Source organism: Seriola dumerili, unplaced genomic scaffold (assembly GCF_002260705.1).
Source record: "Seriola dumerili isolate Sdu_G_001 unplaced genomic scaffold, Sdu_1.0 BDQW01000073.1, whole genome shotgun sequence".
Taxonomy (NCBI): Eukaryota; Metazoa; Chordata; class Actinopteri; order Carangiformes; family Carangidae; genus Seriola; species Seriola dumerili.
In genome coordinates, this window is record NW_019174328.1 from 6,079,386 (window position 1) to 6,151,005 (window position 71,620).

A 71,620-nucleotide genomic window follows, 5' to 3' on the forward strand; every position below is an offset into this window, starting at 1 on the left:
ACACTGTCACACAGTGTGCGGATAGAGGTTGATGATTAGAGACAGCATGAGAAGGGGAACAATCACAGTAACCACGAGCTGCAGAAAAGCAGGTACTACCAGGAAAAAAAAAAATCTGTCTCTGTGTGTCTGTGCTTGGCTGGAGAGTGCATAACGTTCAGTTGCAGAATATTCAGGCTAGATGCCTTTTCACAGAGGAATGCAGGAGACAGGAGGCAGATTGGTACCTGGCTTTGTTGATAAGCCGAGCATTAGGAGAAAGAGAAGAACAAAAAAAACCTCTGTCTCTATCATCAACCCCTCTTTCTCCCACTCTTCTCTGATCCGTGCATCATGTTATCTCTGAAGCTTCCCCCTGCTTCAAAATCTTTATACAAAAGCTTGGTCTTAAGCCACAAAAGATCAAAGCCATAGTGTTTTGTGATTTTGCAAAGGTTGATTCTGTACCTTGTAAAAGAACCAGACTGATGCCAGCAGCTCTGTGAGGCTGTACTTAGCTAAACGCTGACATCAGCATGTTAACGTACACACAATGACAATGCTAACATGCTGATGTTTAGCATATTTACCATCTTGGTTTAGCAAGAAACTATTTTATTGGAACCTGAGTCACACGGCAAAATGACAAAGTAAAGTGCTGCTGTATTATAAAATATCACCCAATAAATACAAGTAAAATAATAAGTATAGCTGAGGGTGATGGGAACGTCATGATCTTTGCAGGAGTTTGGTCATAAACCAAAGTATTGATTGCATGAATGTCTGTAACAAACATGAAATGGCAATTTATCCAATAGCTGTTGAGACATCTTACTAAAATCAAATCAAATCAAAGTCAATGAATGTCTGTACAACCAACAGATAGACACTGCCATCCATTGCTGCTTGCATCATAACATTGAATAACAATGCATTTTTTTTTTATTCTGATAGTAGATATTTGGATTTTAGTAGAAAAAAGGAAAAAATGCCATACATTATGAGCAGAAATAACAGAAACATTGTCCGCATGACCTAAGTTTGACACATTTAGTAAAGCAAACGACCTGCAGTGAGAAAGAAAGATGAAAACACAGAGAAAGTGGATGGAGGAGGTGGGTGGCATGTGAAATGGAGGCACAGTAAAACTGATGGAGAACTGAAAATCTCTTGCACCTTGGGGATACGGCAGACTGAGAGCCGGGCTCGTCTTTGACGTATAGATCGCCAGAGCTTTGCACGTTTGTTATTGCACACATAAACTACACGGGCAGCGTGGTGAGCACTTGTCAAAGTATCATGTTGCACCAGGGAACAAAGACAAATAAGTTGTGAGTAAGTAAGTAAGTTATAAAACACACAACTGCACATCAGAGGATTGGAGCAGTGTGTTTGCCTTCCTGAGATTAAAGGTCGTTCATCTTGAGAATGCTGTTTTATGCAAATACATTCAACCATATTATGTTGTACATTATTGATTGCACAAGCAATCAATAGAAAATAATGGCTGGAGTCAGAGGTCAACTTTAACATGTTGTTCACAGATGTGTGTGTGTTGAGCTGGAGAATTCTTCCCGCATATCTTCATCATGTTGTGCAGGTTAGTGGCTTTACATTCAATCTAATATGAAATGCCTTTTTATCTCATTGTTTCATTCATGCAGTAGTTTGTACATTAAAAGAGTCTGGGTGTGATGCCATAATGCAATTATAGCAGCTTAGTTATCAACTTAGTATTAAATGCAGCCTTGAAGAATTTATAAAAATGCTCGAGTTGAATGGGTTGATGTATCATATGGAAAATACTTCTGAAAAATATTCTGATGAATCATATCTAAGAGTCTACAACCAACACGTTATTTTAAGGCTAAATTCAGCTGAGTAATCTGAGCCACATGGATCATTCATTACAATAGTGTGTAATGGTGCAGCTTTGTTCCCACATCATAAACTGAGCTGTCACAGGGAGAGGAAGAAGTGAACATTAATTTGTACTTATTGAACCGTTTAATGAGCTATTCAGGAAAATACCAATATTCAGCGTTTGCTTCATTGCTTCTAGTGAACTTAAAGTCCTGCTATTAAGCAGACTAATTAAAATCACAAATCAAAATCCTCTGGTTTTTATGTTTTATTAGCGTTCATAGATGAAACATTTATTACTTTTGTTGCGGTGCTGAATAAAGACAGATAAATGTCACCATCTTGCATGAGAAGAAGGAGACACCTATCGCCGATAAGCTTCACTGCAAGGATACACAAGAGGGAAGAAATACTCATAAGTCCCTCAGGTAAGGAGAGGTTTGATATAAATACACTTCCAAGAATAGTTTTGATCATGTAAACACTGATAATGGGACAAAGGTCATTTTTGCCAAGCTAACAGCCTGACTCTATGCATGTCTTTTGGTGTTTTGGTTAATCACTTTGGTCCAGACTAAAATGTTTCAACAAATACTTGATGCATCACTAGAGGATAAAACCAAACGACTTCTGCCATCTCCTCTTTTGTTTTATTACACTTTCACATCTGTTCCACACTTCAAAACTGAGACATCTGCTCTTTCAGATACACTACAACCCTGCATATGGAGACAATAAGATAGATAAGAAAAACTGGCTGTGCACTGAGGTAAGGGGCAGCAAAGAAGACTGAGTGGCATGAACTAAATAGTCTTGTGTGCCTGACCCAAATTTTTAGTCCCATTCCAAAAGCTTCTATGTGCTCTTCTGCAGCAAATAAGCTCAAGTCAAACACAATTGACCAGTAGTGATCCTAGACACTTAGGGGCACCAGGCAAAGAAGCCCAACACCCACACCAACAAATGCTACGATTTACAGATGGCCCCTAAATCCCTCACATGCAGGCAATGGGTAGATGCTACCTATATCAACTGTAGCATAACATAATTGTGAATCCCCCATGCAGACATTTTTCTTGTGCCCCCTCAAAAAAGCGCATGCTCGTACACGCACACACACAACCACTGCAGACAATGGCTATGTCACCATGGAGATGCTCACCATGCAACTCCCATCCTGCAAACAAGCCTTTGATCAGCACATGGGACTGCAGCAGTCATATTTATCAGCTCTACTCTCACAGCCTGCCCTGTACTCAAACAACCACAGCCCGATTTCTCCAACCATCAAAAAATCCGAAATAGCTTTAGCCAGTCAACATTAACCAATCAACACAGTTAGCTTACACAGTATGTCAGTAAGCATAGAACAAACAGCCATCGAGAAAAGCTCATTATAGATCTACAAAATATGAATGAATGGTTGACTGCACATGTTCACACAATCACTTGCATTTATAGACTTCATCATTCATCATCAATGACACAGCGGTCAAACGTTATCACACACACAAAGATCATAGTAGCTGCGCATTTTCTAACATCTGAGAGAGGAGGATGACACTGCTACAGATTTAAATCCCTGATCCCGCTCCATAAACAGAGAAAGCTGTACTCACCCACCATAAGTTGATCCGCCGGGCCCCGCGCTCGGCAAAGTCATTAGCAACACTGCTCAAGTCCCCGTTCCTCGATCTACTGGTCTCCACTGAGAGTATAGCCAATCCAGCTAACGTTAGCCTCGTCGTTGGCACGTTAACATCGCCAGCATTCGATGAACTTGAAGTATGGTGAGTAAAAACGTATCCACTTTCGTCAGTTTAGCAGTAAACTCATCTTGTTCTCTTCTATCCTTCCTCTCCCGACACCGCATTTTTTGTCTGGCCTTGCTAGACATTACGCTGCTAGCTGTCCATTAGCTGAAGGACACTTTCTTGCTAACAGGTAGAGAAAAAACTGACGTCTACTCACGCAAATTATAACAAATGACAGAGAGCAAGCTCATTGGTCAAATTAGGATTTCCCAGCAATCCTTACTTCATAACTTTTGAGAAGGAAATAACCAAATTAAATGAGTGGTGGGTAGAAATAATATTTATTTTTTATTAAAACATGCAGTTTTGGAACATTTCAATAAGGTAAATAAAAATATTAAAGACTATGACTCAAAACCACAAGTGTGATGGGCCCCTGACAGCTACTGGGCCCCAGTGCAGAACAGCAATCATGGTCAATCAAGTAATTAACCAATGCTTGTCTATAGGTGCCTCAATAAGAAAAGTTTGGGAAGATTAATTATTAACTAGATTAGTAGTATTATATAGGGTTTAATGAGGTATATAAATAATATTAGAATTTGCAAACGTGTGGGTTCCAGTGGGCTCATCTTTCCATTTGGGGAGATCAAACACTTAACTGGTTTGCCTTTCTTCTTCTAGTGACTTTCAATGATAAAGTGGTTACATCAACATCAGCGAGAAGCACATTTTCGACAATATCTGCTGCAGTAACTGATGGTCTGTTGTTATAAGTTGCACGTGGACACAGAGTGCACTCTCTTTCACAGTTTGATGTGATGTGTTTGCCAGGTAGAAAGTGATTTCACTCTGGCATCACTCATTCAGGAGCTCACTGTACCAATGAGGGAGGCTCAACACTTTCTGTGTTTGACCTTCCAGTGTCTCTGCATCTACCCCCCCACCCCCACCCCCCACCCCCCACCCCCCCTCGGCCATCACACAGAAGATCGATTTCTCTTCCAGTTAAGCTTTTATTGCTGATGATGGGTCAGTGGGGGTTGTTTGTTATTCAGTACTATACGCCCCCACTCTCACACCTACCATTCAGCCCTTCCAGACATCAATATTCCCATGACCCTCTAAAACAACCCCTCCACTCTGCCACACAGGCCAGGCCAGACTAATTCAACTTTGCATAATCAATATCCTAGATTTACAAAAAAAAAAGAAAAAAAAAAAAGGAAAAAGTCAGTGTAGAGATCTAGGTCTGAAGTCCTCCCAACCACTACCCACCGCCCACTCACCCACCTGCCCCACGCCTTGAATGCCTCCTCTCAGCCAGGGCTGTTTGCACTGGAAGGAGCCGATTGAGAATCAATAGCAGAGCTCGCTGTTGCTCGGCAGCTGAAAAGGACAACAGACAAGGACATCTCAGCAAATGAAGATAATTCACCAACCCTGTCTTATCTATTTGTTCCTGTCTCTTTATCTAATTTGGCAGTGAAAGGACACACACACACACACACACACACACACACACACACACACACACACACAAAATACAACACATGAGCCATTTTTATTTTATCCCTTCACCTACCACACCAGAAGTTCGCTGAGCTTCTGTCTCTTCTAGATGTGTGAGATTTCAAGCTTCTCTGGCAGCAGTGACCTTTCTAGAAAATTATTTTGTCCCCCCTCTCTCTCTCTCACTATCTCTCTCTCTTGCTCTCTCTCTCACTCTCCCTCTTTTTTTTTACCCTTTCTGATAACTATTGAGGCCAGGCAGGCAGGCAGGCAGGCAGGCAGGCAGGCAGGCAAGCGGCTTATAAGATGTCGCCCTTCACTAGCTTCAGCTAAGAGGTTGGTCACCTGAGACTTGACTGACAGATAGTGAGGGACCGTGGGGACCTGGGAGGTAGACAGGGGAGAGAGATGACTGTCTGCTGGTTTGGAGGATCTTCCTTTTTTTTTTTTTTTTTTTTTTCTCCCCTCTCCTTTTCTTCCTTTTGTGTTGTGTGTGAGATGCAGCTCCCCAGTGAGTGAGAGGGAATTTCAAAGCACCTGCAGAGGAGATGAGCTGCACAGATAACCAGTCGAGGTGAGAGAGCTAATCCTGCCGTTACGCCTCACGGGCGCACAACACAATTGAGATTTCAGAACTGTCTGGCAAGACCAAAGGCAAGCCTATTGAATTTTCCTTTTTTCACCATCCTCGATGCTTCATACCTGAGTAGTGGTCAATACTTTATACATCTAACTCTCTGGTAAAAATGGAAAACGTGGTATGAAGATATTGAACCAAGGATTACACACAACAGCCATTCTGAATAATGCATAGACAGAACTTCTGATATTTATGAATAATTCCCTGAAATCCTGGAGTTGATTTTTAACAGCGATCCAACAGGAACATAGAATTGAATCCATTGTTTCAGGGAGCTGGTAGCTGATACAGATATTTGATATTTTTGCTAGCAGGCTGACCCACACACTCAGTCGACAGACTTCCCCCTCCCTTGGTGCTGTGCCAGCTGTTCTTTGGGCACACAGAACTCTATTCTGGGTAACATGATCCTGACTAGGGTGGCACTCACAGCAGGGGAGCATTTGCTGTTGGACCGTGGAAGCAGGACAACTGTGTCCCAGTCACGTGCCGTTATGTGTGACGAGCAACAAATCTGTGAAGTGGTGGTTGACGGTCACTCCTGAGTGGAGGAGAAATGGCGGCCTTTATTCCTGTAAAATGCTGACACAGTCAAATATTAGAAATCAATATGGTTTGTGTGGCTGTGAGCTCTTCCATCTGGTTAGAGCAGATTTTAAACCTATTGGATTGGGTTTAACTTTACTGCTCGTCAGCATATTTTGCAAGGCTAATAAAACTCCAGTGTGTCGTTGTAGCCTTGGATTGGCACTGTCCATCTTTTTCGCTGCAGCTTGTTTCTCTTTTTCACTCTCTGTCCACAGATATTTCTCCAGATTCCCCCGATGCCAGAGTCATTTGGCACATATCCTCCTTTCAGTCACTGGACGAACTCCTGATCTTACCCTCCACAACACACCCTGGAATCCTCCTCCATCTGAAACAGACACACACTTGGTCTTGTGCCACTGCGAGCTCCCATCTGCTGTCCTGGCACCGCACACACACATGTAGATTAACTACCTCATCTCACTGCATGTTGGTCCTGGCCAGACCCAGAGCTCATCCACACGCACACACACACACACACACACACACACACACACACACACACACGACTGTCCAGGCATTTTATAGGCAGCTATGGTGTGGAGTAGCCTGACAGAGAGGTCAGACAGAGATCAGGAGCCTCCCAGGAGAGTCCGAACAGGCTGGCTGGTAATATTATAACCTCCAGGCTCATTCATGAAGTGGTCAGACTTGGATGAAGCTACTTCTTTTAGTTGAAATTGCTTCATAACCTCAGACACAGTCTCTGCTGACACAGAGGTGGTGCAAAAAGAACTAGAATTACCGCCTAGCGGTCGCACGCCTCCACTAACGAGTCAAATTGCAGGAAATATGGTCACAATCTCTCCTTTTTCGGAACATGATGATGTCACAGTGAAGTTGACCTACGACCTTTTGGATATAAAATGTCTTCACTTCATCATTTTATCCTATTAGACATTTGTCTGAAAATTTGTCATAATTAGTGCATGAATTCTTGAGTAATGGACAAAGACCAGTTTTGTGAGGTCACTGTGACTTTGACCTTCGAACTCCAAATTCTTATCAGTTCATCTTTGAATCCAAATGAAAATTTTTTGCCAAATTTAAAGAGAAATCCCCTCAAGGCGTTCGTGACATATTGTGTTCATGAGAATGGGATGAACAACCTAAAAAGGACATAGCCAGCACAGCTCGACCCACAATCCAATGCAGCTGCACACCCACCAGCCCCTAGAGGACGTGATAGATTGGACCACACTCCAGCAGCTGGGCTGGAGGTTTATGCAGGAAAGTAGCAAACAAATTTAATTGTTTTTCTCTCCGCACCCAAAAAGACTTATGATTAATTATTCAGTGAGTCCTTCGCCGTCCCCGCGGTGAAAGCAACATCTGTCATTTATTTAAAGCACAGCAACTCACAGGGAATCAAGTCACAAACACATTATGGTTTCATGTTTCCATTCGAAAGTCTTAGCACACCTGCTGTTTACAAAATAGAGGATAAAAAAGTCTCATAGAAAGGATTGTTATCTTTGTTGTCTCCTGCGGGAGCTCAACAAATGTATTGTTCAAAATTAGCTCTTTGTCTCTCGTCTGGAGAACAGGCATCAGATGGCTGATGAGGGCAAACACTCGGCTTTCAGTCCATCTTCGTGCACAAACTCTCCTGTCAAAGCTTTTTTACTTATGTTGCTCTGGTGAGTCTTCCCAGTACATCTAAGGTCACTTACATGCTGATGTATTATTTTTATGATGCTTTTAGTGGAGTCCAAATCTGAGGTTTTGAGGTCTTTCTGTCAAAATATCTGCAACTTTTACATCTATCAACATTATGTTCTTTCTTTTTTTTCCCTGATCTTCAGCTGATGCATTTGGGAATACAGTTCACTTGAAAGGTTGGCTGCATTTAGGAATTCATCGAAATGTGCAGACCAGACTGTGCAAAATTTCATCTGAGTTTCCCTGGACAGTGTTTCTTGCTCAATTGAGGTGGAGGGATAATAACACAAAAATGGAATTGCACACTCAAAAGACTCTAACTTTGAAGATACCCACTTCATTTGGCTGATTAAAGGAATTCATTTTTGCACAGACTGTGGATCTCTTACATTACAAATGCATTTGGGAGGTTTAACTTCACAGCCTGTGAGGAGAGGAGATAAAGTTACAGCTGCCAGTTAACTCTCTCAGTGTAGATACAGGCATATAAGTGTTGTATTAAACAGCTAGTTTGACATTTTTTGGGAATGTGCTTATTTGCTTTGGGTTGGATGAGAAGATTGATACCACTCTTTCCTCTGCACGACAAATATAAAGCTAGAAATGATTAGCTTAGTGTAGTATAAAGACTGGAAACAGTTAGCCTAGCTCTGTGCAAAGAACAACAACATTTCTGTCATATTTACCAAAATGTCGAACTATTTGTTTGAGACAAAATATGAACTCATCCTCTCACCACTGGGAGCTAGCGTACTAAACTTATTTATTATGGCTGTTTGGAAAATGTGACAAAATAAAGACCGCTAAATGACTTATTTTTACAACTACATTTATTTTAAAAAACAAAAAAACAAAAAAACAAAAGCAAAAAATAGAACAAAAACAAAAAAGCAACCAGTATCCCACCAGGGATGAGACAGTTTATGGAGAGAGACATTTTTTAAAAGCATACAAACCAGCAAACTGTAATCTAGCAGCATCCAAATGTTGGAATCTCCAAAATCATCATTTATATATTTAAATATATAGTTTTTTTTTGCCCTGGCAAGCTACACACTTTACAACATACACAGAGCTTTATCTCTCCTTAGTGCAGAAAAAAATCAAAACAAATACCCTTAATAAAATAAACAACTTTAGGTTAAATAAGCTTAAATAATAGTGTTAAATACAAGACACTTCTGTGGCAGATATGTACAGAAATAAACACATTTGGCATTGTAAGTGTGGTTCACTGGCGCTTGCTCTAATGCTCTAGAAACCACTGCATAAGAACACATTTTACTGTGATAAACTACACACACACACCCACCCACCCACACACACGCGCGCACACACACACACACACACACTCACACAAACTTCCGTACACATGATTTTATATCAGTGAGCCACAGACAAGGCATGTGTTTATAAAAGACAACTAAAAGCAAAGAGAAACAATCCATTTACAACCAAGAGTTTTAGGCACAGTCTCTTCCTGTTTTATAAATACATGTCAAATACAACTGCTGCTCAACAGGAACTCTTCACGTTTGTGCTAACTTCTATTTTTTTGTTGTTTTTTCTTTTAAACACAGTTTCATAACTACCACTTTGTTATTGCTAGGACATCGTGACAGTGAATGGAAACTACTGACAAACATGTGTGTAGGGAAAAGCACCTTCAAACATCAAATTTACTGCCATGTGACCCTACGATTACAACACTGAGGAAAAGCAAAAGTGGAATTAATTCAAAGAAAAATGGCCCAGAACATCAAACCTTGAAACTTTTGTGACTTTGGGAATCAGAAAATCCAGAGAAAACAAAAGGGTCTCAGTTGAGCTACATTCATTTTTCCCCCCACGGTACATTTCAAGACCGCCACATGTGGATTCCTCTTGGTGCAAGCAGACAGTAAGTACCACTTCATTATGTCCAGTACATTCCTCCCCTCCTCCCCCCTCGCCTCACCCTCCCTACTTTCCTGTGTCCGTGAAGGCCGGCACAGAAACAGCTGTGTGACAGTGTGCGCAGTACGATACAGTACAGCTGAGTATACAGTACAGTAGGCTGACGTGACATACGTAGGTAGACTATATGTTGACTACAGTAAATGAGCTTTACATTCCACTACTGTAAGAAGATCCCAGGGACTCGGGCGGGGCCCCGGGGTTTGCCTTTCTCAATTCCTCTCCAGGAAGTTTCCCAAGAGTCTTGTTTACCGATGTGGAGAAACCGTTAACGTCAGAAACAGCCTCGCACTTCAGACGGAGGAGGATCCCAAAACTAAGGTCCAGATCAGGGTTTCAAGTCTCTCCACACGGGTCTGCATGACAGTCTCCAAAGTAAGGGCTTTTTAAAGAGTCTTGATTACTCTGTGGGCCGCTAATGGTTTGTTTTAAAGTTTGTTTGCCTGTGGATCATCTGGGAGTCTTAAGTAGGAGTTGAATGGGTGCCCAGGAGGAGTGAAGGCCATCTCACGCTCTCTCTCCCTCTCCTTCTGCAGGTCTCTCTCTCTCTCTCTCTCTCTCTCTCTCTTTCTCTCGCTCTCTCTCTCGCTCAAGGTTTCTTATCGATGGTGTGAAAGAACCACTCTGTGAACTTCCTGAGCTGAGCCGCCGCTGTCTGGCTTTCCTCCTGCAGTCGCATGTTATCCTGCCTCAGGTGTTGCACCTCCTCCTGCAACATCGCCTTATCCTCTTTCTCCTGAACACAGAAACACACACACGATCATGCACACACACACACACAATCAACACCAGGACATGAAGCAAAAACAAATGGATACAAAAGAGGCTGATAAAAGCCCCCACTATTACAAGAACATCCGTCTTTCGTCAGCGCTGTGTAAATGGGAGGCATTAAAATGGCAAAGCAGTTATTTCTCTGCCTCGACAAAAGTGCATTTCCTCTCTCCATTTTAAGCACATTAGTGGGGGTGGGGGAAGTGTTGGGTTGGGACACAATAAGGAAAGGAAACAGGATATTGAATTAAGTGGACTAGTTTGTATTACACAGACCTCGGGGCACCCATTACTCAATGTCTATTCTCCTGGGCTATGTGTCACAGACATGCACTGTTCGCTGACGTGGAGAAGGGGTGCATAAAGGTGATGAAAACATAATCAAGAAATTGGTTTGATATATGTGAACTCACCTTCCTGAGGTCATGCTGCAGCTGCCTGAGGATCACCTCCAACTGGTTGACTTTGCCAGTTAGTGTGGAGGGGGAGCTGCTGTCGGGGAGGACAACATAGGATGTTGTTAGGATTCAAGAATGACTCATTTATCACATAAATAAAACACAATGACACCTTCTACCAGGACACAGAGGCTGATAATGGACAGTTGGTTCAGGCCTGCGCCCTTTAGCTGCTGTTGCTCTGCCTAATTTTCTCTTCTCACACAGCATTCATGTTCACCTGCGAAATGTATTTGAGGATGAGATGTAACCAAAGTGATGATGTTACACCATCTGAAGCTTTTCCTCACCACAAAACAGAGCAGCACAGAGCTGCCAATGTTACACTGAACTCAAATATACTAACACCATGGTTCCCATGCAGTGGATGTTGCAGCCCTGCACAGATATTTTTCTGTACTTAGTAAGCTAGCATGACAGTTTAACCCACTGCTCACACAATTGTCCTTGAGTTTTTGGCTTTGTAAAGGTGATAATACACCATCTGCCAAACTGTAGGGATAATGCTCTTATTAAGAGTTTCATGCACACCGCTTCATCATGTGGAAAAAGCTTCTTCACACGCCTGCTGTGCCTAGGAACGGTTGCTAAGCTATGATTGGACAATCACTATTTGGGGACGGGGGTTGAGTGAAGTCAATTAGTCAATTATTCACTTGACACTGAAGCATTGGTGCTTGTGTGTTTGTGTTTGTCGGTAAAGCCTACTCTGCTTCCAGCGCTGCTCCCTCCGCCTCCACCACCCGTCTGGTCAGCTCTCTGGAGATCTGCAAAGCCTCGGCCCGCTGCATGTCCGTCATGGTGCAGAAAGAGGCCACGCGCTGGTCTGGAGACAGAACAGGTGACGTAGCAGGTCATAATCTGCCCCTCACATCAAGGGACAGGAAGTGTGTTCAGCAGTGCATTTGGTGGTGTAAACATGCAGCTAAGATAGAGCAGAACAACACAACAACAACCTTCCTGACAGGATGGGCTGATTCATTCATGCTTTATATGAATGAATGCTTCTGGTTGAAGCCACGAAGGGCAGTCCTCCCATACTAAGAGATCTATAGTCTGACAATAAGGAACAAGGTGGTAAACAGAGCATTTTTTGACTATCACAGATAAAGTAAGTCCCTTGGGGGTTGCTCCAATGCCCTCACCCCTCTGAGTTTCCTCCGACAGCTGTTTGGCTCATAATGGGCTGAATCCCAGAGAGATGTAAGCCACCAGTCATGCTTGTTTTACCATATCAGGCCCTTAAGCTTGCTCAAAGCCCCATGGAAAACCCAAACTTGGCATGTTACGCTTAGGGACTGCTCAGTTTTGAGGCGTAATGCTCTTTTCTTTAGAAATCACTCTCTCTCTCTCAAGCCTTTGGTCTGAGACTAAAGATAGGAGGATCTGCATATTCATAGAAAAGATTAAGGAAACCCTTCCATTAATTTAGCCCCCAAATGAAAGCTAATCCACTCCAAGACAAAAGCTGATGGAGCCCAGAGTTGGTTGTTCAGACGAGGCAGGAAAAGGGAGACCAAGCTTTCATTTACATATGAATGAACATTTTCCTCATATTCGATGGCTGCATCAGAAAGATTAAAGACTTCGAGGAAAGCAGTGACGGGCACAGAAAAGCAGCTTGTCATTTTTTTTTTTGCGTGACCTGGTGTGTCCACAGATTTAGTGGACAAACGGCAAAAAAAAAAAAAAAAAAAAAAAAAAAAAAAAAAAAAAAATCTAACAAAAGCAGATTACATTGAAGGGAAAACACGACCGTCGATGTGAGTGAACATACTGTGCCGTATTTATTTGTGAGGGAATAATAAAACATATCCAGTTGATGACAACGCAAGCTTTCACTTATTGCACCGAAAGCCTGGCTGTTGCTGAAATTTACCAGAGCCCATTTTTAATTCCATCTGATTCTACTTTCAAACGTGTGGACGCTTCAAGCCAATTCAAACTGTCTTTTTGCATCATGAGTAAGAGCAGTCTCTCAGGATCTACATAACTAAGGTTATCAAGGCCATATATGCTTTACATCTCTGCCAACCTCACATCCCCTGGCTCTAAACAGAGCTGGTTAAACAGACATGGCACAATGGCAGCCCGGAGCCACTTTCTGCTCAGCAACAAGACTCCAGCTTACACAGCGCTTTTCTGGGCCAGCCAGGCTGCCGTGACAACTGCCTTCTTGCTGCCAGTCAGACTCTGCATCATCTCCACTGATTCCACTCTTATTAAATGATATGCTGCAGGCTATGCAGCAATAAATGCATCAAAGAAGAAACTCTACAGAGGATTCATTAATTATGACAAATGAATGGTCACATGCTACGTTGCCTGCTCACTGGTCTCGGGGTCAGACGGAGTTCAAGTGGAAAGAAACTCATGGCATGTTAAGAGTTTCCGTGATAGATGGGGAATACACTGGCATGAGAGAGGTCAAAAAATGTACTTAAACTAGGAAAAAAAATGAACGGTGATGATGCTGACCATGAAGTGGTGAGGCTGAGTAAAAATGACAGCTTTCAGTGTTAATAGGAACAAACATTCATGTTGTCCTCATGAATTTATACGAGTACTGAATTCCTATATCACACAAAAACCACAAATACTCTAAAGCAGCCATTCAGACAGATCATAAGAAACAACAGTCCATCCGAAAAAATTGCGTTTTCTGGTTCTAAGGAGAGAATCTGCCGCTTTGGGCCAGATGAAATGTCTGTCTTCATTTTGTAGAAGAAAAAAAACCCAACATTTTGAGTGGACCATATTCAGATTTTACGGACAAAAAGCCAAGAGAGGAACTGAAATTACCCCAAACTCTAAACCCAAGAGCTTAATAGTAAAAGGCATCACTGTAAGAGCTCTCCCTGAGTGGTGACTTGCTGGCTTCATGGTGAGAAAATTGGCTCCATGTCTGGGCTGAGAAATGATGGCTCATTTTTCCAAGTTATAGTGCTTGATGGGAATCACAATGGGTCTCAGAGCAAAAGGCGCAAAAAGCTGAAGGATTCCCAAAAGTCACCTCCTACAGCACTAAGGAGACACTAGAAGAAACACAAACACACTGAGCACACAAACCTACACATGCAAGCCAGCGAGCACTTGCAGATTACAGACACACACACACACACACATACGTGCTAAGCAGCCAGGGGGGAGGAGGAGGGGGGGTGAGGGGGGGGAGGTTGCACAAGGTGCCAGCAGCTTCAGCCAGGTTGGTTACCTTCAAAGGCTCGTGCTGCGTCAACCAGGTGGGACCAGTCCAGGCCCGAGGCTGTGTCTGGGAGGGGCATGAGGCCCGGGTCGCTGAACTTGGACCTGTCCGCCAAGGAGCCGTCAGAGAACCAAAACTCATCTGCAGAGACAGGCAGGCACTCCGATCAGTGTCTGGCCTGGGTTTGGGACTAATCTGAGTCGCCCATCAGTTTACCTCAGACAAGAGGGGTTGGGAGAATGGAGGGGCTTAGAGGGGGTAACGCAGGGGTTTTATTTGGACTAGTCATCGATGCTACAAGGGATGATATTTACCTAACTCAAGCCCTACACATCAAAACACCTAGCTTGTCAACGCTCACTAAAGTTGCTGCTATTCAATCATACCTTCAACTAAGGCCAACTCTAATCGAATGTGTCTATATAAGAAATCCTCCTGAAGGTTGTAAACAATTAAACTTTGAGAAGAATAGTTTTGTACCAGTGTGACAGCATGATAGGCTAGCATCACATTAAAACACCTTCTCTGCATAGCACTCGCAATTCGCTGTCTGAGGGGTGATAAATGACTTGTCTAAGTGAATGTCTTCATGTTTCAATCAATATCTCCTTTCCCTCCCCTCTGTCTCTGCCACCCTCCCTCCCTCTCGGCCCTGAAAGACAGGGAATGCAATAAACAAGCTCCCCTTCTGCAGAGGGGCGTTTAGAAAAACATGAGTGGAGAAGCAGAGAAGAGACAGAGAGAGCTCGAGGTGATGCTGACACTCTCCTTTCAATTTATCCAGCGTCTTGGAGCTTGAGTGATTCACTGTTTACCAAATTGGGCTGTTTCAGTAAGCCTGTGTGCTCAACTACCCTTCAAAACAATCAGGAATCCATCAGGTTGACAGCCAGAAGAGGCTAAAGAGAGAAAAATCTTTCCAAAAGCCATTTTCTATCTAACGACGGTAGCTGGAGACGGGTGAGGAACGGTATGGAAATGAGACAGGAGGGACAGACAGGGGAAGCAGGCAGGGACTGATGAGTGAATGAAACATTATGTATGACAGACATTGTGACACTTCTGATGGAAAAATAGGCATGTTCATGTCAGAGATCTTAAAGACCTGCAGCGGCGCAGGCAGGACACATCACCTCTCACTGCTAATACATATTCAGTGGACGCTGGGAGGACAGTAGAGAGGGGAATACTGGCCAGAAGTGACAGGTGTCTGCTTAATGCAGACGGAGCGGCGGGCCCCTTGCAAGTTGCAAACCACTTCACCCAGTTCAAATTAGTTGGCTATATTGAGGAGTGTTGCTGGAGTGTGTACCAGTTGTTCTAATGATATTGGTAGGACACAAGTAGCTGGCTCTTCTGGTGCCAGAGAAGAAGGATGATAATCCAAGAGCAACACACAGAGAAAGTTTACATCAGCCTTCCTGTCTCAAAGAGGCGTTTTTAACAGATCAGAGTTCTGTTTCTTCTCTATAAAGCAGCTTCTCTGCAGCATCTTTGGTCAATGCTACATCCACACCAATATGTTTTGGTTTTAAAACGAATCACTTTACACCTGGTGTCCACGCTACTCCAGAGTTTTTGAGCAAACGGAGACTTTTGGAAACCCCACTGGCCCCACTTTAGTTTTTAAAACTGTGGGGTCGTGTTTTAGAAGCAAAGATTTTTTGAAACGACTTCTTTTTTGATTCTTGATTGGGTCTTCCCTGATTCGTCACGCTCCAATCACGTGACCCTTTTGTGGAAGAAAACCACATCTCCCAATCTATGTTTTCCACTGCCATGGCTGCCTTAGACCCATGTGTTACTTTCCACAGCTCTACAATGGCGGTGGTCCAAGCGACAAAGACATTTCCAGTCTTAGCTTTAGCCATTGCTGCTCCTCATTCATAGTATTTTCTGCAACTAAGCAACCAACTGCAGAGCAGACAATCTGCTTCCTGTTTACACTGGCATATGCATGCCCAATGTACCTGAATGGTCATGTGATATGTGTTTTCTAGCATTAGTATTGACAATTATTTATTTATTTTTATTATTATTTCTGATACAGACTAAAACACTTCATTTTTCTTTTAAAATGAAAACGTAGTAGTGTGGGCGTAGCTCAAGTCAAGTACTGTGAAGATTTTTTGATTTCTTTTTTTTGCACCAGCTAGCCTAGTTGTGAGTCATATGTACTTACTTCTTAGGTTGGATGCTCCCTGGTTGTGGATCATACGAGGAGGCAATGTGCTGTGGTAAGGTGGGGTGGTGCTGAACAGGATGTCGTTAGGCATGGCTTGGTCCAGCATGGAGCTGTGCGAGCTGGTGTAGGACGAACCCTTCCGATTACTACACACACTTTCGTCCGACAGCGTCCGATATAATGAGCGTCTTGGTGATAAACTGCCCACTGCTGACACCTGTGAGAAGGAAAAAGGAGAACAAAATTACCTCACCAAAATACAGAGCACAGAGCTGACTGCCCTCCAAACCCCCAGCAATGGCCCCCTGTCTGCACCTTCCCTGCCGTTCCTCGGCACAGCAGGTTTACACGAGCGGGCAGCTGGGTGGGTAAGGAGGGAACATCAGGGAGCAGTGTCAGGAATCAATTACAGTCTTTGCTCTCAGGAAAATGCAGATGGATTGAGCACAGCTGGAGAGTGTCTGGCAGAGTGGGAAAAACAGGGGACAGGGCTTGTGGAGGTGGTGACAGAGGTCACTGCGCCGAGGCAGCCAGTAGTCACTGAGCTTAATGTGAGAAGCTACAGAAAGCAGCCAAGACTCAGTGTAGCTGCCACAGTACGAGATGGAAGAGAAAGTTTTTTTTTTGATGCATTGACAGACAATCCAGAGATGTATTTGAATTTGATTTAAGATACAAACACAAACATAAAGAATACCAGAGTCCCTACTTACAGGAAAACACTGGCTAAAAGAGGATTGGTGCAAAGCAACTTTTTCAAATGCAATGGCAGATTATATTATGAGGACGATCACGACCACATTTAGTCAAGCCGGAGGCAAGGGATAAAAATTATCCAGATATAAAAGAATGTGATATGTTGTGAACACTAGTCTATCAAAATGTGTCCTGAAGAGAATTTGTAATTCTCCTTATGAAAATCCTACAGCTGCCAATAAAATAACAAAACAAATAAATGAACACAATTTAGCGAAGCTGTAGGTATAAAGCACTAACTGCTTTGTGCATTGTCTCTAAAATAGGAGGGAACCAATGCAAGACAATGCAGAGGTCAAAAGAGAACTACAAGGGGAGGCTGGCCAATCAGAAAAGCTGTGAGGGCTTGAATAGGACCGTCCTGAGGGGATGTCTTCTGCACACAGAGGAGAATAACACGGTATACAACTGCAGAGATACTAGAGTTTCATGGCTGTGGCCAGAATTTTGACAGAGGATCTCCTGTTTAAACACACAAAACCACAAACACCAATCCCATCCATCATTGTCCCGTTTAGCTTACATAAATATGGCAGGAGTGACATCAAAAGTAGCCACAAATGATATGCGGGGCAGTTGGCCAGATGGGTAAATGTCTGCCTTTGGCTTCCCAGCTGTAACCAACACTACACTGGTATCCCCGCAAGCCAACACCCAGCCATCTCCATTTCAAAGCCCGATCCCCCCACAAATCCCATGGTGAGAATTTAACAAACATCTCGTACGTCTTTAAAGTGGAGATATGTACTGGAATTCAAAGCAGCGCACATATGCAGCCTGCAAAGAACATATCAGAGGCTTTGACTGAACAAGGTTGTCCCTCTCTTATTGCAAGTTTTCCCACCCAACTTTACAAGATTAGACCCTGTAAGGTTCTTGCTCATCAAAACAACTTTAAACAGGATTTGCTGCTCTCTTATATAAAGCAAAAATAGCACAGATTTAGAGCTGCAATAAATGGAGTCACGGCAAATGAAACCATTTGCAATAGGGCTTAATGTTTTCTCAGAAGCCATCTATTTATTACATCTACAGCACCACGTCAGGCTCTCTGAAAACATCTTGGCACTGCTAAACTGAGCCTGCTGTGCACATTAAGCACAAAATATTGTATTAATCAAACCTGTAAAATTACTGACTATTTCAGTGTGTCTAAATTCAGACTCGCAACAGACTCAGCCTGATTTGGGCTACAGTGTGTGCGGATTCATTTGTACAACAGCAACGCTCTTATCAGTCAAGGCAGCAGTGACACATCCACCTAGATTTTTCCTGATTTCCGTAACTTTTTTCCTCACTGCCCAAGCCGGACAAAGACAACAACCAGCGTTGGAAGCCTTTGACGTGCCACTTGGGAGGATGTGTTGGACAACCACCTATTCAAAAGCTTTTTTCTTTCCCACAGGAGGTTCAAAAGAGGTATGCTGTGGGAGAATAAGCTGTGAACGGCCTTTCCTTTACGTCAGCCACACAATAGTCTGTCTGTCTGTGGAAGGGCGTCCCAGCGGCCACCTCGCCTGGCAAGGAAAATCTTTCCGCACCTGCTCACCCACACAAAGAATGGCACTGGATGACTACCAGAAGTGACACACGCATTAACCTTTACCGTATACTCTGTTTAATTACTTAGGAGATTAAGCAAGTCAGATTGTATTAAATCAGAAATAAATCAATGATGTTTCCAACATTGTCATTACTGTAATTTGATTCCTTAACGTGCCAGCTGATGATTGAAAACATACAGGCCCTGTGAAGCTGCTCCTGCAAAAGAACAGTATGTGTTCATTGGGATCAGATGTGTATATGGTTGGAGTGTCTGGCTTTGTGCTCTCTCTCATGCACATCTCTCCCAGATTGCTTTTCCACACACACTGTATTATTGAACTGAATCAGACAGGAGAGTGAGATTACAACAAAGACCATACTCCTCTTTGAATTCAACAGGCAGCACTGTGCACCTTTCTACTGGTTACTTTCCTTCTCTGCGGGAAACAAGATAGAACCAAATGAAAGGAAATCACAGTGCAGGCCTGATACACCTGCTTTTCATTTTACAGTTGCTGATCCTGCCTATTCTCTTGTAAGTATCACATTTACTTTCCTGTAAGGCTAGTGCATGACAACAACGACAACAAGACAAACTAATCAGTGCACTGAGCTGCTTCATGTGACGGACAAGGCCGGTCTGTGCCAGAGGACATTTTTGTATTCACAAGGGATGAAAAAATAACCCATTTGTATATCTCCAGGGTCCCTTCCTGGTAGATAATGGATGGGGGACGGCGCAGGGAACTCAAGATGCAATTAATAGAGTCTGCAGGATCCGGGAACATCAAACATCGATGCACTCTCTGCAACTTCCTGCCTTTAATCCATGACATCCCGACTGAGCAAACTCAGTCCCCGTTATAAATTAAATTAAACACCCTGTGCCAGTCAGTGGGGACTGCAAGGGTCTAGTGTCGGGAGAGACAAGGGGCTCTATTTTAACAGTACAAAGCACAAGTGCATTTAGAGCATGTCCATATCACTTTTTCTATTTTAACGGTGGAAAAAACGGTTGCTGTGCCAAGTCCAAAAGGGAGTGTTTTGGGCATAACATGCAATAAACCAATCAGAGTGCCATCAGAGTTTAACACAGAATTAGATTCACTTTGTGGCGAGTTGATTACATATTGTTACTGACCAGTGAGCCCAGTCCTGGCATGTGCATAGCTCTACAATGAAGGAACGGCGCAAATCACAATGTTAGACATCTTTTATGTTATATATAAATTTTCAATTCGTTATGAAACTGGACAAATTAATCTGCTGTATTGTAACGTTCCCCCTGACACATAAAAACATCTGAAGTGCATTTTCAGCACACTCTATACACTCTACACGCACACACACATTGTGCACCTGACGCTGTAGGCTCGTGCATATTACGCTCTTGATAATGTGCCCTTAAAATAACAGTGAAATACTGCTCCATTGACTTCAGACCAGGTTTTTGTTTGTTAATCGCACAAATCGCTTTCCACTGCCAAGATAGCAATGGCCAATAACGCGCCTGACCACAGCTCACTTTAAGACCCACAAGCCCATGGTGCACTCAGATGGGCACAAGTGTTTTTGGTATTTAAACAATGAGAGCACTGGACGGGAAAATGACAACTGTGTTAGTCTGAAACCATCAAAGACATTTATGTTGCACTTTGCGCTGCTTTGCATCAGGTGTATGATAGAAACCAAGTACTATCAGCTGTGGTGCTAAGGAGCTTGCTGATAGGCAGCAGATGTTTGTCCTGCTTTTACTTGCCTCCCAGCAAGAGGTTATCTGCTCTGGTTCTGGCCTAGTATGTATGATGGCTGTTAAGTCAATGTGAGAAAATAGCCTTTGGGGTTGCCTTACAATGTCATGTAATTATGCTATCAATCATTACTTCAATGTTTCAACAGGTTATTTTTGTCTGTGTGTTAAAAAAAATCATCACAACATCATGTAATTTGGAGCTGAGTTAGTCAGTCAGCCACAATGACCTCACCTTCCGACTCCTGTCTTCTCCTGGAGGGCTGTCGGGCAGCATCATTTTAAGGTATTCTTCTTTCGAAAGCCTCTGCAGTGATTTTCCATCCCGCTCACCAGCCTGGAGCCGGCAGGCAGCCTCCTGTGCGTACAGCTGCCTGTGAACAATACAGAAGGGATAGAAGAGCAGAGCTCGTCAGAAGGGTCACACGAGCCACATACTGCAAGGGAAGCCTTGAGCCATTGCAGCTTGGGTTGAAAGGACTGGTGGCTCCAGCTATTTAGAAAACAATGTCAGTATCACACAAAGGGTTCAGGTGGATCCTTCTTAGCATGCCAACATCAGGTGCCTCCCTGCTCCATGCTGGTTAGGTGATTGTGGGGTAACAGGGTTGGAGAGGGAGCTAGGGAGGAAAACTTATTTGCAATCACACTCTGTCCCATCTCACTCTGCCAAACCCACGATTAAAGAGACTGTGAAGAACGCAGCCAAGCACTGTGGAAGGTAAAAAGGAAGGTAAAAGGGGGTTTTGGGCAGGAAATACATCCAGACACAAGGCAGTGCAGGGAGGATGCGATGACCTGGCTGCTGAAGTTGTGTGGCTGTGAGACCTCCGCTTTTAGTGAGCAGCCTGTGAGCATGACACATCGAGTGTTGTTGGCACTGTGCTACATGACCACGGGGGAATACACTAGATGGCGAGATGATGGGACCGCCTCGTTGCGATGGTTACCTAGAGACACTTTTGCTGAGAGTTGCCCTGTTTTAAGCTTTTGGCACCATGGCAACCAAGCCATAAATACATAAACGGGTATTGCAAATGTCCATGTGTGATTGCCAGATGCGTTCTCAGTGATCCATGAGATCTCTGGTTCAAAAACAATTACTTTATTCTGGAGGCTGCGTCTAAGACAAAGAAGTGCAGTTTATTGAGCTCTGTTTACTCGCGACTAGGTGTTAAAACTGCACGGAAAACCCTTCTTTTCGCCCTGAATCTCGACTCAACTCTTTTCCAATTTGTTCTTACATGATCGATCCATTATTATGGGAAGACTGGGAAAAAAGCTAAGGCCCTGACCTTTGCAATTAAAGGTTATTCTACTGTGAGGGAGCGTTTATTAAAAGCCTACAATGTGAAATAGGAGTTTTTTGTTAAGCAGGTCTTGAATATGGGTGTGACAGTAAGAAGGTATGTTCTCATCCACCCGTTATAATACACATTTTTAATGCCTGAAACTCAAAAAAAAAAGGTTAATGTGTTAAGGCTCGCCGAGGTGGAAAGAGGTGGCATATCAAACGGGTGACGCGGGTGCACATAACTACAACATTCCTGATTTGGGAATATGTTGTTCAGAAGAGACAACTATTAATTTTAGGAGGGAAGCAGCATGAAATGACATGATATATCTGTGCTTGATTAATTATGTGATCTCCTCATATCCTCTAGAATGAACTGGGATAAGTAGTTGATGTAAACACACATGCATGCTCCCATTTTTATTACTTATCATTACTAGAAAAACTAGAAAGGGTACGTTGGATCAGGGTCTGGCAGGTGGACAGTTCACAGCGGTAAGATTCTGTAGGAGATACAGCAGAAATGTCACAGCCACTGACACACAGCTGGTTGCCCTCCACTCTCAGCACGCGCAACATGACAGGACCAGCACATGAGAGAGGAGTGGGGTGGTGGTCCAGGACAAGGGAAGGGTGGGTGTGGGGAGTGGGGTGTGGGCTTAGGTCAGATCAGGGCCACTGGGTTGACTTTGACTGTGTACCTTGAACGCTCAGACAGCATTTTGAGAAGGAAGGCTAACAAGCTCTCCGCTCCTCTGGAACAGGAAGCAGAAGCAAGAAAGAAAGAGCCGGGGGTTAGGAGCATTTTTTCACATTCTGCATTACATACAGTGTTAGAGCAAATGAGAAAACTTTTTAGAAAGGGGGAAGAGAAACTTCATTATGTTAGAACAATATCTGTGAGTAATATTAGGCCATTTATCACGAGGCACTGTTATGTAAGATGAAATAAAACTGTAGGAATATATAAACAAACAATGGGGAGGATAACTGAATTACAGAGCTTTTTCATAAGTTGGCAGAAGATGACTTCAGTGCATGCGATCAATCACACAGCCCTTAAGTGGCAAATTTCACAGCCTAAATGAAATTACTTGGGAGCTAGAGCAGAGGGGTTTCTTCCTCAGCAAATCTCACATTCTTTCCTCCAAAATATGCCCCGAGCCGGCACGCAAACACTTTCACGCAAGCACACACACACACACACACACACACACACACACACACACACACACACACACACACACACACACACACACACACACACACACACACACATCTACACTCACACCATCAAAGCTCGGTTTCAATTTCACCATCAATGGCTGCTCTGTTTCCTACAGCAAACCATTTAATCATCAGCCAGATACGGTCAGTCATCACTGCTCATATAAAGTCTGAGCAGAGTATACTCTTCCTTTGCAATATTTCTACAAGCTATTCTGCGGCTGGTGTCCATAAGCTGCATGTGCGACAACAGTGTGTTGCTGTCTGTGGATTGTTGCTTGGATCCCAGCAGAGCTGCTGATCTGGTAGAAGCTCAGCCTGGCAGTCCACGGGGACCCGGCTTCACGGAAAGATCAATAACCACAAATGACATGTGCCAAGTGTATTATGTCCACAGCTTCATTGAGCTTATTTATTTTGTGGCTGTCGGCTTCAATCAGGGCCAGTTTATGCACACTGGGTGGGCTGATGGGGGGATACTTGTACTGGAATGAGCCTGGCACAAGTGCAGTAGTAAGTCTGGGAGGAAACAACTCTACAGTGACAAAAACAGTGGTGATGAGTTAAGTTAGCAAGATCAAATGTGTCATCTAGCTCTGAATGATAGCTAGCGCTGAACTTAATGTGAACCATGTGAACCAAGCTGTACTAACTCTTTTATGTTTTCTGTGGTATAAGAGCATATTTGGTGAAGTTCTCATACAGGCTCTCTCTTGCTTTCTTTCTCACACACACACTCACCCACACTCTGAAATGTTGGGAGGTCCCTCAGTGCTGTGGGCTTCATCATCATCATCATCACCACCACCACCAGTCGTCTTCATGCCCACTGGGAGTTTGCAACTGGGCTCGGGCCGTGTCTGTCCACAGGCCTCTGAGCTGGGCCCCGGCTCTGGCTCTGGCTCTGGCCCTGGCCCTGAACTGCTGGTCTGGGGGATGGTGTACACCTTGGAGGAGTCAGCGGACATACAGTATCTGGCCCCGCGGGCCAGGGGACTGCCAGAGTGGTGTGAGCCACTGATCAGACAGCAAAAAATGAAAGCAAAATGTAACTCAAAAGTGACCACAGAATGAATGAATTCAAAGGAAACAAAAAATATAAAAAGCACAACCAAGCATTAACAATGAAGAATGAGAAAGGCTAGTAGTGATACAGCTGCGTCAGATGTTGAGAAATGATGATGATTTTAAACTCAAAATTATTTTTTTTGAAGCTTAATGCTGCTGTTGTCTTAGACAGGATGACATCATTTACTCCACACACAGTGAATTCCAGCTAGTTCACCTCTAGCCTACATTGAAGATGACTCACATCCAGTCTCTCATGTGACTATTCCTGCTGAACTTTGTCCTTTCACTGTTTAGTTAAATATCAACTGACAAACTGGATTAAAGGGTCAGTGCATTCAAATCATAAAAACACTTTTATTTTGAACTTACTCCCAGTGGTATCTATCCAAATTCTTAACATTCAGTGATATTTCACTTTCTACCATTTTTGTTTCTAGTTATATTTATGGATGGCATACCACAAAATCCATTTTCCATGTCCTTCAATTACATCACATATCTTTGGCTTAAGGCATCCTTAAGAGAAGCAAATCTTTTCTTGTTTCCTATTCATCTCATCACTAATATGAGAGAGGACAGTTTGTCCTTTAAGCCACCTGCCCAGTGCGGATTTATCCGTTAGCTGCCCAACTGGACCGAGATTCAAATAAACTACATAGGTTCATAAAGATGCCACTTTCTTCTTCTTCTTGTTTGCTGGAAAACTTTCAGCAAACACAAAACATTCTCTGAAAATACCCTGAGACATCAGAGTTGGCTTGAGCTTGGAGGCTACTCCGTTTCCATATTCATGACCATCTGGGCCACACCCTGTAAAATGTGCTCCTGCTGCTTCACTGTTTGTTCAGATGACACCGTGGTGTCAAAGACCATTACATAGAAGGTGGGAAGCATCGGAGCAGTCAAGGTGAAGGCATGGGCTCTTTCCTCATTTCTGAATGATATTCTGGACTGAACAGCTCTGACGGCTCCCAAACAGGTCAATGATCTGAACAGATTGTGGTAACATAATCCCGTGTGGCATAAACAAATAGATACCCATTCTATTTCATAGAGACGGACTGTGATTGGCTTCAGGGGCAACCCACTCTGACACCCTTCCTCCCTCCCAGATGGGCGCCAGTCTGGTTAGAAGGACTTGGACGACGGTGTGATGAAACCCCCCCCCCCCGTGTTGCTCCAGCCCGACAGCAGCCCCACCCACTGGCTTTAGCACAGCTGGATGATTCAGGTTGTGGGTCAGGAGTGAGGAAGCACGGCTGGGTGAAAAGGTCAGCTAACAGACAGAAACCATCCTTTTGTGCATGTGTTTGTCTCTGTGTGTGTTTTAAAAGAACAGATAATGGGCTGAATCGTGTGGCCGTGGTGGTGGATGTGTGTGAATGTACATTCTCATGTTTGAACACATTGGATTGTGCTCCGAGCCATATACCATGAAAAGGGTGTGATTTTTAATCAGCGGGCAAATCAATGACCCCACACGCTTGAATTAAGCCACAACAGAATGAAGTAATTGCCCACAGAGAATATAAAAAAACATCAGAGTTACCACTGACCTTAGCAGCACTATACAGATGGGTGAAAATCAAAGGAACAACCACATTGTTCCCATCTCCTAGTAACATGCTGGGTCTCTGTAGCTTCAATGCATCTTTGCATAGAGTCTTTGAAACTCTACTGGAGGGATGAATGCCATTCCTCTAGGCCTAAGTTTGGAGAGTGTTTTCTTACATGTCCTGTAGATGTTTCATTTGGCTGAATCTGGTGACAGCAAAGGTCATAGCAAATGATTTTATGTCTCCTTGGCCGTGTAGCACTTACAGTCTCCAGTTATTTATTCAGGTTTTTCCTTAAGTTTGACCAAAATACAAAGATGTTTGTTGCTAAGACAAAACATTTACACATTTAACCTGTCAAAAAAAATAAAATAAAAAATCAATTAAACACACAAGTTGTCTCTGCACTATACCTTGAATGTGATGAGATCTCGCTCAGGTCTCCAATGCTGCCATCTGTCACGTGACTAGACATAATGGCAGACGCGTAGCCCTGTGGTAAGTACAGTTTCCCATGATCCTCTTCTGATGCCCCGTCCTCATGATGCTCCGACACCCAGGGGTGTCCCTGCTCCCCCATCCTGCTCTGCAGCAACACCCGGGCCCCAGGGGCCACGCAGGGATTAGTGTCAATGCCGCTGTCTGTGGATGCCCCTTTGATGTAAGTGAGGCCCAGCATCTCTGGGTCCATCAAGTCTCCAGAGCCAAAGTGCTTATCATCGCTGTTGCTGGAGGCGTTGCTTGAGAGAGTGTTGCTACTTGAGTGGCTTGAGTTTTTATCACCCGTCTGGTACAGAGACAGAGAGCGAGAGAGCAAGTGGGGTGAAGGAGAAAGAAATACAGTAAATCAGACAAGGTCAAACAGCAGCTGCAAATAATTCTTACGGTTGGTGCACCAGACAGGAGAGGTTTACCCATCAGGCTACATGACATGGTCATTTGTCCCTGACTGAGGCAACTGTTTGTTTTCTTGATGCCCATGATATTGTCAGGCTAGTTTTCAGTATTAGGAAGAAATACAAAAAGAATATGCTAAATGTCACATACCTTGTTTGTGACCTCTTAAATTCTGGTATTCATATGAGAAATCCACATGTTCTCAATCATTTTAGAGGCGTACAATATTTTCATCATTTACTTTATGATCAGAAAACCAAAGTTATTCATCATCTAGCTAAGTCTGGACAGGTAACAGGAGGCTATCTTCATTTTTGATGATGATGCTAATAGTTTAGCCTTCTGCTAACCGTAGCCAAAGGCTCACAGCTGCGGCTGTGTTGCTTGTGTTGCATGCGTGTATGAAATGCATGCATATGCCTGTGAGGGGAGAGCTGCAGGAGGGTGGCTGTATTTTCAAATTCTGGTGTGTTTTTTCTTTTCTAGATCTCTGCCTACCCAAACTTTAACTTCTGTCTATCCACAATGTAGATCAGCAGTCTCACAACTCAAGTGACCCAACAAACAGCCTCTAGTGAATGGGGTTAACAGAAATGCTTAATTAGAGAATATAAATTCTGACCTCAGGATTGTGACCCGTCATATTTTCTTCATTATGCTATGCTAAATACTGCTAAATCATGGAAGCAGCGTAAATCACATCACATCAAAAACAGCTACTCTGATTTGGAAAACAAGCTCTGTGCATTAGGAACATTAAGTGCTAAGAGAAGGGTTTAAATTTTTATCCACTGGTCTGGGTTAAAGTAGTACTGACTGAAAAAACTGAAAGAAGTTGTTAGCTTTATGTGTCAGCCTCCAGCATCAAAGGAGAAAGCAAAGACAGATGGTGTATGGGCCAAAAAAAAAAAGATAAATGAGATAGTGGGGAATATTGAGAACAGGGAAAATGAAAGGCTGAAAAACTTAATATATTCAACCTTCTAGGAAAATGTGTCCTAGAAAAGTGTGAGACAACCGCAAATGGTGATGAGATGCGACGCCCGTTAGCAAGCTGATGAAGGGGAAGTGATAAGTGCAAAGATCGGCTAGAGGGGACGACATGAGGTTGAACACCCCAATTGAGCCGCTGATTGCTGCAGAGCCCATAAACAAGGGCAATCTGACCTCACCCCGATTCAAATGAGGATGTGCGGTAAAACAGGTCTGACAGTGCAGAGTTAAGCAGTGCAAAACACTCTACTCCAAACACAGCACACACACTGTAGAGGCTGCATTAAACTTTCAAACATTCTGCCCTTTCAAAGCAAGCTGACAATGGATTTGAAAAAAAGTTCCATTAAATGTTCTGTGGGCAGCTTCTGTCAAACTGAAACAAAAGTAGGTCAGACATTTACCCTGGACAGCTTGTTGGGTGAGTCTTTCCCTCCTTCTCTTTGCTTCAGAGGGTTCAGGATCTTGGTGGAGGGGATGTGCCATTTGGCCTCTGTGCACCAAGAAGAAGTAGCAGGTATGAACAGACAGCATAAATCAAGTGCAACTGATGAAAACCCAGGGTCACACACCTTTTAAAACATACATTTCCAGACATTATATGTACCTGAATCATGACATGCTTATATCAAAAGAAAACAGACTCACCTGCAGACCTGGTCCTCTCAAGAGTGGGCTCTCTCTCCCTGTGGATCTCCCCATCTCCCCCCTGGATGTCCCCTGCGCGCTCATGGAGGATAGGGGAGGGACACCTGCCGAAAGAAAGAGGAGGAGGAGAATAGGCTGTAAATTGTGCTCAGTCTATAGAGTGAGCTCTGTATTCTAGTCAGAGAAGGGCTTCAACAGATTTACCACAGACGTACAGCAATTAGCTCAAGATCATTTAAGGTCGAATCACTTGAGCTTATAATAGAATAAAGAAGCTGCCAGACAACGCTGACAAGAGACCTCCTTTCATTCGACTTGGCATGCCGGGCGCTCTCTTGCTCTTGACAAAAGGGAAGGAGCTGCAAATTTTTCAATGTGGGTCTTAATTAAACCTTAAAGAGCTAATAAAGGTTACAGCAGATGAACAGAGGCCACAAAGACTCTAACTGGAGATCAATGGGCGAGGCATCATGTGTGTTGTTCTGCATCGTGGCAGCTCTGACAGGGCACAGTGAGAGTTCAGTGCACTTTTGAGGCCTCTGACAGAAAGGCAGCAGTGTGCAGCTAAGCCTCTTGTCATGGTCTGTAACCACTTACAGACAGACATTGGTCTCTGATGGATTCTGCTCATGTACACGATTCAGTCTGACAGATGTTACGCCTGTGCAGTCTGAAGCCGTGCTGCCCTGCAAACCATTATATGACTGAAAGCAAGAAAAACAGCAGAGTATTGCAAAGAGATCTATACTGCTAAGTGCTGTAAAGGGGACGAAACACGTGAACTGTAACATTTTGGTGGCAAAAAGAAAATGTGGTGGCTACAATCATGTTGGCAGAAGCTACATGATCTCTCTCTGCTCAGGTCTCTTCCTCCTTCTCTCTCCAGAATTTCAATTTTTGTGATTATTTTTAATAAAAATTCTTGTCAGTGGCTTTCTTCAAAATTACAGTGTAGTTTGCTAAAGTGGCACTTCAGTCGCAGTAGGAAATACCGGGGAACAAGACAGAATTCTTTATAATCACTACCTATTACACTCAAGTGCTCATCCTTTTTAAATCTCCAGAACAGAGGGAGGAAGATGTGCTCAAACTTACGACAGTGAAAAATACATCACTTGGCTTGGATTTATAATGGCTATAAAACTGTGTGGTTCAATTTACAAAGTGCTCATTTTTGTTTGAGGCGAGCTTCATGTTCTTCTGCATGAAATCATGAAACCGAGGCATTAGGATGATTGAATGTGAACTACAATAATACATGTTAAATAAGAAAAAAAATCCTACATGAAACTCATCATCCACCATTATCTTCTCTCTTTTAAGGTATGGATGTGGTATTAGACCAGCACAAGTGTAATTTTATTGTTTCGTTGGATCAATTCCTGCAATATATTGTAACGACTGGCCAAAAGTACGTTGATTTGCTCATTTGATGTGGAAACATTGCAGTCATTTTGCAAAACTGCAAGTTCTCAGAAATATTGCAGGGACTGATTGTAGCTGCTTTCATTGCCGCAAAACCACATAATGCTGGATGGACTACTTAGAGGCTAATCAAAAAAAAGTAACACTGCTGTGGTCCCGTACCCATCGTATCCAGGCTGCTGGGACCAGGTGCCGCTGCCGCAGGGTCCTGGATCACTGGAGGAGGACTGGTTACTGGGGGAGCTGCGGTAGTGCTGGTCTCCCTTGTTACATGAGGTGACCTGGGGGTTCTCAATATCCTGCATTGTCCTGCAGAAACAGAGGGGTAAAAGATATATAACCGTTAAACACACTGCCATAGATGGTCAAAACATGGGCTGCATATGAAATATATCTTTATCTCACTATTTGTATGGATTATTATTTTAAACAATTTATACATATTGCATAAATTACATTTTTTGGCTCTCTAGAAGCAGAAACTTCACATCTAACTTAAAAAAAACGTCTTCCCTTCACTGCCCAGCATTAATGACTATATTATTAGGTGTCACTCCAGAGAATAGTCCCTTGCATGTGAGCACCGTGGAAAATGTCTAAGAAAATGTAAGAACTGTCAGTGAGGGAGAAGGTGTCTTGTTCTCCAAAGACAAACAGAAAAGAGATTAGTTATGGTAATAAGCCGCAGTGACTAATCCAGATGGCGGAGCCCCAAGAGGATGTAGAGTAAAGGCAGAAGAAGCTTCTGGATATAATGAGGATGCTTGAGTTCTCTGCTACGAAACACAAACTTGACTGTGCTCCGAGCTCTCGACTCACACATGATCTGTTAAGAAGTTTAGTCATTTACCTCCCTTGACTTTTATCTCAGCTCAGCCTATAAAAAGCGTATTTCACCATCCTCCAATAAGCCCTGACCCGTCTTAATATCTTGAGACGGAAGGTTTCTTTGCTTACTTACGCTTGGCCAGAAAAAACTTGCGGACTACGGTCTGGAGTGAAAAAGAAACACTGGATTCGAGTTATGTCTGCTGCCTAGAGGCCTCCCTTCTAACACCAAATACACCAAAGTAGGCTAGATGACCAGATGGAAATATGACAGCAATAACAGAGGCAGAATGGCTTTCACATTAAGTCTTCACTCTCTTGTTTAACGAGGACTGGGCCTTTATTAACTTGATTCCTCACATGCATCCAAAAACTGGGAATGTGCAGATCAATCTAACCCAAATAATCCAGTAGAACATTATAATTCCAAAATCACAATATCAACGTCCATTCAGCGGCCAACAGAGTCTTTGCATCAGTCCTTTCTGCTTTGTCATCAGGTTTCCTTTGTTTAGACCTCCATGGGAAACTCACTAAACTGTCAGTAACTCAATCGCAGCACACATCATCGAACGCTTTGGCCAGATCGCTACATTTCCTCCTTGTCTAAAGTGTTAGTCTCCACTGACGGGTTCAGGCACTTTAATGTGAAACAGCAGCAGCTGCTCTTTGTTCTCCTTCTCTTCCTCCCTTGACATAATGTAAAGTTCTGGTGGGTGTGGGGGCACTGACTGTAATTTTTCTCTCTGCGCTGAAATAACATTTGAGGCAGCAGAGATTAGCGGTCAGTCTCAGTTGGCTGGGTAGTAGGTGTCATATTTTACGGTGCCAAATCTGGATTTTGCTATATGAGGATGTGATGATGCTTTATCTGATAAAGATTAACATGTGTCCTATAGACCAGTGGATGCCAGCCTTTTTTTTCTGTCAGATGTCCTCGCACAGTCCTGACAGATGAACCACCTGTCATGTCCATTTGGCTTTAAACTAGATGTTATTCAACACTACCACACTACTATCATTTCTTTTTAAATGAAATTGTAAACCTTTAATTAGTTGAGCTACTTTGGCAACCGCAGAAATGCATGCTGGTTATTTACGTTCTCTCCTGCATGTCCACACAACATGAAAAACACATAAAAAAATAAACAACTGCTGCATGTATAAGCTACATGCTAAAGAAAATTTTCATCAATGAAACTTCATGTGGATTTATTTTTCAGGAATATGTGACTTTATAATATCCCCCTCCTGTCTCTCTCCCTCCCTCCTGGCCTCTTCAGTCTATGACTCCTTCTCCCCTCTCCTCTACTCCCTCTCCCTCTGGGGTGCTACATATCGTGGTCCGCGAAGAGCACTCTCTTTGTTTCTGCAGTAATTGGATGAGATGAGCTGAGCCGTGTCAGTGTCCCCATCCCCTCCTCCTCGGCAGGGTGCAGGAAGCGGGAGGGAGCGGGGAGCAGGAGGAAAAGGGAGAAAGAAAAGGAGCGAAGGAGAATGGAGAGCTCCCACTGCCAGGAACTCTGATTAGGCAGAGGAGGCGGCCATTATCCCAGTATAGTCAGTACAGGCAACACCAGGGGGGGTCGGTGTGACACACTGGAAAGGTTATCATGACTGTAGGGGTTTCATTAGAACGAACAAATCACTGCTTTACATGGCTCAATGGAGATGTCCAAAAGAGACACAGCCTTGGACAGGAACAAAGTCTGAGTGTGGCCTTATTATCTAAAGGGAGATGAAAGCGAAGCCGTGAATTCATTGGACTAAAATGATCCATTTATATGTATGCAAATAAGTGAACAAAATAACAGCCTCTCAGTGTTACTGTGGCTCGTTTCTCAATGAGAAAGGCTGAGAGTTCAAAGATTTTATCTCAAAAGGATTGGCTCTTTTGAGCGTTATGATGTTTGATCGCAAGCTTTGCTCTGTCTGGCTGTCTGGAAAACCTTGAGAAGAAAGCTTGACTTCCAAAAATGTGTCAAAAGAATAAATTTGTTCATTAATTTTGGTCAATGTTTGCATTCACTTACTTTTCTGCACCACTGTAAATAATGTTGCTAAGACAAAAGGTCAACATTTTTGTTGCTTACTACTTTACTATTAATCTTATTGTACGTACTATATGTGGTAGAAGCCTCCTGCTGAACACATTACACTCCTTGCCCTAGAAATGATATGTTTATATATAGGCAGATAATGAAGATTTTGCTTTAAGCTTTTGCAGTATTTCATTATTGTGCGTCAATCTTTCATAATGTAAAGTCATAGTCTTTTATAGTCTGGCAATATCTTTTCTGATGCAACCTTGCTGTCATCACATCGCTCTAAACGAAGCATCACTTTTACCATTGTGTTAAACCTGTCTGGAGAGGAGTGGGAGTTAACAATGGCAGATTTAACAAAATTAATTTTCTGTGGCTCTTTTAATTCATATGTACAACTCTAAGCTAGAGCAAACAAGAGAGAGGAAAAGATGTTTACCTGCACCCATCTGGCAGCTTCCTATCAAAGGAGGTGCTTCGCGGGATAGCTGCCTGGTGCTGCTGGAGGATCTGCTGGCACTGCAGGCGATCGGGGCCCTGAGTGGGCGAGCCTCGGGACAGAGGTGGACCAGCAGCTGTGGGCACCCGATGCCAGGTGGTGTTTCTTCTAAAGGGCGTCTTGTACTCGCAAGGTGTACCCTCGCTGTCGACTTTGTACTCCACCATGGGTATGCGGTAGAGCTCGGAGCAGCCCCTGAGAGGCAGGCAGGGAGGGAGGGAGGGAGGGAGGGAGGATGGGAAAGGAAACAAAGGGTAAAGGTCAGCAATGAGGGATGAAGGGGCTGCAGTAACATGCTAGTTGAATGACAGGTATCCTTATGATAATAGCATGTAAAATCTCAGCTCACCTCGTACCACTAATTACAATGAGGAACACAGAATTTTAATCTTGGACCAAAGCATTTCGATCTAACGTGGTCCATCAGTTTACAATTTCACATTATTCCACAGTTATTACTTCAGCAGTGTATATATCTACAGTTAATTTAAGAATTACAATTCATTATTGATGATGTAATGAATCATAAGAATAAGAAGAATTGTAGTCATAATTATTGCATGAATCCACATTACATTGTTATAATGATTATTGGTAATAGAATCCCATCACGCTTTTACATTACATTACGATGGTTTCAGTCCATTAAACTGACAATTCACCAAAATTTTACTACTGCATTACCAGGCTGGTACTTTATACTGTACAACACCTCTGACCCTCATCTCCTCAGTAAAAGTTGGGGGAGGGGATCCTTTCTGTCACCATGACTACACCAAAACCCACTAACGCTGTCAGAAATATTAAGCCAGAGGCAGACATCTAGATATAGTTTCCATGTGCAGGCACACACATGCCCGCATGGACAACAATAAACACACGCACACAAACAGTTGAATATGCACACTGAGGGCTTACAGGCACATCATCATCATTGTCAGAGATACTCAGAAAACAGCAGAAAAGACTTTGCCTATTTTAATAGAGTCGAAAATCTCAGCTTGCCACTTAATCAGACACGGATCTCCTCTGAATATCTCTACACAGGAGGCTTTTCTTCCGTCCATCTCCTTCCCATTACTGCTAACAACACTGAAGAACTCTGGGATGGACAAGGCCTGTGATGCCATTTCATGCAACATTAATCTTTGAGGCTGGGCAGAGGCTTGGTGTGTATATTGGGAAGGATGGGGGGGGGGTTTACAGGGTGGTGGGTCAGGGTTAAACAGCCCGGGCACTCTGTTAGCTCTCCAAAAGCATCTCAAGCATGACCCTAATGATTACACTGCCCTCCCCCTCCAAAGTCGATTTTCTGGGATCCACTGGGGGGTGGAAAGCTGTGTATACTTTGTTGTGGCCATACGTGTACACACAGTGGGGCTTGGGGAGGGTGCGCTGCCTGATTGCAAAGGGCTGCGGTGGAGGGGGCGAGTAATCCCTCTCAGAGAGACCCTTTCATCAAACTGGGCCATGGGTGGATGGGCTGTTTACAGCCAGTTTCCCACCGGAGCGGTGGGTGTTACAAGATCTAACTAGAAGATCATCCTTCACTTGTCACATGACTCTCACATCTGGTCAGTGTCAACGCCAAGCTGGCTTCATCCATGATGAAGGGCTGTCGATGGCGTGCTCTGCATCCTCCACATCTCACAGTTTACATTATTCATTGACTGTATGTAGGTAGCATGCATCACTGGTTTGATATATGGGACAGTGAGAGTAATGAGTGGCATTACAGCCACTTTCATAAATGGTTAAGGAATTCATTTTGTTGGGTATTGTATATGTATGAGGAGCTGAGACATGCGATTTGACAGGTAAAATAATCATCACATCACTCTCATTGTTCCCTCTGTGGTCTTTGAATCACTTTTTGTTCACGTCAGAAGAAAAAGATGCTAACAAGAGTGTTAAATCCTCGACTGTTGGTCAATTGTTTGTCTAACAAGGCTGCTAACCCACTCATTACCTTGATTAACTGTGTGTGTGTGTGTGTGTGTGTGTGTGTGTGTGCATGCCAGGTTGCCACACATCATTACTCCCTGAATAGGCTAACCCTAGCTAACAGCTTGTCAACAGGAAAGGTCTCAGCCGTTGGCTCTTGCTGTGCTTTTTGCACCAGAACGACCAAGAAGTGACAAAATAAATTTCTCGTATGATCCTAATATTCTCCCCCAGCGCCCCACGAGCTCTGCTGGAGGTGGAAATACCCATCGTGTTTGCCCTGATGCATGTGGAATGTGATTCTTGTTTGTAATGTATAGGGGGACTCAGACTCTGTGTGTGTAAATCATGGGGAAACAGCAGGAAACCAGTGTTTGGTCAACCTGAGCTGGAGGCTGGTGGTGGACAAGAGGCTGTTAGACACAGCCAGCCAGCCATAAGGAGACGAGGAAGCCAGTGACTGGTGAGAAATAATACAGTCTGCTTCCTCTTGATTCCACCATGAACTGCTGCTGCACTCTTCCAGCTTAATGTGGGGGGCTATTAATTATACCACAATGTCCTACATACGCTGGTAGAGAAAAAGAACATCTACAACTTAAAACTAACATCCAGTCAACTAAAAATACAGCTATGTTTGGCTTATTATTGGAGGAATCATTTGACAACACAACTGCCGCAACTTGGTGTAACATAAGTAAAATAACATCATTGCTCATTTCCAGAAAAATAGAGCTGAGCTCAGTTCGTGGCCTGTCGGAGGTGAACAATCAGATCCTTCAGCCATTGGCTCTTAATGAATTACAATAGATTAGTGTGACAACAGGACCTTAGACCTCAGTCAGAGAGCTGTCACTCTAATGACATGGCCAGTGACTGAGGGACATGCTAATCCATTCCCACAGTCAGAGTCCGTGTCACAGCAAAGAGCCACAGAGGTTGTGACCTCCACCAGCCCTTTGCAGACCATTGTCAAGAGGTTCATTAAATAAGGTGGACTCAAATGTGTATAAGAAAAGAAGAGAGAATAACATTTCTTTGCAAAACTGATCCCAAGGAAAAGAACGGCTCCTGTGAAGACTGTGAGGGGATTAAGCCGAGCAATTTGTGATGCAGGTTCTCTGCGTTTTGGTTCAGCGGTGCTCTTTCACAGGGTGTCGGCATTGGAAGTGAGAAATCCGGCTTAACTTCAGTCCAGATGAGAATCCATGATGACAAGTCTGATGACACTTCAAAGGAAAGGTCACAAGTGGCCTTCTGAATGTCACAGGCAATACTCATTATCAGCAGGGGTCTGGTGTAGGCTGAACCCACTTAAATTCAGGTTACCCACCATCTCAAACGTAAATCTTTGTGATTGAGACCTAAAATGTACAATATGTTATAATAAAAAGCACAAAAGAACGACACTCTAATACAGTTGCTTGATGTTTGTGTGTCTTGTACTAATCATCCATTTTAGTCCATATTGCACTGATCCTTTTGTTTACTCTTCCATCTCTGATGACCATATACCAAAACATACAATCACTGCCATGTTCTGTACATTGCATTCCTGTTTCAAAGAGCTAATCTTTTTCATCTTTTTCTCATTAGTTTGATCCAAGGCTAACATGTTGAACTTGTTTAAAGCTTTTCAGAGTGATGATGGAAAAGCCTCTGGTATTGCACTGGGCTAAAACCACATCCTGCCTCCAGTGTAAATAAATACAGTACTAGGTATGGCTAATATTAGAGCCATATCTCCTCTGGCTTCAGACTGAGCAGGGTAAAACCGTTTAAGGCATAAACAGCTTTGGAAGGTTTGCCACAAAACAGAGCTGCAAACACAGTGGTCTAAATAGTCCTTTTTCTCAAGAGAATTTCATTCAATATAATCTTAGCGGCCAGATGACCCGCCAGCCCTTAGTGAATCTGGAGGAATCACAGATTTAATAAAACTGAATAATTCTGTGACTTTTTAAAAACAGTGAAGGAGAAACACAGTCTATCTAGCCTCTGCATTTGCCTATGAAAACATTTTTGCTTGTCATAGTAGCAGTGTGGAGCCAGGGTACATTGTCTGGAGGTCATGAGACTCTTGTCCATTGTTGTTAGACTAACCCCCATCTCTCTGGCCACAGGGGACTGACTGGGGCCTTCGGGCCCCTGCTGAATTCCTTTCCTTTGAGATAATAGCGGAGAAACTGGAGCACTTATTGTTGACTGCAACACTTTAGCAACTCAAAGACGCAGCAGCGAAAGGAGTTGAGGGCCCTCGAGATTCTTCACCTGACCTCTCACCTCTTGATTTGTTGGGAGCCTTGGGAGAAAATTCACAGGACCTGAGATAGAGCCTTTTGGTTCTCATGGGACCACGATGAGAAACTGTGTTTCAGTAAGATAGAGCAATCTCCCACTATAGCTCAGCAGCACTGACCATAACGGTCCTCTACTGTAATACCTACTAATCTGCCATATGCATCTGTTAGCAAACACCATATATGGGTCAAGCTCAGTCCATTATGCATCATACCACCCATTAAGGACACACACCATGCTATGATGCATATGTTTGAGTGCACAACTATGCAGTATGCATATTTTCAAAACCCATCTTTAACAGGCTTCGGTGGTGTCATTTACACCGACCCAGATGTCTTCCACTGGCACAGAGACCGTGCCAAAAGATTAATTTATTCATTTACCAAACGATCCACCCTGTAGCCACATCTCCGGGGAGCGGGGTACACGTTTGTCGACACACAACCAGTTTTGGAAGATGTTTGTTTTGTCTACTTTCTCCTTCCCTGCACTGCGATTATGATTGTATCATCATGTATCATCACAGATCATGGTAAGAGGATTAGACGTCGCTTCTGCCAGAGTGGCTGCTGTGTTGGATTCACAGACGGGGCATGTTAGCCCACCATCTGGGGGAGTAAATATGTTACTCCTCTGTTGCCAAACCAGAGCACAAAGTTGAAACACAGTTAAACATGTGACTACGATCCAGTCTTTGACACACATATACACACAGCTGTTTTAGATCATATTCATTCAGAATATTTAGCAAGGCTGCCATTTATATCATTTTCCAAACGTATATATTAGTCTTAATCTTCTGTAAACAGATTTAATCCAAAATTCTCTCACCCGCCAGCGATTTATCAAAATACACTTTTGTTTACCTGTTTAGAAATGCACAGGGTTAACAAATACACAAACAGACTAAATGTACAATGCAATTTATTAATTGTCGTCATCCACAGGTTTTTAATTTTAGCGATTAGTTGACAACATTAGCATTATCAGTAACATCGCAAACAGAAAATGGGATTAGGTGAAGGTATTCACACTGTAAAGTCATTCTGCTGTGGTTATCTGTGACAAAGTGGAAACAGCTTTTGCCGCTACACAAATCTGTCAGCCCGAAGCACAAGCAAAACAAAGATGTTGAGAATGCGAGTGTGAAAGAGTGGACGGATTATTATTTCACAGGGCTGTCTGTCGCTCACAGACAAAACAAGCAGATGTGCCTTCAGAACAAGCATTTTACACAGACCTTCATCGCTTCCCATCACAAACGATTGTTTGAAATATGCCTCTCTCCCTTTTTATTACAGGGATGACGGAGTCTCCCCATGGGTGTGTGTCCCTAAAAAGCCAAACACTCCCATCCTAATTGCTGAATAGAAGATTGGGTGAGGTTAGAAAAAAGCAATCTACAAATGTGAGCTGTCAGACAATGGCAGCGAGAGTTGAGCCATTAATCAAAATGCTCCTCTCATTATCATTAGTGAGAAACGCTGACTGTCCGTGTCTGTGTGACTCTACAGCCCTGCTGGAGATTTCTCTCGCAGCAAATCCACATCAATACAAAGAGAGTCTCCTCTCCTGAGAAATCAGCAGAGAACAACATTAAACCTGATGCAACAAAAACAGTATGTAAGCATTTCTTTATGCTAATCATCTCGAATATGAGAGCAAATGTCAAGCTAATTTAGCCCAGCTGCATGAAGAAAAATGAAAAAAATAAACTACTCTTCTGTTACGACTTCATACATTTTTGAGGAGCACCTGCTTCTCTGTCTCATTAACACAACACAGCTCAAGAGCCCTGATTCAACGACAATAGGAAGTCTGCAAGTTTTGTAAGCATCTTTTGTCTGTAGTGTTGACATTCACGAAAACGTAAGAACACACAGACTAGTTACCTTCGGGGGGTGCCATCTTCATGAGGCTGGATTATGACCACTTTGACAGTGACGGACGTGCGCAGTAGGTCAATCATTTGCTCGTGGGTGAGAGTAGCGACGGCCACCTTGCAGATCTCCACCAGTCGGCTGCCCTGCCTCAGCCCTGCCTTCCAGGCGAAGCCGAAGGGCTCCACGTCAGCCACGATGCCCTCAAAGTTGACATGGAAACCGAGTTGGCCGAGGCCGTTCCGACGCAAAGTCATCTCTGATGTCTCACAACCTCTGGTGGCGATCTGGAACCAAAATAAAAATCAATTTGTTCAACGTCTACAATAAAGGTACATCAATTTTCTCTTGATTGCACAGATCCAGACATTCAGTTAGTTAGAAAACAAAGTGCAGACTGTAGGCAATCACATGGAGAAAACAGAAAGCAAGCATGAGATGGACAGAGAAAGACTGGAAGCTGAGTGATCTTAATATCCCTTAATAAGAGCTTTCCCAGCTAATACAGTATATTAAAAAAAATAGCCTTCAACAGTGTACAGTCGGCATCTTTTCTTATAGATGTGTGTGGGTTGTACTACACAAGCAACACACATGCACACACAAGAAAAATGCTATTAGAGCATCTGAAGCAGAGTGAAACTCTTCTCCTAAGGCTGAAGTGCACGAGCATGTTTGTTTGACTAATTCAAAGAAGCCTTCAAAAGGGGAAGTTAATAAGAGGGTACATCACAGAGCTAACTGATTCAGCCCAAGAGACAGCTAAAAACACACATGCTCTGCACACACAAATACACACCTGTCTCTAAGGACACTAACTACAGTAGCTCTGTGGGTGCTGCATGAGGAATTAGAGGGTAATTGGCCCCTGATACATGGACTTGTCCAAAGAACTGAGTCTATTAGTCAGAGTTAATGAGTAGGAAAGACTTTGGAGTGCAACGTTTATACAGAAACACATAATCTGCATCAACTGGCAGCTGATGAACACAGTTTGTTCCTATCCAGTGTAAAAAAAAAAAAAGAAGAAAAGATCTCCTTCATCCTTTTGTCATAGCTCTGTAGACTGCAGCCAGACTTCACCCATGGATACTTTGTGGACTGTCCCTGCTTATCCAGTTGCGTGCTTGGACGAAACCTAAAGTACGTTCTTGTCCAACTGTGTACATGCATGCAAATTGGGTTGCTCACTTTGCTCACTGGTGGCCTGGTATAATCCTCTGCTTTAATGTAATTCAGGTTCAGCTAAAGTTCAGGAGTCCCTCTTGGTTCAGCAGCGACATTTCAGTGAAATACAACCAACAGAGTAGAGATTAAAAAATAATGGTGCAACTGTAGCCCATCTACATTTACCTTGATGACATAACGTCACTGAGCTTCTATATAGGTTAGACTGCAGTGAGGTTACGCAGTCTTCTCGTGACAGCCACTGGAAAAGAACCTCACACTGCATCCAATGAGCTTTAATCACCCATCAGATTAGTCTTGGTTCAGTTGTGGGTGACTGCCTCTATTTGGCTCAGAGTGGCAGCTGGCTTCAGGGACATATTAACTCAGACTACGTCCTGTCAACACTCCACCAGATTCTCACACTGGCAGAAATCCTACCCCACTGTGTGAGAAGGGACCCGACACAACCATGATGGACCGTCACGCACCGACTCCTAATAAGACAGAGCCCTAAAACTTTATTAACTTAGGAAAGAACATATCCCGTAACTATTCAAATCACACTCTCAACCTCATGTTGCAATAAATATTGACCTAAAAAAAGAGAGATGAAACCAGAGGAGAACTTCAGTTTGATTATCTGTAAACTAAGCAATAACTCTGCATAAAACATCAAGGGTAAAATAAATTGGAAATGTGAAGTCCAAATTCTCTCTGGGGGCAAAGTCTGGAGGTAAATGGCCTGTGTATGAAGAAGACATGGGCTGGGTATTAGGGATCATGAATCAAACTGCCCTTTGTCAGAAATTCATTAGGCCTAAATAATGGCTTTCTAAATGCCTTCATCTGGGCCCTTTATTCAGTCCAAACACAAAATTAATGTGCCCAGGTTCTCCTCCGAACAGCCCAAAATCCATAATGGCCAAATCTAATAGGACACTCAGTATCTCATCGGAGGGATATGTGGTCTGTAAAGTTATTGTGATAGGGATGGTGGGTGTCCTGCTGACCAGTGTTTCCACCACTGAGCCAAATCACGGTCTCTAACGACTCGTGACATGAAACTACAACAAACAGTGTCAGATTCAAATCAGTTGTCACGCAGTGTTGCTGGTGCTGATCCTCAGTGAGAGGTCTGAGTTAGAAGTAGCTTTGACACTGGTGAGACTGTCTGTACTAGTATGCGTCACAGACCTGACAAAACCTCGTTAACATCTAAATCTAGGACAGTGCCTTCTAATGTGATATACCACAATTTGGCTTAGGAGGGGGAAGAGCAGAGCAAGTCATTTGGGGCAGCAATTACCATAAAACTACTCGATTCATCAACTGAGAAAATTAATCAACAATCTTTTAATCATTCAAATCATTAATTAAACAAAAATGCTAAAGATAAATGAGGTTTTGCTACTTTTCTCTCATATATCATTGTATATTGAATATACTTGGAGTATGTATGTGAGGATGTCACCTAGGGTTTTGTTTTTCTTACTACTTTCTGACATTTACTGACTTGAAAATAAATAGATTTATCAACACTGATTAATCCATAATGAAAATAATAATTTGTTGCAAGAACTGCAATGAATTATTATTTTCATTATATATTAACCGGCTGATAATTCTCTTGATTAATTGATTAATTGTTTTGTCTAGAAAAAAGTGTTGTCAATTATTACATTTGAGAAATTGGTGCAAGATAATTTTTTGGCATTTTTGCTTTGAAAAATTACCGAAACAATGAATCAATTATTATCGATTGCCAATAAATTTTCTGATGTTCAGCTGAACAATAAACTGACTAATTGTTTCTGCTGGACTGTGTAATTCTCAAGCAAACTGCATGTAGACTGCTCTTAAGCATTTAACATTATTACAGTTTTTCCTCCAGTGGCCTCTCCTGTCATTCAAATCTATAGCACATAGTGTCATTGGTTTTTGTTTGTAGCCCTGCTGATGCATACAGTAGATGAAGAAAATCACACACACACACACACACACACACACACACACACACACACACACACACAAACAAAATGGAGGAGACTGTCTCTACTATGTTCAGGGCACAAAAAAACCCCCCAGCATTTATGTCACCCGAGCCAAGATGACTTGCCTCATAAAAGCCGAACACGCGGCCACCCAACTCTGCAACACCCTGGAGAGCAGGACGTTATCACAAAGCTTTTAGCTCTGCTCTAACACTAGGCTCCTCTGTGCGTTACAGTGGGCAATCTGTTCGCTGTGGTTCGCATTACATCACAGGTCCGGCAGCCTGTAAATCCCACCAATGAAACATGACTCGAGCCAACCTCTGAGACATGTAGGAAAACACAGACACCTTTGGGACAAAGTATGCATGGTCAGCTCATACCCAAATGTGCCTACTGCGGCTGCTCCGCTGCGTGTGCGAGTACCAGAAATAGGCACCAACTTATTACTTGTACTTACTCTGAGCTTCTCTTGTGAAATATTCCTCACAAATCCCGTGGGTAAGTGGACAGTAAATTTGAGGGGAGATTAGCATAGAGAATGAGGAAGTGATGTCCTTTGGCTAATCACAAATGCTAATATATCCTGCTCTGTCCTTTCTTATGATGAGTGGAGTAGACACTGAATGACATCCGTGTCTTTTTAAGATTAATTATGGTAAATACTTCTTCAGGATCTTGTGGTTTTGGAGGTAGTTGGAATATGCAGAACCTTAGGGCTCATCTGCACATTTATTTTGCCCATTCTTATTTTTATAAGCTCTTCTGAAAATAGTTCATTGGAGATTGTGATAATAAAAAAAACGTGTAATTATCTCTGCCTATCGTAATCCTCAGAAGAATGAAATTCCTGTTCAGGTTTTTAGCAGGAAATGGAGTGTTACTCCCATGTCATTGGCTGCACCAATGATTTGCTGGCTAGGGTTTGTTGGAAATTTCGAGACTGTTGATGAGGCTGCCAAAGAGGGACTATGAGGGATAAGTGGATGAGAGTGTGCAGGCAGGCAGACAGAAATAAGGTCATGCACAGCTCAGGTTTGGATTTTGGGATTCAACCTCAATATTATTTCAAGGAAACAAAGGGTTGCCTGATGGAAGTTCAGTAAACAAATGATGGAAACTAGAAAAGGAAAAGCTGCAGTAGCACAAGGAGTGGAAACAAGGCATCTGATGTCAGCATCCGGACAGAGGAACAAGGTGTTTGGACCTGTTTTCTTTCAATGTACCTAGAACCACCTGACCCCGAAAATCATACAATGTAGAGTGGTACAGATGGCAGAGGAAGACCTACAGCAGGGGGGGGGGTGAGAGGGCTTGGACTGCATGGTAGCTCTGAATAGGAGTGAAGTAGTCTGAGGCCAAGTGTCCTCTATTCTTAGTCAGTCAGACCCAAAAGAAAAAAAAAAAAAAATGTGCCTGTGTTTCCTCTCCTCCCCTTCAAAACTGGGTTGGTGCCCTGTTTAAGCTGCCTCCTCCTGTACCTGCATCCAGACAATATAAGAATGAGCCCAAATCCCATCATCGCTAATCTTTCCATCCATTAAATGAAATGTCTGCCACAGGGAATGGCTCTGGCTTTGGTTAATTTTTGACAATGTTCTGCTGTTTCATAATGGTTTATCCTGATGAAGAGCAGGACATCTGTAACTGTATGGTGATGATGTAAGTTTGACTGTACGGTCAAACTTACATCTCTGCTGAGTCACATTTTCTGGGCCAAAGTAAGCTAACAACAGGGGGTCTATAATCCTCTCTGGACTGTCGATTTCACTTTACAGTTTCACATTCAAATGACATTCAGGTCTCTTTACAACCCAAAGAGGACCAGATGGACAGGGGCAAGAAGTCAGGAACACAAGTGCATTTTGGGTTATTTCTGAAAGCCACGCTCTTACAATGTTGTGGAAAAAAAATACAAGAACGACAAGGAAAGAAGATAAAATTGCGTGGAATTGAAGCACATGAGATTTGACAGGATGTATATAGGTTAAGCAAGCAATGGTTCTGCTGACATAATGATGAAAATAAAATAACAAGGTTTGTGGTAAGTAGTAAAGATACGATGGCAAGAGCAATATTTGTAGTATGTATTGTTTCACCACAGGGAGACCGCAGCTATCCTGAAGTAAAATGCTTCACTGCACCTTTAAAAGCAAAGGCAGCCATTTTCCCTCATATGCCATGCAGCTTCTGTGTGAAACACAATAATAATAAATTTACTAAGCAGTTCTGATGACAGACTATTATTCCCTGTTTCACGGAAGTTACTTATAGGTCGGTTTCTAGGTGAGATACACTAGTGAACTCTTTTTCGAAACAAAGATGGGCTGTATCTTTCTCATTCTTGCTACTATTTCAAGGAGGTTTTTATACAATATACAACATATAAAAGCTGTTTGATCAGTGGTCAATAAAGCTGCAACAGCAAGAACAAAACAAAATGTTGGACACGGTGTTGGCCATGTGCAGACCTGGCATTAAAATGCCTCTCAGGTGATCCAATCACAAGTGGACAGCTCAAAATGCAACAGTTCACACTTAGCATTAAAATGTGTCTCCGTATGTGATTGGATGAGTTCTCACTTCCCCGCTGCGCTGTATATGCAAGTAAACACGTATTTGTTGTTGTTTTTAGCCAGTCCGGATGACAGACGGGTCCGTTGTCAATGTGTGATAGAGAGAGAGAGAGAGAGAGAGAGAGAGAGAGAGAGAGAGAGAGTGAGGCAAGGACGTGTTGAGTGAATCAATGTACTGCACACAGCTCTACAAAGAAATAATGTTTAAGCCAATTGAAATAGTAAAATACTGTTGGTTCATTAAACTGCAGCAGGACTAATCAGACTGTGGCAGAGGATGTCAGTTGAGTAGGTGGTCCTTCAATGTGGCCCAGGATGCATTTGCTTTCACACTGCTAAAAAATTGTAGCCCAGACCACCTCCAAATGTGGTCAAATGCATCTTCAATGCGTCCTGGGTGCTTTCACACCTGCACTTTGAGCTGTCCACTTGGACACATCAAATCACCTGAGATGAATGTTGATACCGGGTCTGAACAGGGTCTTAGAGATAAGCTCATCAAGCCAAGAACTGTGTTGACCCAGCAATGGAGAGCAAAAAGAGGACCGAAGCAAATGTTGTCTTGTCATTTCCCAAAGAGTGAACTGGGCAACAGGCAAAGATGAACGCAGCATGTATAGAAAGGTACGCTCTCGGTAGACAGTGGTTTGAAAATGTGAAGCTGTCTCTTTATACTGCTTTCCTGGTGCACAAAAACTGCCATGTGGCTGAACACGCAAAGGTGTCATCATTATTTGGCTAATACTGATGCTAAAGTTTGATATTTTTTTATTCTTCAGTGTGTTGTGTAGCAGTAGTGCAGTGCATAGTGTTTGTGTAGTGTGTAGTGTTTGTGTAGTGCAGTGCGTAGTGTTTGTGTAGTGCCAACCCTGCGTGCAACTTGGCCAATTCATTAAAACTGTTTTTGACACACCACTGGTTTGACGACTTAATTCTTTTTACTGTAATATGCTCATTACATCAAAAATAAACTGGATGTCAAACTAAGACGAAACCCTCAATTAACCACACACAGTGCAAACAGAGAGTGAATTACTCCCTCTGTGAGAGGGAAGCAATGTTAAAAAACTGATTATCTGTCTTTTGTTCTCTGAAATCTCTTTGTATGATTTGATTTGACGCTGTTACTGAAGACATGGGCATGAAGTATGCTACAAAGGATCAGATGAGTCTCTAATCCAGCAGACATTGAGACCTCAAGGATGAACAAAATTATTACAGCTGAGTCTTTAAGGGTCTTACCTCTAGTCTTTGCACCATCTCCCTGATGTCTTCTCCACAGTTGTCGTGGGCAGACAGCATGATACACTCCCCACGCTCATAGAAGATCTTAATGCTCATAATCCCTGAGGTCCATCCGATGACATCCCGACACGAGCAGTTGAAGACCACATTTTTTGATTCCTCCTCAATGAGGACGATGAACTCATTGGATATGCCGAGCAAGCAGTCCACGTCCATCGACTGGCCGAAGTCCCGGGCACGGACACTCCAGGTGATGGCTCCCACGCTGAACAGATGTGCGTCCTTCCTGGGTTTCACCTTCTCCTTCTTCTTGGCTCCGAGGGTGATGAAGCTGAATTTGACAGCAGAGTCAATAGTAGCAGTGCTAACGAAGTTCTCTGCCAGGTCCTTCAGGTACTCCTGCCGCGTACGAGTCGCCATGGCTCGGAACTTCTCTGACTTGTGTGCGGCATTTTCTCCATTGATGACCTTGGCGAGCAGGAAGTCCCTGAAAACTGCTGACTTTGGGAAAGTTACAGATTTGGGAATAGGGGGCCCGAACGGAGGCACATCTTTAGATCTGGACACGGCCACGCTGGAAAACAGGATGGAATCAATAAATCAGATGTATTGGTGATAGTAAAGAGACACTAAAAGAAGTGAAGGAGTATTGAACTGTACGTATAACGAGCAGCCATTTGAAGTGTTGAAATTATATGGCTTTCAGGGAAATTATTTCAGGTGGAAAGACTGAGAGGAGTTCAGACTAATCTTGCTCTGTTAAGCAAATGCTATGTTATTAACAAGAGTTGTCTTGACTTCAGAAACACTCGAGGACAGAGCCATAAGTCATAATTTCAAGGTGTCTCTGAAGATAATAACTGTATCATCACCGAACAGATCAAAAGCGCCTCGTGACTCCCGCACATTACTATTAAGTCATGACAGAAACCACAGAAAGCACTCAGCAGGCTATTATTATTATTCTTTCAAATTAAGCGCTCTTAAAAGTTCTTGTAGAGCCATTTTGCACGAAGACATTTATGCAAAGCACATCAAAAGATAAACACATTCCCCTAAATTATCTTGAGGATATTAGTGAGCTTCTTATCCCACGATGAAGCCTGCCAATATTTGGCGATTTGACTCAATTCCACCAAATTCAGATGCTGTATTTTTTCCCTCTCCTCTCCTTCTGGTTTTTTAATCAGCCTGAGTAAAATAGCTTTGAGAGAGCCTTGCAGGCGTGGTGCCTGCTTGTTCTATTTACCTGTAGCAGACGTTATCAGTGCAGGGGTTGTGGACTTTGACGATGACAAACACATGTTGGAAATGAGAGCGGATGTTTTTTGGAGTGAAAGGAAGGGCCCCGGGCTCCTGAAATACTATGGTGACGATATCGTTGCCAATATGCCTCTTCCTTAATAACTATAAAAAGAAGGAGAAATGGAGTCAAATACAAGGAGACAGACATTTCGTAAAAGGTGCATATAATTACATGGTTCAGGAGTGCAAGTTTTTAAAAACACAGTTATTCTTTAAAATTAAATTTTGCTGAACAAAGTCCTGTGCAGCTCTCAAGTAAGACACTAGTCTTTGATAAGGATCTGCAGAAGGACACCGTTTGAGCAGCCTCAATTTCCTTGGTTTCAAAGCAGTCTCTCCATGAGACCACTGTACTAATGTGATGTCTGTGGCATCTTTACGAGCACCACAAGCAGGAAACCAACCCTTTTGTACCTGCTTGTTTATTGTATTGTGCAGATAGTTAACCTCACTCTCTGGTTGGTATAAAGTTGTCAGCGAGGGTCAGCCAGATCCTGAAACAAGCAGGATTAAAGGGTACAGAGGGGAATTGGGAAGGATGAAGGGATGAGTGGGGGCGAGCTCTGCTTTGGGCTTTCTGGAAGATTACCAGCAGGGAATTAAAAAAAAAAAAAAAAAAAATTAAACTATCCCACATCAGGAAATACAACTGGAGGAGGAGAAAAGAAAGCAGAAAGGAAATCTCTAAATCCTGCTGTTCAGACTCACATGGCAGTGTTTCACTGTGGATACTGCCTGATTCCACACACTCACTTCCCATCACCTTCAGTATGTCCACTGCTCATATCACTGCAGGGCTCTACCCACCGGTTTTATTATGGACTCAAAAAGTAATTCCATACAAGCAGTGCAGAGACTGAGATGAACCTTGCAGTAATCGCGGCTTTATCGGGCCATCGCTCGTCGGCCCACCGCTACATCCACTTAATTCCACTTGTTAGTGCTGACAGACACAGAGGCCCATCTAATACTACATCAGGTCCAGCCCCTGGGGATGCATTGATTAAAATCCCACTATGGGGTACCGTTACCATAGCAATGCTCGTGCTTTCAACTGATAGGTCATTACCGTGGCAAAATGAGCCTCTGGGGAAGATTGACAGGAGCCAGGATTGAAGATATCCTAAAAGGAAGCTGCTTAGGGACTTATTACCACCATCAGACATCGGCTCACCGTACAGAAAAAGCAAACATGGCGGTCTGCAGGAAGGGATAGAGCATTAAGTGTGGAGTTTACTGACCTGCTGTCTGTTGTTGGGTGTGTAGGGGAGCATGGTGGACACGTGAAACATCAGCTCGTAGTCCTTATAGGTGGTGTAGAGAGAGTGTGTGCCTGTGGAATCGGCTGTAACACAGAACAGAACAGAGCAGTCAAGGTCTCAGGACTTATTACAAAAGGCCATTGAATTATATAAGCCGATGATGTCATTGAACAGAAATCAAGATTAAGATATGTAGGCTTAAAAACACATTACAACCCCCAAAAAGCAATATGAAAAGGGGGCAGAGTATCTGCAATCAGCAGGAGTTGAAGTGTGTGGGTTTGTGGATGTTTAGTTTGGTGTGTGTGATGTGTGTTTTATCGTACTCTTGTTATCCAGCTGAGCCCTGTACTTGGTGAAGCCTTTGAGGCGCACCCTCTGACCGAGCAAATCCAAGAACTCTTCGAGTGCCGGTCCACCGCTCTCGTTGTTGTACATCTCTTCTTCTGTGCTCTGGCCCGCCTTGCAGTAGAGCACTCCCACCTTGTGCTGGAAGCTTAGCTGGAATGAGGAACATACACAGACACTCAGTGAGTAAGTATCATTTCCTGTTGCTGATACACATCACACGCCACACTCATACATACTGTACATTATGCACTCAAAGCATGCGAGTGCCCACTTTCCATCATCTGACAGCTAATGTGAAGGAGCTCATAACCCTTCTAGGAGAGAGCTGAAATTCCCTTTTGTGAGGCCAGGCTGTGAACTCCGAGGAGCTCAGAGCAGAGCATAAATCAGGCCGAGCTAATAGCTGCTACTTAAGAGCAGCTGTAGAGCAACGAGGGAGTGAATTACAGACATAGAGCGGGATAGCTTTGCTTTATGGCAGAAAACTTTAGAAAGTGCCAGCAACAGCATTTTAATCCTTTCTAAAAAAAAAAAAAAAGACCACCTCAAGCAAAACTGGCCAAGTTTCACTGCAGTGAAATACTGGTAAGAGGAACTAAATGGAAACAACACTGATCTCCCCAACTCAAATAATACTCTTGTTTCAGTCAACAAAGAGCGCCTCAATAAATATAGATGTCTTATTCACAAAGAGGAATATTCATAGACACACACACAAGCCAGGCAAATCTCACAGCTTTTCACTGCAAGCATTAATATCATCCAGAAACGACAGGTCTGATATGAACTTGTCTCACGAAGAGACAGGAAGAAATAAAACATCCAGAGTGATTCTTCTTGCGCGGTGAGAGCGAGAGCCCTCTCCACCAACATGAATCTTTTATTTATGGCAGTTATGGCTTACAGCTCCCAGATGCCGGCCAAGAAAGAGAGTTAAAGGCGTAAAAAAAAAAAAAAATAGATGAAAAAATAGCTTCCTGCGTTTGGCACCTGTTGCCCAATATTCACAGCTGAGGACAGGACCTTGATCGTAACCCGGGGTCAATGTGTCAATACAGGAAGACGAAGAGGGTTTCTGTGCATGTGAAAGTCAAAGAATGATCTATACACTGAAACAAATTGGAATTGTCTTTTTCCTCCGTTACAGGTTATCAGTTCCCGGTGCGCTCCTGACACCGTTGTCATGGTGACTTCCTCTATCAGGCTGTCTGCGCTCCACTAAAGCTCCTGCGGTGACGGAAAGCTATTATACCATCAGGCCCAGTGGAAATGGCATGATGTGCAATGATGTGGTCTTCTATATTTTTTTGTCCTGCATTATATGGGCTCACTTAACCTCCTGCTCCCCTTAACAGACAGGCCAACGGCAAGGACAATCAGATTGCCCTTTGGTGCGAATTTGTCGCTGCCTGAAAAGTGCAAGCACATCAGGGTACATAACACATATACAGATGAGTAATGCTCCTGAGGTGAAGCTTGTGTAACCGCCTTTGATGTCTTTTTTGGTGGCATCAGCTTCTGCTAAGGTAGAGCAGCCATAAAAAAAAAAAGCTGTATCCCATTTAACGGATCTGTGATTCACTAAAATATCGAACTTGACAAAAATAGTGAGTAGCGTAAGTCGCTGGAAAGGAGGAATTTTGTCTCTTTTTATTTATCTTTTTCTGCGCTTTTCCCCCTCTTTTGATCTGTCCAGCGCTGCAGGGTGTTGAAAACTGCTGCCCCCTCTCTTCTTTCACAAAAAATGCAAAGATGGAAAGATACTTAATGAGCGGAGAGAGAAATGAGGACAATGTTCCCCCTTGAGAGAGTGCTGAGACACACCTGAGGGATACAGCTGTGTCCTAACACAACACACATCACCATGACATCTGCAGTGTCCCGATGCTGCAAAAATACAAAATATAGCACCGAAAACCTGGCTACGATCATCATGCACCATTACACATAGATTTTTTTTTTGGTTGCTGTTTTTGGGGCAGAAGTGTTCAAATTCCACATCTAAAAAGAGGAATGGGAAGTGGGTAATAAATGAAGGGGAAAAAATCCTTCCTACATAATTTCACAGAGCTAATCCTCAAGTTTCAATATCATGATGAGGACTGATTTACATAAGGGAGAGGTGATTTTTATGCTGCAATAACAGCCACGGTAGGAGGTAGATTACTCATCTGAACATATGAAACTAATCTCACTTACGGAGCAATTCATGGACCTGAAAAGCCTTTACCCGTAGACCACTGTAACACCACTGTGAAGCTTGAAAAGCAGTGTTGGGAAGTGGCAACTGTTGTGCATTTATTGTTTGTTCATTGTATTGTACAGAGCGCTGCAGCTATACGTTACAGGTAATTTATTAAGCATTACTGGGAAGGTAAGTTACATTTGTAGTTATATTTCCTAGAAGCCATCACACACCATCAGACCGACCTTTATCTTGTTCATATCCTTTCTTTTATTATCAAGAATTATAAATCAAAGCTGAAAATGACCATTTTAATTTTATAACTGATGCAGCTGCTAAACTGTGTTTATATCGAACAAGAATTCAGTGATTTTCCAGATTTTAGTCTTTAGATGGAAACAACAGATACACATTTTATATCAATGGCTTTCTCGGAAAAATGTATTGTTTGTGATTTCTATCACCTAAGATCACTTCTCAAAATCTGATTAACTGCTTAATGCCTTTTCCAGCACATCTGCTCACAGTCAGTTCACTATGATCTACAATGTGATCTAAAATACATTCACATATGCTCTGTTCTCCTCTTACATCCAGGGCCATTACAGCGGAGCCTACAACATCGCTTTCAGGGAGATTCTTTCTGCCAAACTGATCATGAGGATATTGTGAAGTCTGTCTTGCTCCAGGATTTTCTCACTCACCAGACACGGTTTCACTGTTCACACAAAAAGAGGCCTTTCCTCTCACTCTCTCACACACACACACACACACACACACACACACACACACACACACACACACACACACACACACACACACACACACACACACACACACACACACACACACACAAATACAACAACAGAGGCCTAAATGAAGATTTCTACGTGCAGTAGAGGAAAATGATGCACTCAAACAAACAAAACAGTCCTGGCGGACCACTCAGCTGTGGTTCTTCCTGTCCGACATTAGCTTCCTCAGATAAACACATTACAGGGGCGTTGGAGGTCCAGCATAGTTAAAAAAGTAGATTACGCGGTGCTTGACAACTTGAACATTTGTGCTGCAAGCAGAACATTAATGATTAAAACAGGGGTGTATAAAAATACTGATGTCCAAATTTAAAACCAGCACTGGGCGTTTGGTTTGAGGTCTGCGAGGAGAAGTGCCAGTTGGAAGAGCTTTAAGCCCCACTTAGCCTGGGCTCTCCTCCTCTGAAAGTAGTTTCTTACATTACTTTTTTTTCCCTCCTGTGTGTCAGTGTCAGTCTGTATCTGCAGACAGTCTCTCATAGCAATGGCATGGGGAGTCGTATGGCAGGTGAACAAACTCTGGTATCAGCTCCTTGAGATCTGGCAGGAAAAACTTCCTAGAGCACTTACTTAGAAAGTTACTCTTCGATAACAGGATACACAATGTCTGTCATTCTCTTAAGTGTATTCAACTTACTTCAGAGAGGACATTACGCTGCTCTTGTTTATGTGCGTAACAAAGTCTTCACACACAAGAGGGACGTGGCTGACACTTTCTATTATAAGAACCTTTCCCCTGTCAGTTGGAAGGATGGGCTCATGCTGATGAAAGTAATTACAGTAATAAGCAGCCAATTCGCTGATAGTAAGACAAGCAGTGTGGCACCAGCTAATCCCCCACACTCCTTGCACTCCATCTTGCAGTTTCATTAGATGAGAAAATAAAGGCCTCAAGATCACACAATGAATCCATCTCTGACACCTGTGAATATAGAGAGCCCATATCACTAATAGCCATTTTATTCAAATAGAGATAATGCAAGATGACATCCTCCACCATCCCGGCAGAATACCAAATCACCTGCTCTCAGATGAAGTAAGTTGTCAAAAGTGAGTTAGCTTCTGCCTGAGTGTCCTATTAGTACAAAAAAGTGTGTCAAAGTAGTCGATGCAGGCTGCAGAGAGTGTGGGATTCGTATTGATTCCATTTAAGTGTGATATTGGCTGTCTTATCCCTCCACCTGGCAGCCTGTGTTCATCTATAATAAGCAGCCCACATATGGAACAAAGGTTCCTGCTATCTGAAGTTAATCCCTCCCCAGGTTCCTTGTATAGCTGTTGCAAATGTCAGACTCACAGACAGATATACCTTAAATGTAAAATCTATACCATAATATTCATACAATCAATCAAAACATTATTCATAACAAAGATATATGGCGGTGATGGCTTCAAAATTAAACACCTGGAAAAGATGTGTGGGGGGAGAGAGAAGAGGTAACACCTTTCTCTTCCTTTAATTAATCAACTCTGAGCGTTAGAAGTGAAGATTGATGTCACTCTCACATCTGCCTCTTATATAGGAAACTAAGCCTAAAGACTGGAAACAGGGGGAAATAGCTAGCCTAGCTCTGTGAGAAGGTAACAAATCCTGGAGGACATGAGGACATCTCGAGGAACTCACCCCCTGCTCATCAAGCTTCAGGAGCTGCTCCGGGACCTTGGGGGAGTTGAGGGCCAGCCTCAGACACTGGATATTCAGTTCAGGGATGACGTACTCGAGCACCTCCTTCAGCGGGAGGCCACGGGCCGTCCCGTGTCTCGCCGTGGATGGAATTGCATCCTCCAGGATGGCTCCGCGGAGTGTGGTCAGCTGACAGCAAAAAAAAGACAGTGATCCGGTTAATTAAGTCTGTTGTATGTCTTATGAGGTCCTAGTGTACCCCTGGACAATGTGTTTAATCTGAGTATGCTCTCTAATACATCTGTGGACCAGACTGGATTCATTTCGCCATACAAAATGAGAACCATGCTGATATGGTGGCTGCTGTGTGAGCCAGCGATGATATCCTTTTATATTATGGCTTATTATTTAGGGCAATGGCTTCATTACGGCTCCACTGGAAGGCATTAGGAACTCACATTCTAAATAATTAAGATAGGCTAACTGAGCACAAGATGTTAAGTGGTGTTTTACTGTTAAGGCCATTAATGTGCCAGTAAACGTCGACCCAAACAGCTTCAAAACATCCACTCTCTAACCCTGCGTTGTTGTTTGGAACATGACAGACACATTTCCTTCCATAAATCCATTTTCCTCCCGTACAGCCTGCGGACACGAATGTCAGCAGTCAATGGCTGTCCGACAGAGAGGCTTTCTAAAAAGCAGATTACTTAACAGACTCCAAGTGGAAGGGAGAGCGGGAGAGAGGCAGAGAGCGCCGAGGCTAAATGATCGGGAGCACATGCAAATAGATGCTCCAGTGGTTGGGGAGTTAAAACATTGTCTGCGTGCTACTTGCAGGGCTACCATGACCCAGATACATTGTTTCATTGTGGGAGTGGTGCTTTAAACCAAGAATGGCACTAGATATCAGTGACATTTCCCTGCCTGACGCATCTGTTGCACCTGAATTATTCAGTGGATGAGACCACCCAGCATCAATCAAGGAGAGCTTTCTGTACCACCAGGGACAGTGAGACAGTGCATCTCAGTTTGTGGATTAATCATGTTATGTTGTGTGTGCATGCGCGTGCGAGTGTGTGAGCGAGCAAAGGCGGTCACACTGACTCTGATAGACTGCATCAGTGTTTGCATGACTGGCCAGCTGAGATACAACTGGCACAGAATCACTGGACACATTAGGGAGCAAGGGGCAGATTTAGGAACGGAGAGCTGTGAGAAGCCTCCACTTGTTTTCAGGGGTACTGAAGCATTCCTGTGTTCTTTTACTGCTTGACTGAGCCCTGACTACTGAACGCAATATAGGAGAAATATGACAAGTACCCTTTAAAAGCGTGTTCTAGCTAGTAAACAGTTCTTTGATGGAATGATAGAAATCACACAGGTTTCCCCTCCCATACATCCATAACAGTTCTACACTGAATAGAGACATTAAGCAGAACAGCAAAAGTGCACATCAGCGTATTATAATTACCTGACTGGTTCTGAAGGTGACCCGATAGTTGTACTGCATCCCATCTTTCTCCTTCCCCTCGTCCAGCCTCTCCCTGCGGATGCTGACTGCCACAGGTCCCAGATTGTCATCCACCCCGAAATAGTTTTGATGCTCTGGAGGTGGAACAAGAAAGATCTAAATTCAGTATCACATTAATTGTTGACATCAGCTTATTTTGCTTTTGGTTCAACAGAATATGAATCTACATTACTGAGTGCATATATTAATTTCTTCATGATTGAGCATGGCCGAGATGCGGTGCTGAATACAGAGAGCACTATCGTTCCCGTGGAGATTTCAAATTGATTCACTTTGGATTAGAAACTGGCTTGTCGTGATAGCAGTGGGATTTAAAAAGTAAATAGCTGAATAAAAATACAGCCCTGGAAAGTATGACCCACTCTGACCCATCACTGACCCAGATACTCCACACACCATCCTGCTTCTCACGATACAGACACATGCTGAACAAAGTAATATCACAGACACAGACATGTTTGTGTTCAGCATTGCTCAGTATTAAAGATCAATTTGGGATCTGATTAAAAAAAAAAAAAACAGTAATCTTTCATATCTTTATTCCAAAGTGATTTATTTATGATCCCAACACACACACACCTTAGAACAAGAGAATGTAAGGAATGTTTTTTGTACCTGTATTCCTGGACTCATCCACCACTACAGACAGACAGACAGACCGACAGACAGACAGACAGACAGACAGACAGACAGACAGACAGACAGACAGACAGACAGACAGACAGACAGACAGACAGACCGACAGACCGACAGACAGCTACTGTTGGCTTTACCAACCATGCTAAAATGAAATGATACAGCGCTCAAGCTTTAGCTTTTGTTTTAATGGCATATTGCTTTGTTGGATAACTGACTGTGCAGGTTGGAAGGAAATATGGGGTGAGACAGACAAGGCAAAGTTTCCTAGCTACATATAAACCAGGACAAAGTGGTTACATGGTATGTGCGTTAGACCACGAAGACACCAGGATGTTCCCTCAAAGTATTTGTGTCCTTCAGTGGAAGGAACCGTTTTTGGCATTTCTGGGACTTACAAAACAACTTATATAAGCTGCCAAATAAAAGATGACATTTTAAAGAATAAGAATGTTTTAGAAAATTTAGTGGCAGTTCAACTGATGAATAGTTGTTCGATTCTGCTTAGATGACAGTGAATTTAGTATGAATATTTATTATCCTTGAACGATGACTCCTAATAATCATTACCTTTGTCAAACACTTTGATCTATGACAAGTTATGTGCTGTTGGACAGATTTTCAGGAAATTGTCTGAGCATATTCATGGCACTCAGAGAGTCTCCCAGTGTTTTTGGTAACCCCCTCCCCTCTCCGGTGTACACAAAAAAGTCAAACTCTGGTGGGCAGATTCTCATTAAATTTCCTTGTGACCTTTAAGCCCCCTGCAGGATGAGTACCTTTTCATTTGTGGACACTCGATGACATTTCCCCTTTTTGTCAGCTTCAGGTCAAGATGCTAATTTGTGCAGTAAATTAACAATAATCTCATGGACTGGTTGCCATGAAATGTACTGATTATAATAATGCTTCCAGGTTTTTTTTTAGCCTAATTTCTGTTAAGATTGTCAATATGTTGTTCGGTCTTTCCAGCAGTTTTTTTTTTTTATTATGGGGTATAATGAAAAATCTAATGAACACAAGGTGGGTCACTAGCTGGGCTTCAGACTTTTAGTCTTGTTGGTTTTAAGCATTACAAGGACCAGCATTAATTCCTGTATTGGCAATAAAAGTATTCAATTTGAGATTCATTATAAGTGCCTGAATAAGACACTCAAAATACAGTACTGAATGAGAATATCCCAAATGTATGACACCACTGTACAAAATTATAATATTAGTCTAATAAAGGCGTGTGTGTGTGCGTGTGTGTGCGTTTGTGCATGTGTGTGTGCGTGTGTGTGCGTGTGTGTGTGTGTGTGTGTGCGTGTGTGTGCGTGTGTGTTTAGAGTATGGACAGGGGCAGAGCTTTGCCTTGAGCAAACACTCCCTAATCCCGGCTAAAGCCAAGGAGAAAGACCAGGATTCAGCAGACAACAAAAGAAAAACCTCAGCGGGGACTCAGAGCACTGACATTCGCAGAGAAACTTCTGAAGACGTTTAGACAATGCATCCAGGCTGTGTGGAGCATGCAATGTAAATATGCTGGTTCTCCTCACTGTGGTAATAACGTTGGGGCAAAAAGCGTATCAGCATGAATAATAAATGAACTGTATGTAGGCAACGCGGGGTTAACTGTTTGAGGAATGCATGGCTTGTCAGGGACAGTGGACTGAGGGGGAATGCTCTGTGAGGCATAAGGTCAAATGGTGGTAGGAGGGCTTGCTATGTATATGAGGCCACTCGGCATTCGAATAGTGACGGGGCGCAGTGAGGGAGACAGTGTCGGGTGTGGAGGAAAGCTTTTTGTCAACACATTTCTTGAGCATGTCACTGGCGCTCATCACTTGGTGTTGACAGTTTGCCAAAGGTTTCAAAATGGATGACTTTGATTGTCATGTCAAATAATGCCTCTTCTCCATCTTCCTGTCACTCCACTTTGCAGAAATGCCTTCAAAATCTTTAAAAAACCCTACACTGACTTTATGTCCTTACTTTTTATTCTTGATGCTCCAAAACTTTATTTTAGCACCAAAACTTTATTTTAGCTTCATATTTCCATACATGGTTTACATTAGCCTCTATATCTCTGTCTACCCACATATAATATTTGACCCTGTACATAACAAGGCTTAGCTTGTGGGTGTGGATGAAACATTGTGTCCATTAGGGCTGCCTGTGGAAGAGGGAGGGCTTCAGGCAATCAATAGGATCAATGTTCAGCCCAGGTTGATAAAAGCTTGCCCTAGAGTGGTGACACGTGGTCATGTTTGTGCGAGCGTGTGCACGGATATGTGCCCGTTTTCATGTGCGAGTGGTGGCAGTGAAGTGGAGGTGATGACAGACTTGTCTCTCCAATAAAACACCTTGTGAAAAAAGGGCAAGGGCTCGATCCACATACTGTGAAAAGGCATCTACCATGAAAACTCCAACGTCAAATCTAAGCTGACAGCAACAAGGGGCATTTCAATTATACAATGACCTGCGTCATCACACAAAGAGGTTAACTACACCCGTTTTGGGATGAGTAGTGAGTGAGGCATCATTTCACAGTAAATGATTATCATAGTGACCTCAATGGTACATTCAAACACACTGTAAGTGGAGCAGATCCGTAATGGTCTCATTAACCTTGACTGGAGATATCGAGCCCCGAGTGAGGTTACACACTGTCGCAAAGAGGAATGTTTTAATACAAAGTATCTTTTTGAAGAGGTTCGAGCATCTGTGAGTGTGAAAGGTGAAGCAGCTGTTTTCTTGGGGGCTTAAGAACGGGTAATTCAATCTGCTGAGAGCAGCAAACACAGACGCACAGACAGTAGGAATAACAGATATGTATAATGCGGTGATGGGCCGCAGTCGGCTTGGTATTTCCAGCACCAGTCACATAGGTTTTTCAATGAGGGGAGCTGGGACCTTGGCGTAGTTTTGCTGACCCCAAAGTTTCATATGAGGGGTCCTCACACCCCTGCGGCCCCCACGGGGAACAGCTGCAACACACCCTCTCACTCACCTCTCTCTTCTCACATGACTAATCAGAGCTTCTCCGCAGGGTTCAGAGCAATAACACAGGGAGGACATGACCGCTCCTCTCCCGAGGAAGTGAAACACACACCCTCGCACCCAACACAGGCCTGCTATTGTTCTGGAACTTATTTCATCTGGTCCTACAAAAATAACTGGGCCGTCAAGATATCTGACCCTACTAGCGGAGGCTGTTCCATTTGCTCTCACACGGCATTGTCCATAGTCTAGTTTCAAGGAAATGGATTTGGCCTGGAAAGTTTAATAATCCCCAACAGTGGGTCCTCCAAAACCTCCTGTATCATCACTGTATAATCTATGAACACAAATAAGACACATTTATCATAAGCATTCCTTACCTCTCCCGTAGAAGTACTTGTGGTAGTAGTATGCGCCAAGATCAATGTGCTCGATGATGTAACGTTTGACCTTCTCCCTGTGGATTGGCTGGTTTTCTCGAGGCACCTCCAGTACAGAGACTCCTGCGTTGGTGCAGTGGGAACTTAAAGATGATTCAAAAGAGCAGCTCTCTGACACACCGCTGTAGTTGGCACTGTTGGCTCTGGAGAGGGAGATCTTCCTCTCGCCTTCCCCACCGATCTCATTGCGAAAGTGCGGGCAGCTCAGTACTAGGTTGTTACTCTTCCCATCCCCTTCATCGGCATCCAGGTTCTCCTTGGGGTTCAAGTCCTCCCTGCTGCCTAGTGGAGACTCAAACATTGGGGCATTTCCACTGCTACATCCTGCTGCTCCACCATCTGCCCCTGGTACAGGTCCAGGTCCAGGTCCGGGTCCAGGTCCAGGTCCAGGGCCACCTCCAACCCCTCCACCAGCCCCAGCGATGGCTCCAGCTGAGGCAGCTGAAGCCCCGGTGGTTGTGTTCTTCCTCTGGCTCAGGTTAGCTCTGCTTGCAACCGCCTCGCTGATGTTAAAAAGAACGCTCTGGACGTCGTAGTGGGCAAAGCATTTCTGGAAGCTGAGCGGTCGCCTGTCGTCCTCTATTGAGAGCCGCAAGGCGTCACTCTCACTCTTTATGGTCCGCAGTTTTCTAAACAGAGAGGTTTCGGATGATTCTGATTTGAGACGCCTCATGAAGGACTTCTCACGCTCCCGGCTGTATAGGAGAGAGTTATCTATGTAGTCGTAGCCTGGAATGTGAACTATCTCACCCCTGGCAATCTGGGCTGCTGTCTGCAGGCTGGGGGAGAGTGAGGCGTCACAGCGCAACAACTCAGGGAAACCCAGAGGTGGTATGCTACGGTGGTCCAGTGTGTCCACTCGGTAGCCCCTAAGCATTGTGAAGAAGCCATCCCCACTCAGGCCCTGGCGGTCGATGGAGGATGTGCTGCCGTACTCACGGTGCAATGAGGCCCCAGTGTTTGGATTGACAGCGTTCTGGTCCATGATGTCCTCAGAGTCAATGTCACTTATGGTGACATCGCTGTTGCTGCGTTGACGTATGGGGTGGAGGCCCTTCAGTGGGGAGTGGCTGAGGAGGTCACTCAGTGTGTATTTGTCTGAGTAGTCTACTTCTAGACAAACTGCTTCACCTTGCTCCAGAATTTCCACAGTATGTTCCTGCTGGCCGTTCTGAAATACCGGTATCACACTCTGATAGTTCGGTGAAGGCCGTCCGTCCCATCCGTCTTTCCTTGGGGGCCATTCTGTCACCCTGGCCCTGACGCCCATTTTAGGCATGGCTGGAGTACCATTTGTTTTGCCTGAACCATCAGGTTTCCCCTGCATGTTGGAGGTTGGTGGTCCCATGCCACCATTCAGGGCTTTGAGTTTCCTGCTGAAGAGCTCCTCTGACTGCATGGCTCTGGAGTATTCTTCTGGGCCTCCCACAATTCCCACAAGGTTTGATTTGTTATCCGTCACAGGGCTCAAAATACTCATATCCTGCTGGCAGACTCCTTGAAGAGCGGACTTTCAGGACCCTGCTTCATTACATCATGTGATTTGCTCACTGGTGAGTGGAGGAGGAGCCTCTTTCCTGAGTCAATGAAGCAGCCGTCGTCATAACTCACAGAAGGCGGCTGGCTCGACGTTCGACACACAGCATTTGGATGTCAAGGACAAGTGTCTGAGGAGCGCTGAGGCACAGCGGAGCGGGGTCTTTTCTCACAGCGTGCCGCCAACGCAGAACGACAGCTGGAAGAGTTGGATCTACGGCACAAAAACAAAAACACAGAAGTAAACGTTAACACACAGCGAGTGGGTTTCAACACTTTAAGTGAGACATTTCATTTGAAACATAAGAAGCAGTTTGTATTCCACAAAAAGAGCCCAAAACAGCAGATTGAGTTCAGCTATAAAAATGATCATACTTCTGACCTGAATTGTCTGTACCCAGTTATCTGGTAATAAACTCCCACCATTAGGGAAGTAGGGCTGTATTAGTTTTGGAACTATGTAGAGCATATCGAGTACGGTTAATTAGTGTATTCGAGGAGTTGGTGCCATTATGGGTTTATAACAAGATAGATGCATATCTTTGTTGGTACTTCCAGCCAATGCCTAACAGATGGTGGTGAAGCAAATTACAGCAACAAGAGGCAGATGTTCAGCTAAATGTTCGCATGTAGCAAGATCTCATCCAGCCGCTTGCAGCATCATCAAGCCAGCAAATTATACAGTAGGGATAGTGTTGCATATTCAATGCCAATTCCACTTCGCCTTTTTATCTGATGGAGTTGGTTATGAGGAAAATTAACACGAACCTGATGAAGTAAATTGGCTATGACAAATAAAAACCAGATATGCAATAATTTTACTGGGATATGAGGTTGTAGTCCACGCCACAGTAACGCAAGAGGAGGAAGTTTGAAGGTTTACCCTTTCCTCTTGTTTGGTTATGTTCAACTGGGGAAATAATAAACAGACAAAAGGCTGACATCAGCAGCTTTATTCATTAACCTGAACATCTGAGGACAAAGAGAAGGAGAGTGAAGACATTGTCCTTGAAAAGCTGCTTCATTCCCTCTTGGGTAATTCAGATGTCACACACACACACACACACACACACACACACACACACACACACACACACACACACACACACACACACACACACACTCACACTCACACACACACACACACACACACACACACACTCTCTCTCTCACACACACACGCACGGCACGCACGCACGCACGCCACAGCACGCACGCACGCACGCACGCACCAACGCACAGCATGGCACGCACACACACACACACACACACACACACACACACACACACACACACACACACACACGCTGTAAACTCACATGGTTTTCATTTTTATCCATAAGTAATATCCCTGAACATCAGCCATGTGTTTTGTTGCACCAGGTAGGTCATATAGTCTCGCTCAACTGTGGAAAACGATTCGACACGGACAATATAATAGAGACGGTAACAGAGACTGCACTGTGTACTGACACTGAACGCACAACTTTTAAGAGGAAATGAGCAACTCCAGAAAAACACAAGAAGGTTCCTCTCACATCGATCCCACGCCATACCATTAGGGTGTACTGTATGTCCTGTGGGGCTAAGTGAGTGAGGTGTAACACTGGATTCATCTCCTCAAACCCCGACTTCTGCATGGAAGATCACACCACACCATACCGCAATAGAGGCTGCAAGTCTTCCTATATTGACCTAAATGCTTTTTTCTTGTTCTTTGAGGGTGGTGATGTGCCTCATTTCTCCTAGTACTGCAATCATGTGAAAAGCCCATGAGTTACCCAGTAAACCCCACACATTAGAGAGAGCAGGGTAGTGAACCGCTAGTTTTTTTTCCCTTTTTTTTTTTTTTTTTGCTTCAGTGAGGATGAAGAGTCTTGTTAAAGCTATTCTCTTTGTACGGTTTCACTGTGAACATGCAAGATAAAGTTGAGCCCAGCGTCCACTGGCCTTTAATACAGCTTCAGTCCGCAGACAACTGTTTACATTTCTCTGTCATTTACTGTTAAGGAGGAGGATGAACTATTTTGGGAGGAAAATGTGGGCCACATCAAGATTAGCTTCAAGCCAGACTCTGCAAAATACTCTCGGGACGAGTGGGAAACATTGTAATAATAAAGTATGCGCCTCTGCCTGGGCCAAATACAGGTTAATGCATTCATGACCCAAATGTGTAGAAACAGACTGATAATGATACCGTCTCAGTTCGGTCTCCTGCCAAACTTCCCACAATCTTCTCTGTCTCTCTCTCTGGTTTGGTTACGAACACAGCTTCATTCACACTGTGAAACTGTGTGTAGTGTCACTGTAATTTAACACAAGGCTTAGATATTATGTTGTGTCATGTGAATGCATGATGTAGTGACGAGAACTGTTCTGGGAATATGTTGCACTTGGCAAATGATGAATAATGGATTATCTGACTGGCTGCATCGTAGAGAACAAGGACAAAGCTGCTCATTTTCAATAGACTATTGCTGTCGTACTTCTACACTCTCACCTGCTATTTTGAGTGCATAAGTGCGTTTACGTTGACAAGTATGGCAACATGCACTGCACTATAAGTTGTTGCTCTCAAAATGGTAAAAAAAAAAATTTAGTTGTAAAACCATGGACACCTCTCACCCTCGATGGTAGCCATGATGGCTATGTGATGGAAGGCGAGGGGCCACCAGTGGCTGCGTAATTTCCATGTCATATGACACAGGGAGCATACAAAGGCAAGTAAAACCTTCAAGTTAAATCAAGAGAACAAGGCAGTCTGCATGTGGGTGACAATTGTGGTCAGATGTTGCGACCATCATTTCCGGTGAAAGCACAACAGCAGTGTTTGAATTAGGGCAACAGTACCCTGTTGGAATTGTAAGTGTAAGTGTACACAGTGTACGAAATGCGAGTGCCGTGACTGAAGTATCCGCTTTGACACCGCATATGTGTGGCTGAAAAAAGCCAAAGCAGTTTGGTTTTTGATTTCTAAATAAAGCAAAAAAGCAAATTCTCCCGCTCAAAAACCAGTATACCTACATCTGATACAGCCTAATCTCACAGGTTGGTGCTTGAATCATACACACATATACCAAAGTGCTAGTGTAACCAAGGACCAATCTACAGTAACAATTCTTTTTTTTTAAAAAACTGACCACTAAATGAAATGTGAAGATGTTTATTTAACCGTGTCGATGTGTGTGAATTTTGTAAACAATATTATTGTTTCTGAAATCTTGGTGATTTTTATTTCATGACTTGGGAAAAGCAAAATCTGTGGAAAAGTGAGTCCACTGCTTCAAACCTTCAAACAATAAATATCCATCACCCCAAGACGCCATGTGAAATATCCTGTGGCCAAAACAAACAAATAATCTTGTTTTTAAAAAATCTGTTGAACAGTTTTCCTTGTATCTTCTATTCTTGCTGATGGACATTTATCTTAGGTTTCTCCAGTCAACCAACATTCATCTCAGGCCTCTTTCCCAGATATGACAGGGAGCAGAAGTGAGCACGGCGCTCATGCTGACCAACACCCAAATGTCAAGCGATGACTGAACACTGTCTTTTCACACTCAGAATTAGAGCAAGTGACAGCAAAATGTGCCACCTGTGCAAACAGCTTTATCAATGGTGACACTCCAGCAGAGGCTTTTACGGATGACTGACAACAGGGAGAACAAAGAAAGTGACATACTGTAATCTCAATGCATGAGAAGAAAACAGTGTGAGTGACTTCTCACAGCAGCCTATGTTGTGCAGCACAAAAGGATAGAGGGGTGTAATGCTGCTAATATACACAAACAAAAGTCAAAGCTTAACATTTCTTTATCATCACTGTTAGCACACAATGAAAAAAATGGACAAACATCAAGCTATACACCCAGCAATAAAATAAATAAATAAAAGCACATCAGTGCAAATATTCCCACCTTTAAAAGCACATTATTTAAAATCGATTCACACTGAAAAGTGTTTTCATTCTTGGCAGTTTTATACAGCGTCCTGTGTGCCTCATATCTCTTTACCAATGGGAGGTAATTCATAGTAAAAAAAAAAAAAAAAAAACTAAGCAGGAGACTAGTCTGTTTACATTCGTACTGTCCAGACTGTGTTGCTACATAGGGTCAGGAAAGGGTGAGCTGGCCTTTATTTCATGTCGAGGACAGGGCAGCATAAACCAGTGAACATGGTGGTCTGTGTTTCCCTTTCCTTCCCTCTATTAGCTACTTTCCCTGTGACAGTGATAAATGAACACAGTCGCACCACGTCTCATTCCACATCCAACCCCCAGCTCCCTCGACCAGTGGAGAGTGCCACAAGCTCCGTGGTCAGCAGAATCTATCTTCTGCATGACCTGGAGGAGGCTGTTTTCTGTCCTTTCCTTTGTGGCTGTGTGTACATGGGAGGCAGCAGATGGAGGGTGGGCGGTCTGCTTTTGCTAACAGCCCTTTATTACTGGAGTAATGCATCGCCATTATGGGTGTTTAAGACACAAGGCCCGGTGAACAGGGGGAAGGGATGGAGAAGGAGAGATGGGAGAGGAAGAGAGGCCTAATTACAGTAATGAACTCATTTTCTGTCTCTGATGTTGGATATTCTGTCTTTCATCTTGGTTCATCCAGAGAGGAGTGGCCCAGCGGTTCTGCCAGGTCTTAAAATAATCCTCTGACACTGTGGCCTGATTAAAGGGCCGGCAGATATTAATACGCTGTCAGAAAAGTGAACGTGTTCTGTCCACCATCCTGAGATTAATACTCTACTGTCACTGATAGGCCATGTCACCAGAGGAGGACACATGGCATGATGTCAGCCAACTATGACAGACCGGCAGACTTCTCATTAGTCACTTCTACAACTCCTACACAACTGTCACAGCGAGAGGACGTCCCTCTGCAAAAAGCTGTGGACTGTCTTTTTGTTGGGTTTGGGTGCAGCTCACTTGCAGTTGTTGCTCCAAAGATACGTGAAGTGATGATGAAGAAAAATGCAAACGAGATTTATGGAAATTAAGTCATAATGCAAGAATGTTCTACAAAACAGCACAGCATACATTAACACTGAATCGTTAATTGATGCCAGTTGCAAACACATTTTTAAAACAACATTATTAAGACTAATCCACTCCGAGCTGACGGCACTTCAGGAAATTAGGCACATACTCTATGCTCAAAAAGCAGGGGCATGTCATTAGCCGTTTTAAAAATATTCCTGTGAAGAATGCAAAACCCTTTACATGCCTGATTTGTTGTCATTTCAGGTAGCAATGACTCTCCAAAAAGCCAAACATGTCACATAATGAGACGTCTTGGATCTTTCAAAATATCTTGCGCTGCATCAACTGGATGACCTGATGTTGCGCAGGTTTTGTGAACTGCATGTTAAAATTGCAGGAAGATGTCACAATTATTTGTGCAAAAATATTGAGATTTGCATATGTGTGGCTGTATGTTACAGTCAGTGCACCCATAGTACATGAATACAGAATAATGTAATGACAAAGCCTTGTGTTATTGTATTATTCAGTACCACTGGCAAAGCTGAAGAAAGGACTAGAGGCACATGGGCTTCAAATGAGGCAAATGAGGCTTTTCTCATTCTTGAATTTTCACATTCCTCTAAAATGTGGCGCCCTTCACTGTTGCACCTCAGGTCAAAGTAAAACATGTTTATTTAGCCCCAACCAAGCTGCCGGGCCACTCTGAGCCCTGGGGTGAACGTGGACCTGTGATTATGTCCAATTATCTTTAATGAAGCCCTGTGTAATTGAGCCATATTAATACTCCTCTGTGATCTGCGAGCAGGAAGTAGTAGCTGGCCTTGTCCCCAAGACGCCTCGACCTCCAGAGCTGAGGCCAAAACACGATGCAGTCATCCTCCCCTCCCACAGCCAAATTAGGGTGCAATGTAGGTTAGAGGCCAAGACGATTACACCAATTTTCCAGCTCATGGACTTCATCATATAGGCTAGTGAGTCAGGCAGCATTACTATGTGAAGCAAATTTACAAGTCCATGTCAGTGTATTCACAACCCCATTTGTTTTAGTTTCTTGTTACCTGCCTTCTACTGTTTTTCTTCCTTTTTTTTTTTTTCCTTGAGATGCTGCAGCCAGTCAGAGATTTGGATGTGTCACACTGTGTTTATCATTAACACAGAGGAAGGAAAAAATCCAAGCGGAAAGCAAACAAACCTGAAGGCACGTTGCTTATGCTTCACTGCCCACCATTTGATTCCTCAATAAACTTACAATCAAAACAATGAATCACATTCCATGTCACTCCACACTCAAATCCGATCAAATTTACGCTGCCCACGGTGTTAGTGTTTCGCCCTCTGAGGAGTTGATTTAAAACAACGTGGGAGCTGTTTTCAATCCTCTATTGTGAGCAGCTGTTCCAACCTTGTGGTGGGAATGGGAGGGGTACATGCAATGGTTTTTGGGCAGGATAGATATTAAATTCATCACACTTGCAGCAAGAGAAGGAGGGGTATAACTGCACCAGACACGAGTATCGCCGATCTGATGAAAATCTGTGTTTCTGCTTCACTGGAGCGATTCTTTACCTTAACTGGGTTATTGCAAAGGAGAATGCGAGGTTAAGAAAAGGAGTGAAAGTGGTGAAGCAGGAAGAAAAAAACAAGAACGGGAGCTTTGCCAAACCTTGCTCAAAGAGATTCATGCAATTAAACCACAGAACCAATTAATTGGGCGATGTTATCCTTGAGAGTTCATTACTGGGGCCTGGGAAACCAGGCATACCATCCTCCCCAAGTGCCTCCATATCCAGAAAGGACACTTGTAAGGGGGTGTTCGGACTGTGTGTGCATGCGTATACCACTGCTCACAGCAACCGAGACTATGAACGTATGGGCCAAAGAAAACCAAATGCACCATTCAGCTTTTTCCTCTTTCATCTACTGGTCCCACAATTCAACCTCACAACGGGGAGGAATCTCCCACCAGCTGACACTCAAATTAGCACTGATGCTAAAGCCCTGCCATTAATGGCCAATCCCACCCCTTCCTGTACGCAGCAATAACTCACTATTTCTGAGCCGGTAAGAACCCAATCATCAAACTCCACCCTCTCTTATTGTGCTCAGACCACCAACTGAACACCCTGATGTGCCAATATTGCCTGCAGGGAGTAATGCTGAGATTTTAATGGCCAGTGTGAATGGAGGGTTTCACCCTCAGTGGGAGGTAAGGAAACCAATGAAATGAGTTCCAACCAGCTGCATTAGCGAGTCTGATGTGTGGAAACTAACAGGAAACCATATTCATCCTAGTTATCCTTTAAAATATTCACATGGATGAGAATTTAACAGCCACAGATGCTTAATATTTTTTAGGTTAAGTGGGGTTGAGTAAGTAATAAGCTACAGAATTAAAAATAACACTTCACTGGTGATGGGCAGCAACGTGACAGCATCATCCATTTGAGAGGATATATGGATGCAACTGTCAGTAAACAAACAGACAAATTCACCCTCCACTTGCCCACTGGTCTCCCTGAATCCCACCCTCTCCTTCTCACGAATCATTTCCTGTCTTTTTGAGCTCTGGTATACTCAATCTGAAATCAAATGTGGCTGTTGAAAATGGTTGGGGGGGAATTGAGGTCTGTCCTTGCAGAGGAAATGCATAGATGCACCAGCTCCAACTAATAGTTACAGGAAGGAGAAGCCTGGAGATGGAGATGATGAGTTTGTTCCCTAAACCAAACAAGGAGACAGGTATAGACGGAAGAGGTGAATGTGTGCCAGCTATTTTGATCAAGTGCCAAAAGCAAGTGACCCTTTTCATTAAATTATATCTATTAATCATTTTCATAAGTCAATTAAATATGTTTGACAAGCAATATGCAGTCCAACTCAATAGGCTTGTCATTTATTTAATTACATTAGAAGTGTATTTCAAACGAAATTTTGGCACGTTCTGTTTTCAGGTTTCTGCGAATGCTAAACTCCAGTGCATTACCAGTGCTTCTTATCTAATCTCGGCAGTATGAAAGGTGATACAAAGACACAAGTACGAGCTGCTAAAGACAACTACAACAGCCTTGGTAGATCCTTGTGAACAAACATATTAATGGAATTAATTTCTTTGCCTTGGAATTATTGATATTTGGTGTCACATCAACACATAAAACATGCAACATGCAATCACATGACATTTTCAAACAGCTAGGGGTGCTTTTCTACTTTTGAAAGTACCTACTCATTTCTGTTTGACAGCCAGTGTAATGTGTGCTGTGTCCTGCCAAGCTAAAAATCTCCAAGTGAAAGCATGAGAGTGTCATGTCATCACCACTGACCATCCTGACATGATCCAATTTACCTGGCAATGCCCACAAACACACACAGTGAGGGGCTGAGCAGGGGCAGCATCTGCAGGAGCGAGAGACGATTAGAGGCTTTTTGTTTACATCTCGGCGCACACAGACCCGAGTTGACCCAACAGCAGAAGAACAGTCAGTAGAAGAGATAAAAAAGGAGGTCAGACAGCACAGAGTAAACATATACGCTCACTGTCTCATCTTTTCCACAGCGCTGGGCCTCACAATGCACTGTGGGAAATGCCCACATTCGCTAATGCCCAGTCATTGCCCCAGGTGCGCAGACTTACGGACAACACAGCCCTGATCAAACAAGCACTGCAGCGTCTGCATGAGTCTAACTTCTAGCAAGAGCGCTGCATCAAAAGAGGCTCTGTGCGCTCTGTCTGCGTTTTGATCTATATAAAACTCAACTAAAAAATCCTTTCACTTGTTTCTCTTCTGGATTGAGCAGACCAGACAGGAATCTCTGCAAAAGGGAAGTTGCTTCATACCAGAATAAGACTTCAATACATCCAAAACACCCAAGGAAAACCAAACAGCTTTTCACAGACAACAGCTGGAATACAACAGGCCGGGGATATATGTTATGATCTGCACTGTCTGATATTTGCTCCTGTGGCTACGAGATCACTGCCCTCCAACAGTCATCTCGCCACACCTCATCTGTCAACAGTTATGTTCAGACGCGTAAAATTAAACAAAAGATAGCTGTTTGCTTTGCCATGGACTTTGTTGTTTGGACTGGTGGTTATTTCTAGCCATTGTCTTATCGTAGAGGCAGCTTACATGAACACGAGGCTTGTTTTCCTACACCAGTGCACCCCTGAGCCTGCTCCGCTTCATGCTAGCAGTAGCTCCATCTGGAATGTGCTGGCTGCAGCTGAGTCTAAAGCACAGGGGTCACCCGTGATCTGACTCCATTCCACTTGGTTCAGGGAGCAGTACGTGTTTACCCAACAGAAACTGCAAAATGGTAAATTCTTTTCATTTCCTGCACAACGTTCAAATCTCATAATAGCGACCATATGCTTTGTTACAGACAAAGAAAAAAAAAGGGTCTGCCAGAAAAGAAACACCACAGTTGTGTATAGAAGCCAGCGAACTAGAAGAAGAAGAAGAAGAAGAAGAAGACGGGGGAGTCAAGGTGAATCCAATTATGTGAATACTGATTCACTCAACATGACTGCACATATCTTTCTCTGGAAACATCAATTGAGTCTTTCAAAGTAATTGATTGTATTGTGAAGCACCACAGCATGTCATAAAGCTGTGCATGTAAATGGTTCAAACACAGCATTTATGCCTCTAAAACAATCACCCAGTGAAGTTACTGCATGCTATAATTCTCATTAAATCACAGGTCTTATTAAAGTGCTTTAAGAGACCTGACTCTTATCACTTGGTTACAACTAAGAGGGAACTTAATTAATCAGTCATTTGTAATTGGTATTCCAAGTGAAAACATAAACTACACCTTGTGCACCGAAGCTGCAGCGCTGGAACGACTTACTTTACATGCCAAGATCAACACAACAGCAATTCATCAAGTGGGACCTTAACCGCAGTCCCAACGCTGATGGTAGCTTCAAACACTCACACTCACAGGGTGTGGAGCCAAGCTATGCGGTAAAGTTATGTTGTGAAAAGAAAAGAGCCCCTGTTCTTAAGTTGAACGGAGCCTCAGTAGTGGTAGTGCTGGCTGTAGGTAGTGCGGGAGAGAGGCAGACCTCCTCCTGGCTCCACTGAAAATGGGAGTCTCCTGCCCTGTTGCTCTGCCAGCTGGCTAACTGCCCAGCGCCTGCCAGGCAGCACACTGCCATTGTCCTTTAGTTGTTTCAGGGTGATCTGAGAATTAAAATAGACAGGACAACAGATTTTGCCCCGTTTATTCACATGAGAACAAAGAACAAGCGCCACAGTAAACACAGACCCACAATGCACCAAGTTAAAAGATTTAAGTGATGTTGTAAACTTGGCTGCGGATAAAGTAGAGAGTCCCCGTTCGGATACATAATTAATGAATACTGACTAATATGACTAATAGAATACCGTGTTATTAGCTGTGTGACTTGCAGGGCTATCATGAAGCACTTAGCCAAATATCAGTTACCATTACGTAATGACCAGTGTTAGTATCACACCCAAGATACGCAGGCATCATTTTAGATGTCACTCCCAGAGCCTATTCAGGTCTCACTGTCTGAAGGTCTTGTATGTTCCCAACAGAAGGAGACCGTGTTTGTTCTTGGCTGCTCCAGTGGAACCCCACAAACAGAGAGCACTGTGCTGTGGCCCGTCTCCAAAAGGGACCATCTGTCCCCCCCAAAAAAACTGGGCCTAGCCACTCTGGCCTTCGCTGCATTGGGGAGACAGAAAGGGACGTGCAGGGTTGATGTGTCCCA

At 43.4% G+C, this 71,620-nt stretch overlaps 1 protein-coding gene across 1 annotated transcript; it reads right to left on the bottom strand.

Annotated features, from left to right (window-relative positions):
• Nucleotides 1-8,805: 8,805 nt before the first annotated feature.
• On the bottom strand, nucleotides 8,806-60,681 carry sipa1l2 (signal induced proliferation associated 1 like 2). The gene is made up of 20 exons (XM_022743897.1): nucleotides 59,295-60,681; nucleotides 55,237-55,370; nucleotides 53,763-53,951; nucleotides 49,114-49,288; nucleotides 48,767-48,870; nucleotides 47,470-47,627; nucleotides 46,218-46,794; nucleotides 39,251-39,525; nucleotides 33,051-33,305; nucleotides 29,901-30,047; nucleotides 28,314-28,417; nucleotides 28,070-28,158; nucleotides 26,189-26,562; nucleotides 23,890-24,165; nucleotides 20,863-21,001; nucleotides 16,574-16,793; nucleotides 14,401-14,532; nucleotides 11,895-12,012; nucleotides 11,142-11,220; nucleotides 8,806-10,690 (listed from the first exon to the last, which is right to left on the bottom strand). Exons 1-20 carry the CDS (start codon nucleotides 60,679-60,681, stop codon nucleotides 10,544-10,546), a joined length of 5,079 nt encoding a protein of 1,692 aa, XP_022599618.1. The 3' UTR covers nucleotides 8,806-10,543.
• Between the last annotated feature and the right edge of the window lie 10,939 nt (nucleotides 60,682-71,620).

Bases quoted from the DNA above. Each gene is read 5' to 3' on its own strand.
- sipa1l2 (XM_022743897.1), bottom strand. From the start codon at position 60,681: ATGCAGGGGAAACCTGATGGTTCAGGCAAAACAAATGGTACTCCAGCC. The intron at 46,795-47,469 runs GTAAATAGAACA...CCTGTTTTCCAG, and splicing joins ACTGATAACGTCTGCTACAG to CGTGGCCGTGTCCAGATCTA. The intron at 33,306-39,250 runs GTAACTAGTCTG...CCTGCCTCTCAG, and splicing joins GAAGATGGCACCCCCCGAAG to GGGCTGCTCCGAGCTCTACC.